This window comes from Trichosurus vulpecula, chromosome 2 (assembly GCF_011100635.1).
Source record: "Trichosurus vulpecula isolate mTriVul1 chromosome 2, mTriVul1.pri, whole genome shotgun sequence".
In the NCBI taxonomy this organism is placed as follows: domain Eukaryota; kingdom Metazoa; phylum Chordata; class Mammalia; order Diprotodontia; family Phalangeridae; genus Trichosurus; species Trichosurus vulpecula.
Window position 1 is genome coordinate 100,582,210 of NC_050574.1, and position 72,089 is coordinate 100,654,298.

The window sequence follows — 72,089 nt, forward strand, 5'->3', positions numbered from 1 at the left end:
GTTGTGGTCTAGGGGTGCCGGGAACCCCAAAATCCATGGGCAAAAGACTCGGGTCCTGCCTTGAAAGAATTCGACTTGAGCCTTCTTTCAGTCAGAGACAAGGTTTATTAAAACACCATTGGAGTTGGTGAGATTTCTAGTGAGTCTGAGCTACTGGCCAGGTTTTAAGAATCCGAGCTTTTGTGGTTGGTATTGACAAGTGGGCAAGATTGAATCTGAGTGATTTGATGGGGGCAAGATGGACACTTATATACAGTGGTGAAGGAGTGGGTCTGGATGGAATGAAGGGTGGGGAGTAGCTGGGGTGATCAGGAGGTAACAGACAACGGAGGGCTGGGCTAGGTTAGAGGTAACAGAGAATTGGAGGTTTGGGCATGTAGGCCAGTGGTAAGGATTACTGGGATGGGTCTATGCCTCAGGCTAACTCCAGAGACTTGTCCATGTGGGAAAGCTCAAGGAAAGTTGGGGGGGGTGGTGTTCCAGGGCCCATACCCTATCATTTCAGTCTTTTCTCTTTAGACTATCTGACCCTCTGTGACCCGTTTGGGGTTTTCTTGGTAAAGATGTTGGCATGGTTTGCCATTTCCTACTTCAGCTAATTTTACAGATGAGCAACAGAGGCAAACTGCGTGAAGTGACTTATTTAGGGTCACACAACTAGTTAAATGTCTGAGATCACATTTGAACTCTCAGGTCTTCCTGACTCCAGGCCCACCATTCTATCCATTGTGCCACCTAGCTGCCCCAATGCACCATCGGTGAGGACCAAAAAAAGAGAGAGCTATTGTTCTTAGGCCCTCATGATTATAGCTCCCCTGCGGCTAGGCTCTTGCTTTTGGTTTAGTCGCTTTCTTGGCTTAGTTCTTGTTTTTACACCACTAAACATCCTTCCTTTCTAGCTTTCAGACGGAAGAATCTAATCACCATATGGCCAGACATTCTACCTCCACCACTTAACATATGAATGACATTACTAACTCCCTGCTAATTGCTGCGCTGCGGTACTGACTTCTGGGCCCTAGCCAGGGAGGTTAAAGTGCATAGCACTACAGCTGGGTCAGCTCAGGGCAAGGCTGGGCAGGGTTGGCCAAGGGGCAACGCCCACCCCGGTAATTCCTCTTTCGGGCTGCACGCCAACACCACCACCCACAAGGCGGCGCCAGGGCGTCTCACAACCATAGAGTTTCACACCTCTTTCCTCCCCGGTAATCGCCAGCTAAGCTAAGGTTGAGAGGGGCGTCCGGGTCGTTGGGGGAGATAGAGCGGCCCTCCTGCCCGCGGGCTGTCTTCGGCTTCAGGCGCCTGCGCGGTTCGCGCCGGGGTGGGCTTCTGCTTCAGAAATGGCGGCCTCCATGATCTTCAGCCGGCTCTCAGCCGCCCCGGTGCTGAGGAGCCACGGGCCCCGGACGGCGTTGCGGCCGGCCGCCAAGGTACCGAGTGCTGACGCTAAGGAGGAGGGAGGGGCGGCGGCTGTCGAAGGGGAGGACCGGAGCCTGAGCGCCGGCGCCGAGGTCTCCCCGTTCCCGGTGACATTCGTTCCGGGCCCGGCCCCACGTTTTGGCCTCCCCAGGAGCCGGGGCCGCCTCCCGGTCCAGGCCTCCCTTGCTCTCTGGGCGACCCCGGTCCTAGGCGCGGGGAGCTGTGCGGGGGCCGCGGCGGTCCGGTCCGGGGCGGAGGAATTACGGCGGTGGAGAGTAGCCGCCGCCGCCTACCCGGCCGGCCCTTGCTGGACTCCAGCTGTCGCCTCCTCGGGAGAGGGGGGTAGGTGGGGGGAGGGCCGGAAGGAGGCAGGGGGGATGCCCTTCAGATGTACTTCTCTGGGAGCTGTCACCGGTGTCACCACAGGCCTTGTTTGGGGGGAGGAGGGGAACCCTCTGCCCACCTCCCCCGTGCAGGACAGCTCACCAGCCACACTTCACGTTTTCCCGGAGATGCTCTTGTGCATACGTCCAGGAACACAGGATTTGGCACGCTTGGCCATAGGACCCGTGGCCCATCCAAGCCAGCACTTTTTCGCGGACATCGGGGGCTTGTAGGAGGGCTTCGTTGCTCTTCCTTGGTCACTTCAGAAGTTTGAAATGTAACCCTCCCATCCATTCGGGATATACCGTTTCTGCTCTTGAGCAGCTTTTGAAGCTATTTATAGCTTCAGCATTATCCTGATTAAGCAGTCCTCCCAGGCCTTCTTCCCTGCTCCTCCGAATCCTCAGCTCCTTGTAATTGCGCTTCCCTGAATCTTCCATAGAGTTACTGGGTCTTTGAGGACCGTAATTCAGTTGACAGGCAAACTGCAAAAGCCAAAGAAGTTTAGCTTCTCAAGCTTCATAGTCAATAAATGTTTGTTATTCAGTCTTGTCCAATTCTGCGTGACCCCATTTGGGGTTTTCTTGGTGAAGATACTGGGTGGTTTGCCATTTCCTTCTCCAGCTCATTTTACAGATGAGGAACTGAGGGAAAACCGGGTTAAGTGACATGCCCAGGGTCACACAGCCAGTAAATGTCCGAGGCCAGATTTGAATTCAGGAAGATGAATGTTCCTGACTTCAGGCCTAGCACTTTATCCACCTAGCTGCCCCCAGTAAACATTTATTAAGCGCTGATAATGTGCCAGGCTCTTTCCTAAGTACTGGGGAATACAGAAAGAGGCAAAAGACAGTTCTTGGCCTCAAGTTTACAATCTAATAGGAGAGACAACTTGCAAAAATAAATATATACAAAGCAAGCTATATTTCAGGATCAATAGGAAATAGTTAAAAGAGGGAAACCCCTGAAATTAAGAGAGGTTGGAAAAGGAATCCTGTAGAAGGTGGGATTTTTTGGGGGACCTAAAGACAGCCAGGGAGGTCAGTAGTTGGAACAGAGGAGGGAGAGCATTCTAAGTGTGGGGGACAGACAGAATTCCTGGAGAGATGGAGGGTCTGGTTCATGGAGCAGTAAGCAGGCCAGTATCACTGCATTAAAGAGTATAAATCAGGAAGTAAGGTGTAAAAAGACTAGAAAAGTGGGGGGGGGTGGTCCTAGGTTATAAAGGTCTTTGAATACCAAAGTAGGATTTTGTATTTGCTCCTGGAGATTGTGCTTCGTTTTTGAAGAGGACTAGTGACTTCACAGGGTGATGTCTTTACTTGTGCATGAATTGGATTTAAGTGAGGCAGAGTTACACAGAGTTGTCAGGCTTACTGTCCCGGAGTCATTAAAGTACAACTTTAGGACAGAAGTCAGGAAGACTGGTGATGGCCCAGCATGCAGTGGATGACCTTGGGGTCTTCAACGTCTGACTAAGCTCCAAGTGTTCCACAGTGCCAGCCTTAGCCACCTTCATGGCCCATTCCATAGAGGAAGTCTTCACATGCTTAGGGTAGACATTCGCCTAAGTCACTGATGGGTTTGAGGCCCCTCGCTTACCCTCAGTCTGGTTTAGCCTGTCTGCTGAGACAGTTTACTGAGGTGTGGTTGCTGTACATACTACAGCTTCTTGGAGCCACAGGTGAGTTAGGTGAATCAGGTAGACACCAAAGTTGGTTGAGCAGACCTTGAAAAGGGCTCAACAAGCCCTCATACCAGAGGTCCTGGAGGTAATAGGAAGCTGCTGAATCTGTTGAGTGGGGACACAGGATCAGACTTGATTTAGGGCACTTTGGTGGCTGAATGAAGGATGGATTGGAGTGGGCAGGGACTTGTGCCAGGCAAACCCACCAGCAGGCTATTAAAATAATATAGGTAGCAGGTGATAGGGGCCTGTACTAGAGTGGTGGCAGTGTGGGAGGAGAGAAGGGAATTAGATGTTGCAAAAGCAAAATTAACAGGCCTTGGCAGTAGCTCGATAGGCAGGGTGACAGATAGTGAAGAGTCCAGGATGACTTCTAAGCTGTGAGCCTGAAGGACCGGGAGGATGGTGTTACCCTGGAGAGTTTAGGGGGAAAGGTCATAGATGATAACAATATATGGGCTGGAGGGAACCTTAGAGGCCATCTTGTCCATTTTGCTAATTTTACAGATGAAGAAACTGAGGCTCAGAGACGTTAAATGATTTTTCCCAAGGTCACACAGATAATTAGCATCAGAGGTGGGAGTTGAACCTCTTTCTTCTGATTTTTAGTCAGTGTTCTTTTCCACATTTGAATAAGAGATACTTATGTTAGCTGCTGCTTCATTTCGCTTGTTTTTGGTGGAATGGGCAGAATGAGGAAGGAGGATGGTGTTGGGTTGCAGGTGTGCATTTCAGGACAGTTGAAGTAGATGGCACTTGAAAAAACCTGTTCAGAACAGGTGACCTTTTTTTGGTATCAAATGCAAAAGACTTTTCAATGCCAGCTTAATTTAGGGCCGATGAAAATTCAAGTTGCAGCTTTTGGAGTTAGGAAATTATGAGTTTCAATCTGTACCTTTATATCCTAAAACTTTTTTTCACATGATTTTTTAAAAACCTTTTTAATTGGCTATATGTATATATAATTTATTGTTCCAAACAACCTGTAACAAATTTAGAATTTAGAATTGTTACCTTTGGGTCAATTCTAGAAACTGAGACATATGGTGATTCTATGACTTGCCTAAGGTTACACAGCAAGTTGTCAGAGCCAGAATTTGAGGCCAGGTCTTCTGACTCCAAAGCTTAGTGAATGGAGGAGTCTTCAAGGAACACCTTGAAAACGAGAGCTAAGTTTTTTGGTGAACATTCTTTTAAAAAAAGGTATTTCTCTATAAAGTTCACACTATGTTTTGATTAACTTTATGAAGGAAAAATGGAACAAGGAAATAGCCAATTAATTTTGGTGAATAAATCACTACATTGCTATCAGACTACAATTAAGTAAATAGATTAATTGGACTTAATTGTCATTTCGTTTGATACCACTATGTATAAAATTGATATGCTTTTAACCATGGTGATACATTTCAACATATTTTCCTGTTTTTCTTACTTTTTTTTTCTGGTTTGAATTTAGCTGTCAGATAGCATTGGAACTGAAGATTTTCTTGAGCTAGCTGACAAATTTATACTTAACATCATACTTTGGTTATTTGATAGATCTGTAGTTTCGTCAGCGTGGATACTCCTTTTCTCTGTTGTATGGTACATTGTGTTCTCATCCTGTGTGATTATCTTTCCACATATTCTCCATGAAGGATACATCTAGTGCACTAGAAGTTTTTCTTTGGTCTTTTTTTATCTAGGGTTCCAGTGGCTTACCATCTGTCAATACCCATTCCTACTACAGGATGCAGTGTGATAAGTGAAAATACTTCTGAGATTGGAATCAAAGGATTTGGGTTTAAATCCCCAATCCACCATTTATTTCCTGTGTGGACCTTGAATAACTTATTTAACTTATGTGGGCCTTGGTTTCCATATCTATAAAACAAGAAGCTTAAGTTAGGTTATCTCTAAGGCCTTGTCTAGCTCGAAATTTGTGATTCTTTGGCCTGTTTACCCCTTTTTCTAATAATATTTTAATAATATTTTCAATAATGCCTTTAATTCACCTTCTCAGATTTGTTATAAAGATAATGTTGCAGAATATTTAGATCCACTCTACATGAATTTTTACATTTTCTTTGATATAAACTTGTAGTTTTGAATCATAGGAGATATTTAGCTACATAAATGGCATCCACTGGACAAATCTTGGTATTAAAGAGATTGACTTTTGTGACAGCAAGTACAGCCAGTTCTCATTTATATAAGAGAACCTTTCTAAAGATTCGCCTCTCCCCTTTCAGGGCACAGGGTGGCCCTGCCCCCTCCATAGCCTGCAGCCTGAACGCTTTCCGTGACTGGGGTCCCGCTGTGGCCCCTATGGAGTAGAGTCATAGAATTTACTTAAATGGAGAACTGTCTGTTAGTTTGATATAATTAAAAGCATCCTTAGCTTTTTCACATGTAATTCAGTTATTAACGAGTAATAATTCTGGGCCGAGCTCATTGTCCCACTGAAGTGCCTTTCCATGATTAAATACTGTATCATGGACTAACTCAGTGGGCTACCCCTCTAGCTATATATATATATATTGTAGTCTAAGCAATATACAGTTTTGATCAGTTTTGTTTTTCAAGTGTTGATGGTTAAGTCAATCTGACTAGTCTTATAATTGTAACTCACTTAATGTTACAGTTTGTAAATTTTATTTGACCACTGCTATTCTTTGTTAAATTTCTATTTATTTCATAAGAGGGAATATAAATTTTCTTATTTCATTTTTGATATTAATAAACTAAACATAAAGTTAAATAGAATTCTTACATGTGTATGGAGTTAAGTCCTAAAACTCTTTGAAATTCTTCTCTCCATTTGTTAAGATAAGAGCTTCACCTGGGGATATTTATCCCACCTCCTTCCTCCCATAACCTTCTTTCTGCCTTTTCTTTTTTTCTTAATCTGAAACTACTTTGCAAAAGTATGGACTCTTCTGGTTTGGATGATCAGAATTTAAAATACCTACTGTACTTAACTCCTAGCTTTCCGGTTTTTTCTAAGCATTTTTTTCTGAATTTTTCTTTAAGGTCTTTTAAGTCTTTTAAGTTTTTAAATGTCCTTTGCCTTTATAAAGATGGAATGTTTAGAGTGCCTTAGAAATTGGTTATATATATTTTATTTTGTTTCCTACTGACGTGATTTTTGGACTTACTAGAAAAACCTCAAAATACTGATTGGTGTTTTTTGATAGGTGATCTTTTTCTCTGGTTGTTTGAATTTTCTTTTTAGTCATAATTTTTTTTAAGTGTAAGTTATATGACTAGCTAAGTTGAATTTTATGACTTGGTGCCTTTTTTGTGTGTGTGCCTTTCTCTTTGTAAGCCCTTTTATGACTTCTTGCTTAGAAAATTGAAATGGTTTCCTACTTGGTCTCTTTGCCTCAAATTTTATGTCTTTTACCTCTCCTTTAAGACAGCCTTGTTTTCACTAAAAACACCAGGTAAAAATTAGATAGCTTCTGGTTGAAATTCTGTAATTCATTATTAACAATAATGGTTACATTAATGAATTATAATAATATGGTGATAAGTATAGTAATAAAGTGACTCACAGATGGCCCTTAGTTCTGTGATGTAAGTACATCACACTGCACTTACAGCACACCTGAGTCCTACGGAATTCTACTCAAGCCTTCTCAGCCAAATGTGTAAACCCTTAGGGAGCCTGAACATTTGTGATGCTAATGCCAGTAGGCCCGATTGAGTCCAAGCTGAGCTAGATTGAATCTGAGTGCCTTCTAGGAGGCCAGATCAGACATATACAGAAAGGTTCTGGGAGGGATCGAGGGGTGGCCAAGTAGTCCGGGGTGACTAGAGGGGTTTAGGGAGAGTCTTGAGGAGTCTAAGGAGGATCATGATGGGACTGGGGTGACTAGAGGTCAGGCTCCATGAACCAAGAGGATTTTGATGGGATCTAGGGTGAAAAGCAGCCTGAGGTAACAGATAACAGACCTCCTGGGGCTAGGCTGGTTTAAGAGTAATGGAGATTTGGGCCTAGCTACAGTGGAGGGCTTCTGGGGAAGGCTAGATCAGGTGGGAAAGTTCTAGGAGAGTTCAAGGGGGCTCCCAGATTTCTATAACCCATCAAAAGTAGTATTTCTATAATGTTATACAAATTGTTCTGGATTTGATCACTTCATTCTATATCAGTTCATGTAGGTCTTCTCTGAAACTATCCATTTTGTCATTTCTTTTGGTACAATAACATCCCATTGAAGAGGTTAAAGAAAAATAATGGTAGGGAACCATACATTTTTAGGTGTGCTTGAGACCCTTGACTCAAGCCTTACAAAGTTTATTAGGGATTCACCATAATGGGTTGCCTTTGTGATGCCTGTTTTCACAAGTGGCCAGATTCAATCTACTGAGCTAGATTGAATCTGAGTGCCTTCATGGAGGCCAGATGGAGATTATATACACAAAAATTGTGGGAGGGATTGAGGGGTGGTCTGGGGTGACTAGAGGAGGGGTTTAGGGAGGGACTTGAGTAAGAGTCTAAGGAGGAGCTTGATGGAACTGGGATGGGCTCAGACTCCAGGGTGGGAGATAGCTGAAGGTTACATGGAGATGACACACCATAAGAGAGCTAGTATAACTGGGCTAGGGTATAGATATTTTGATCAGGATTAAGGGTGGGCTATGCTAGGTGGAGATTAATGCCTAATGATAATGTAAGGCTTATGGCCTTAGGGGAAGGCCAGATCTAGTTGGAAGATTAAAGGTAAGTTCAAGGTGGCTCCCAGAGACTGTGCCCTCATCACCATTGCATTCCTATACCATAATTTATTAGCTGTTCCTTAATAGATGGGCAACCTTTTAGTTTCTCACTTGCTGTGGAAAAAAAGAGCTGCTATAAATAATTTGGTCCTTATCAGTATGTTCTCATTTTTTCTAATCTCCTTGGGGTATAGGATAAGTGTTGAAGTTTAGGGGTGCTCGAGACCCCAAAATACCAACATGCCCTATCCTGCTTAATGGATTTGACTCAAACCTTCTTAAAGCCAAAGAAAAAAACAAAGTTTATTAAAGATTTGCCATATTGGGTAGAGTCTTAAGAAATCTCACCATTTGTGATGCTCCTTTTGACAAGCGGCCAGATTCCATCTACAGCTAGATTGACTCTTGAGCACCTTCATGGAGGCATGATGGGTCTTACATACTGAAAAGTCGTGGGAGGGATCTAGGGTGGTCTAATAGTCTGGGGTGATGGGAAGAGGGGTTTAGGGAGGACTAAGGTAACTGCTACCTGCAGATGACAGACAATAGAGGGCTACTGTAACATACTTGGGTATAGCATCTGGGGTGGGAACTGTCCAGTAGACTATCCAGATAACCAGACAATGGAAGGCGAGGCTGGGCTATTTGGGTATGAAAAGCCAGATAAAGTGGCAAAATTCAGGGTGGGACTCAAGGAGGGTTCCCACTGTCTAAACCCTAAAATCTTGAGTAGTACTTTAATAGGGTCCAGGGGTATATACAGCTTAGTAACTTTTGAGCCTAGTTCCACATTGGTTCCAGAATCCAGTTAGTGTTCCTATTTTCCTGGGGCTGCTCCTCTTTTTATTCTTTTTATTTTTTGTCATTCTGGCTAATATGATAGGTGTGAGGTAGAATTCAGAGTTGCTTTAATTTTCACTTCTCTGATTATTAATGATTTGCAGCACATTTTAAACAGTTCATATCCTTTTACTATCTGTTAGGGAATAGCTCTTATAAATGTGAATTAATTCCATATATACATATACATATACACATCTGTCTATCTATCTATCTCTTGTTTATGGGACCTTCTCCCCTGCCCCCATATATATATCTTGGACATGAGGAAAATTTGCTACAAAGATTTTTTTTCTCCAGTTAACCTGATTCCCTTCTAATTTTAACTATTGGTTTTGTTTATGCAAAAACATGCAACCTCTTAAACCTCCCTCCTCATTTGAAGCTGTTACATAAATATGTGTGCTTGTGTTCATGTACACACGTGTACACACAGTGACATGTATAAATGAAGAAAGTAACTTGTCCTTTTTCTAGGTGTTGGGAAGCTCTGGACTGTTGAATAACCAAGTCTTCCAGCTGCAGCATCAGCCGCAGAGGAAACTCTCATTACATGAATACTTGAGCATGGAATTATTGCAAGAAGCTGGCATCGCTGTTCCTAAGGGACAAGTGGCAAAATCACCAGATGAAGCTTATGCAGTTGCCAAAAAATTAGGTATTAAGAAAAAACTTTTGCCATGTAGAAAAGGGAACTTTTTTACAATGTAATCTTTTTTTTCCTTAATGTTTCTGGTAAGAAATTTCTTAGCTTTTATTTTATGTCTTTTACCTCTCCCTTAAGACAGCCTTGTTTTCACTAAAAATACCAGGTAAAAATTAGATAGATTCTGGTTGAAATTCTATAATTCATTATTAGCAATAATGGTTACATAAGTGACTCACAGATTGCACATAGTTCTGTGATGTAAGACAAACAAAATCTAGGTAAATTCTAAGATACATATTTTATATCAAGAGTGAAACTGGAAAGAAGGGTAATGATTGCAGCTATGACCCCCAATAATTTGTAACTGAAGTGTCAAAGTTAAACTCCATAGGTACTTTCTCCTTGTCATGAGATGAAAATTTGTAGCTAAAGAGAAGTTGAGCTAAGAAAAATGGCACCAACAGTATAATAAATTGATTTACGTCACAAATTGAGACTTTTTGGAAACTAGCCACAGTTGGCTTTTTGTTTTTTAAGATGGCATCTGTGATTAATTCTTTACTTAAAAAAATGAAGCATTAGATTTGATAAGTAGACATAATTAGTAATGCATTAGTTACACAGTCCTTTTTAGAGTAAACTTCTTTTCTAGGTATACGTGACTAATTACTGCATTAACTATTTTGTAATCCTATTAAATTTTTTTTTGTACTTTTTTAGTACTTTAAGAAAGGTATGAAAAAGTATTGCAGATATGTTTCCCAATTTAAAGTTTTCTTTAAAAATTTTTTTTTCAATTTAAAGTTTTCACAGATATTTCCTTATTTGCCTTCAGAATAAGTGTATCTAGCTAGAAGATGAGGGTACAAGTTGATTGCTTTGCATCTTAATTTTCCCCATTCTTTTTTGAATTACCAAATTTCAAGCGTAAGTTTTGATGACATATTACTGTTTGTTCTTGGATCCTCCTGTGTGTGTGTGTGTGTGTGTGTGTGTGTGTGTGTGTGTATACACGCATATACACACACATATTTTTTCATTGTCTTTGTATTAATACATCAGATAAGCTGATTTCTAAAGCTCACAAAACAGTGGAAATGAAATCCTGAGAAAATAAGTTATTGAAAAAAAATAACTGAGAAAATAAGGCCTTCTTTTCATATGCTGCTTAAATCACTGTGGCCACTTTTAAATGACCTCATGTTTTGATAAAGCTATCTTTTCCTCCCCTTTTAAACCATCAGGCTATAATAGAAAAGCAAGTACTTTTTTTTTTTTTTACTAGGAAAAAGCAACTCAGACCCTTGCTTTTATGATCATATTTTACATTATGAGGAAAATGGAAACACTTGAGATGGTAAGACTGCCATTATGGACTGTCAAAGGGTGAACGGAATTTATTTTATTTTATTTTTTTTGTATTTATTTAGTATTTAATTTTTGCCCAGTTACATGTAAACGACAATTTTTAACATTTGTTTTTAAAACTCTGATTTCCAAATTCTCTCCCTCCTGCCTCTTTCTCCCCTTGTTGAGAGGGCAAGCAATTCCATATAGGTTATACATGTGTAGTCATGCAAAGCATATCCATAATAGTCATGTTGTGAAACAAAACATTAAAAAAAAACTTAAGAAAAATAAAGTAAAAAAACCAAAAAACAAAAGTTGCATCAATCTGTATTCAGACACCATCAGTTCTTTCTCTGGGGATGGACAGCATTTTTCATCCTAAGTCCTTCAGAGTTGTCCTGGATTGGAGTATTGCTGAGAATAGCTAAGTCATTCACAGCTGCAATATTGCTATTACTTTGTCCCTATTACATTTCATTTTGCATCAACCCATGTAGGTTTTCTGAGAGCATCGTGCTCATCATTTCTTACAGTACAATAGTATTCCATCACAGTTACGTACCACAACTTATTCAGCCATTCTGCAATTGATGTGTATCCCCTCAATTTCCAGTTCTTTACCTCCAGAAAAGAGCTGCTATAAATCTTTTTGGTACATATAGGTCTTTTTCCTTTTTGTTTTTTTATCTCTTTTGAGATACACACCTAGTAGCAGTATTGCTATGGTTTGCATGGGTGTGCATGGTTTTATAGCCCTGTGGGCATGGCTCCAAATTGTTCTATAGAATGGTTTAATCAATTCACAACTCCGACAACAGTACATTAAATTAATGTTTCATTTTTTTCCCCATCCCCTCCAACATTTGTCATTTACCTTTTCTGTCCTATTATCTAATAGGTATGAGGTAGTACCTCAGAATCTCTAATCATTAGTGAGTTAGAATATATTTTCATATGGCTAGAGATAGTTTTAATTACTTCATCTGAAAACTGATTATGTCTTTTGATCATTTATCAGTTGGGGAATGGCTCTTATTTTTATAAATTTGACACAGTTCTCTCTGTATGTTAGAGAATTGAGGCCTTTGTCAGAGAAGCTTGCTTCAAAAATTTTTTTTTGGGTGATCAAGCAGTTGAAGGTTCAGAAGAAATACTCAAACTTAGCTAGTGGTCATGGTTATACTGTCTGAATGCCCTCCTTGTGACTTTTCCCCCCATGTCCAAAAATTTTGGTATCTTTTCTTGTACCTTAAGTCCATTACCACTATCAGGATGTGGGTAACATCCTTCATCAAAGTTCCTCTGGATACACTGTTTTGATTAGAATTTTTAAGTCTTTCAGAGTTGTTTTTCCCTTACAATGCTATCATTGTATAAATTGTTCTGGTTTTGACAGCTCATTTGCATCATTTCATACTTCCCAGGATTCTCCAAAATCATCTCTTTCATAATTTCTTACAGGTCAATAATGTTTTATTACATTCACATATCACAGTTTGTTTAGCTATTCCCCAGTTGATGGGTAGCCTTGTAGATTCCAGTTCTTTGCTTTTCTTTTTTCCTTTTAATCCCTGCTATATAGGGCCAGAAAATTTGTTTTGCTTGTGGCTCTTTTCTCCTCAGTAGTCTCCTAACTCTTAATCACTCTCTCCTCGTTAACTTTATCTTTCCTTGTTGAGTTTGATATATTTCTACGCCAAGCTGTGTGTGTATGTATTCAGCCCTCTTTTGTCTGTTTTAGGTAAATGAGTTTGATCTGATGCCTGCTTTCCGCACTCCTCCATCTTGTTTACTCTTTTTCTCAGACACTCCAGTTATAAGAAATAGCAAGTTCTACTTCCTTTGTTCCGCCTTCTTCATTAGTGTTTTCCTTTTACCCATCCCTTTTCTTTTTTTAAAACCCTTAGGATGAAACCAATCTGAAGGTTCTTTGTTGTCTTAATTTAACTTCCTCATTATCCTTTGAAGTCATTAAAATTCTGAATGTACATTTGTTTCTTTTCCTTCTTAATATGTAAGCACCATAACATTATATAACTCCAATTGCTCAAATAAATTTTTCTCTACTCTTATGTTTGTAATTCAGAGTTCCTACTCAGCTCAGCCATTTTCATCAAAAATCTGTAAAATTGGGGGCAGCTGGGTGGCTCAGTGAGTAGAGCATCAGCCCTGGAGTCAGGAGGACCTGAGTTCAAATCCAGCCTCAGACACTTGACACACTACTAGATGTGTGACCTTGACAAGTCACTTAACCCCAATTGCCCTGCCTTCCCCCCTCCAAAAGAGAGAAATTAAAAAAAATCTGTAAAATTTCTCTATTTTATTAAAGATCTATTCTCAGCCCCCTGCCCTGCCCTCGGTCTTCCCCCCCCCCCCCCAATTGTACTAAGCTTTGCAGAGTTTTCTTGCCTTTTGGAATTTTGTATTCTAGGATCTCCTTTCATGTTAGTAGAAGCTGCCAGGATCTTGTGTGACCCTGACTGCAGTTCCTTAGCACTTGAATTGCTCTTTTCTGAATACTTGCTGTTTTTAATCTGACATGGGAGCTCCAGATTTTGACTATGACATTTCTAGGATGTTTCCTTTTTAGGTTTCTTTCAAGACATGTATTCTTTCTATGTTCTCTTTACCCTTTGGTTCTAATAAATGTGGCCACTTTTCATTTATCATTTCTTGGAATACAGAGTGTCCCATATATCCTGCACTAATACTTTTTGGACTACTCTGTATAGTGTCCATGCTTTTTAAATCATGGTTTTCAGGGAGTCCATTTTTTCTTAAATGATCTCTCTTTGATCTAGTGCAGATCAGTTGCTGTCAGATAACAAGAGTTTTTTTTCCTTAATTTTCCATTTTGTTCTAATTTTTTTGCTGTCTCATGAAGTAATTGGATTTCCGTTTGGTCTCTTCTAGTTTTTATGGAATCCATTACTTGGGTCAAATTTACTTCTTTCTCTTCTATTTTTCTTTCAGTTCTTTCCCCCAGAGCTTTTATTTTATTTATTTTTTTATCTCTTCATTTCTTCTTGACATTTGTGTAGTCCAGTGGAAAATTCACTTTTTCCTTTGAGTCTCTGTTTGCAGTTGTTAAGGTGTTACCTTCTAGCATAGATTTTTGAGTATTTTGGGATCTACAGTGATGCTTTATATAGGTTGGTGTCTTTTCTTTATTCATCCTTCCAGTCTTAGTTCCTGTGTTAGGGCCAGTCTTTGCCTGCTTTTGTGCTTTTGGGTGGGGTGATAAGGCCCTATTTGGTCTTGTCCCGAATCACCTGGGTTCTTGTGTGGACCTCTACCTCCCAGGGTTAGGTGGTCCTGGATCTTGGAGGCATAGAGTGTTGGATCTTCAAGGCCCCTCTTTGGCATTTGAAGTCAGAGTGAAAAGGCCTTGGAGCCCTGGGATGTTTTGGTCCTAATACTGCTTCTCCTACACTGGTCACTACTACTTCAAGTGGCTTCCAAGTTTCCAGTGAAGGTTCTTAATCACATAGAGCTTTCTCAGGTTGCTGCCTTGAGATACAGAACATGCAGGCTTCAGATGACTCTGGTCTGTCTCTTGTGTGCTCTGTTAGAGCTCTCCTTTCCTATTGCCTGTAGGTTTCTGGCTTGCTTTCTGGGAAGTTTTAGGGTAGAAGCAGTCATTGTAGTTTCTTATAGGATCTCTTGATCAGGGGTGATTTTAGGTTTTGGCTGGAGTAGGTATGGTGGAGTTGATTTGCCTGCCTTTGTTCAGTCAGTCTTCTTGGCTAGAAGTCCCTTATATTGACTCTTGAACCATTTAAAACCATCTGTGGCTCAGGAAATAAGCTTGACCACTCCTGCTGTACTGGTTTCATTTGAAAAAAGTAGAATTCTTATGAAGATCAGATGATGTAACTTAGTAAAGCACTTTGCAAACTTTAAAGTTCCATGTTGGTGCTATTGTTATCATTAGTCAGGAGGTTAATGATTTCAGTGGCGTGGTGCTCCCTCCACACATGCAGTTTACAGCACATCCATGCTCTAATAAATGGTTTTATAAGTTGCTATGACCAAGAAAGTCATTATTGGGGTTGGGCAGCAGAGGGGGAGAAGGGGACACAGCAATCTTCTAGTGCTTTGAGGAAAATAATAATGGATAGCAATCTTGGTTTCTTAGTTCTATGTTTTGTTGTTGGGTCTTTTTAGTATGTCTTTTATCTTGTATATAAGTGATAAGTTATGATTCAATGTCTGTCAAAGCACATAATGGAATTTACATCATTGCTGTAGGTGGCTTTTAATGTGTCTTATTTGAAATGCACTTTTGGTAGTAGCAATGACTGTTCTTAAATGTTTGTGGTTAAATTATTTTGTTTATTTTTTGTTGAAATAAGACTTCAGATAGTATGTGTATAATGAATAGCATTTCTTACTAAGCACCAGCCTGTGTACAAAGTAATGTTGTAGGCCCAAAATAGATTAAAAAGTTTAGGTGAAACACAGTTCTTGCTCATATAGAGGGTTAAAATGCAAATTCAGATACCTATGATATATATAATGACCCTAACCCTAAATTCGCCTCCAATTCTGATTTTGTTTCTAACCCTAAATTTGTTTCTGAGTTGAACTTTAAAGGTAGTCAAAGAGAAAATCAAAGACAATGATGTGTACTCAGGAGGGTGTAGAAAAGTATAGCCAGTTTGTTGGAAGCAGAGACTGTTTGGAAGCAAAGTAATGTGATATTGTGGAGGGCATCAAATACTAGTCAGTAATAATAGTCAAACATTTATTGAGTGCATACTATGTGCTAGGCAGGAGAGTTCGAACTTTACCAGTTGTACAGAAGAGAGTCACTGAACCTTTTTTTTTTTTCTTTTAAACAAAGGAGTGACGTGATCAGAGGAGAGAGTACTGAGTCAGAAATGCCCTGCAGGAGGCTCTTCCTGGACAGGCCTGATTCAGGCTCGTTCAGTGGCTTAGGCTAGACGTTGAACAAAATGAGACATTGGGAGATCATTAGTATGGAGAACAGTTTCAATCCAGTGGCTGGAGATGGAAGCCTTGCTGCAAGGTGTTAAGCAAAGAGTCAGTGAGGAAGTAGAGGCTTTAATAGTAAACACCTTTTTTGTTTGGTTTGCTGATGCTTTTTGGTTTTGACTACATATCAACTACTCCCATTCCACTGCCAGTCCCAAAATCCTTCTTCACATAAAGAAAAAAAGTATAGATAACTTTTTCTAGAAGTTTAATAGTATGGGGAGGAGAGGGATAATAGCTTGGTGGGCTCGATAGCTAAAAATATTTTTAGGATTGGAGAGATGTGAGCATGTAGGCCTATTTAGGAAGGAAGCATTGACAAAGGAGAGATTAAAAATGCATCAAAGAGAAGATATTTATGGAACAAAGGCCTCTAAGAAGGACATTGAGAGAAGAGAGAGATAACTTTTGTCAGGATGAAGGTTGTATGCATCATCTTTTTGTGACTATCAAATGATGAGGCAATATAAGTAAAGTGCTTTGCACAACTTAAAGTGCTATATAGATATAAGCTGCTGTCATTATCATCAAGAGTAAGAAGGGTAGAGGACTGGGTCTGTCAGAGCTTAGGTTGGTGACCTCAGCCTTCTCAGAAAGATAAGAGGTCATTTGCTCTGAATCTGGGCAAGTGCATGGTCTTTGGGATTGAGAGGATAGTTTAAGTTTGGAAATAGGATTTTGGAAAGTGAGATAGGGATTCATTAAAGCTGAAAGATTATTAAGTGGCGCAAGGGCACAGCTAAATTGCATACCATGAAGTAAATATCTTTAGATGTATCTGGAATTGTCAGTGGAAAATTTTTCCCATGTAAGCCCTGTCTGAAACAGAGTTGACCTCACGACCAGGAGTTTTTAACTGATTCTAAGGGGAGTTTGGGTTTTGAGGGAGGGAATGAGAGTAGTTACAGTATGGCTAAGGGCATGATGTTTTCCTTGGCATTGCCTAAGGAAGGAATTGGGACACAGTTCTTGCTTTCTGGGGTCGTGTGATAAAGCAGAAAACAACAGTGTATCTATGAACCATATAGAGGCATGACATTTGCAGAGAAAATCCTGGAAAATATTTACAATACACTTTTGTTTTTTTTTGAATTTTTAAATTTCATTTGTGTAAGCATTTATTCCATCATTCATTGAAGAATTGTTGCCCTTTAATGACCTTTCATCTTGTTTAATTCTTGTTCATATATTGTTATAAATCCTCCACAGAGGATCCTAGCATACTATAGATTTTCCTCCTCTTTTAGGATCATGGGGGTAACCAATGTACCATTCAGGCTATATTCACAGATCATCTCTCTAGCTATATGACTGACTAACCTTTTCAGATTATTCATATCCTTGGAATATTTGTATGCTACTTCCCTTACGGAGATTATTATTTATAATGTGCTAAAGCTTTCTCCCACCTGTCTCTTATCTTTCTATTGTTTTTTGATTTCTCTGCAATTTTAATTCTTCTATGATTATAGTGTTCAATGATTTGGAGTCATATACTGGGAAACTATACAGAGTAAAGAGAACTTTTTGCAAGAGCAAATGGTTTGGGATCATTAAAAAGCACAAAACGACTTCACCATTAGCTAAATGATGATTTTCTAATCTCTGTGCTCAATTATAGGTTCAGCCCATTTTCTATCTGTAGTACTTGTCCAAGATACACATATTGATAGACTAATTTAATTGTCTGCCATTTGACTCTATAATTTTTTGGGCAGTACACAATTTTTATCCACTTTATTTTGCCAATATGGATTGTTGGAATAATCTTTCATATTGTTATGTGTTTTACTGAGAATGCTTGGTAGTGTTGAATACCATTAAAGAACATTGCTTTCAATAGGGAAGCCAGCTTTGTTTGGATTTTGCATATGACAAATTTTGTGATTGTGATGAATGTTTTTTGATGAGAATTTATCTTTCAATTTCACATTCGTTTGATAAGTCTTCCCCTGCCTGTTGGACGTCTTGAACTGGATGTTCTACAGACATCTTAAACTCAGCATGTCTAAAACTGAACTCAGTATTTTTAACCCCTAAACCCTCTTTTCTCTTCCTAACTTTCCTGTTAAGGTACTATTATCTTCCCAGTTACTCAGACTTGCAACCTTGGATCCTCAATTCCTATCATTTCCTATATCCAGTCTGTCTCCAAGGCTTGTTCTTTTTACCTTTTTCTAACATCTTTTGCAAACATGTCCTTCTCTTCACCTTGGTGCAGGCCCTCATCACCACACACTTGGACTATTGCAAGAGCCTTTTGGTTGGCTTCCCTGCCACATGTTTCTCCCCATTCTTCTCCATCCTCCACTTGCCTGTCAAAGAGATCTTCCTGAAGTACAAGTTTGACCAGATCACCCTTCTATTCATTTAAGTTCAGTGACTCCCTATCACTTCCAGTATCAAATATAAAATCTTCCGTTTGGTTTTCAGAGATCTTCATAACTTGACATCCTCCTCCCCATTGCTTTGCCTTCCAATTTTTCAGTCTTCTCACACCTTGTTTAATCCCTCCTCCCTTTCCCTCTTCCATTCAGTGATATTGTAAATCCTTGTAAACAAGATGTGCTCCATCTCTTGGCTCTGGGCATTTTCACTGTGGCCGTCCTCCATACCTGGAATTGCTTCAAGTCTCAGATAAAATCTCACCTTCTATAGGAAGCCATTCCTGATTCCCCTTAATTCTGGTGCCTTTCTTTTGTTGATTATCACCAATCGATCCTGCATATAATTTGTTTGTACATGGTTGTTTGCGTGTTTTCCCCCTCTCTGTAAGCTCCTTGAGAGTTGGTACCACCTTTTGCCTTTCTTTTTATTTCCAATGCTTAGCATAGTGCCTGGCATATCACAGGTGCTTTATGAATGGATGTTTATTAACTGACTGAAGCATTTGTTGCATGAAAGTCCCTTTCTGTGCCAAGCATGGGAAATATAAAGATATGTATGGCATACATCTTTTTTATAAGCATTATATAGACTAATGATGGTAATAACATGCATTTGTGGGAGAATGAGTTAATTGCAAAGGATAGGTTCAAGCTAAGTGCTATGAGATATTTGAGGAAGAAGATTTCACTTTAACACAAGCCTTGGTCCAGGTGGGTTAGTCATGGTCAGAGTATGTTGTTATAAAGCTGGTTACACTTGAGTTGAACTTTCAAGAGTGGAGTGACTTTAACTTGGGGCAGGGCAGCATTCTACACATGGGAGAAGACAACATGAATTAAATGTATGGACAGATACAAGAGAAGACAGTAGGAGAACGGGAAATGGAGAATAATCCAATTTAAATGTAATATGGAATATGTGAAAGAGTAGTATGAGACAAGACTGGAAAGGTAGGTTGGAGTGAGTCTATTAAAGCTCTTGAATTCTAGGATCAAGATTTTTTTTTTTTTTCCTTGACTAATGAAGTTTTTAATGGTCATGTTAACTTCAATTGTGTTTTACAACCAAATATTTTTTTTTTAAATAAATTTCTTTATTTATTTTTAGTTTACCATGCACGGTTCTACATAGTTTTGAGTTTCAGTTTTTCTCCTCACCCTCCCCCCTCCCTCCCCAAGACGGCATGAAGTCTCATTTAACTGTCATGTATAACTTCGCATTGAATTAATTTATGCACTAGTCAAGTCGTGGAGAAGAATTTTGACCAATGGAATGAATCATGAGAAAGAAGAAACAGAACAAAAAAAAAAACAAAAAAAAACCCCAAAAACAAAAACTAAAGAGAAGCAGAAAAGGCGAGCATGTAGTGTGCCTCAGTCTGTATTCAAACTTTGCAGTTCTTTGTCTCGATGAAGATTAGGATCAAGATTTTATACTTTTGGAAACTTCCCACTTCTTTTTAAGTAGAAGCGTGGTATCAGAATAGTAGATCAGGAAGATTATTTGAACAAGCAGTTTGAGAGAAGGATTGGAGAGAAGAAAAATTGGAGATTGGAAAATTAGGAGATTTATAATAGTTTTGATTAAAGAGAGACGAGGGTCTGAACTAGGTTGGTTGTGGAAAGGAGGGTATAGATACTAGAAACATTTTAGAGGTAGATTTAACAGGAAGCAGCATGGTATAGTAGATAGTGTTCCAGAAGTTCTTAACTCAAAGGGCCTAAGATCCTCTTGGAGTGTAATTACTCCTACCTTGGTCTGTTTGAATGGAGTTCAATAAATCAAGAGATAAGGCTAGAAGTTAAAAGTTTAACATCAGCTGATGGACAGTTGCCAGGTAGAACGCAATTCCCAGAACAAAGGGAGATACATTTATAGGAAGACATGGGTGACAAAAGGAGCCTTTCAGTTCAGGCTGCTCTGCCACTTTTCTTATTTCAGAGGTTGAGTAATAGGGGCAGTGTATTGGGTGATTTGGGGGAGAAATTTTAACTTTGGGGTTAGAGTGGGTTAACCTTGGCATCTTAGGAGTTGCCAAAGATCAAGTTTGTTCCAGTAGAATGTTTTATCAGCTATCCTGGCAGGAATTCTCTAAGACAGTGGAGGCTACCTTCAAGATAGAATTGGTGGCTATTCTTGAATAAATTATAGGTTGAGGATCTGTTTCTCTTTATATAATCTTGTAGTTGCATTTCTTTGACCTCTTAAGATTACTTTTTCTCGTTGGGAGAATATGTTGCTCCAAAACTCACAATCTTGTTTCCTCTGTCAAGATAGGTAATGAGTCAGGAAGACCTTGGTTTAACACATTACTGACTATATAACCTTGTTTGTTGTTGTTTAGTTGTTTTTCAGTTGTGTCTGACTCTTTGTGACCCCTTTTGGGGTTTTCTTGGCAAAGATACTGAAGTGGTTTGTCATTTTCTTCTCCGGCTCATTTTATAGATGAGGAAACTGAGGCAAACAGAGTTAAGTGACTTGCCCAGGGTTACACAGCTAGTAAGTGTCTGAGGCAAGATTTGAACTCAGGAAGAGGAGCCTTCCTGAATCCAGGCCCAGCACTCTACCTATAACCTTTCCCTCCCCTCCCACTCACCCTTGCTCATTTTACCTTAATTCCTTATTTTTCAAGGGTCTGGAGATCATCAAAAAAGATATATCAGCCTGTAAGATTTCTGCTTGTAGCTCTATAGATATAGAGATGTAGATATATTTATCTATAGGTATACATATGCATATACTTGAGAGGCATTTGCATAAGGGTGAAAGATGAAGCCTTCAGAGTATATAATGTTAAGGAACTTGCCTAGGGTCACACAGCTAGTAAGTGTCTGAGGCCAGATCTGAACTCAGGAAGAGAAGTCTTCCTGACTCTAGGAAATAGTTTGGAGGGAGAAGAGAACCAATGACAGACTCTTTGGAATATCCATATTTAAAAGATGAGAGGAAGACAAAGAAACATTTATGAGAGAAAAATTAGAGACCCATGAGAATTATGTCACAGAAACAACTGAAGCTCTTCAAAAGGACAGGGTGGTTTACAGTGCCAGATGCTGCAGAGGTGGAGAATGGGGAGAAAACTATAGGATTTGCCAATAATGAGATTATTGGTGACCTTGGAGAGAAAGCCATTTCAGTAGTGGTAGAGAATAGAACACTGGTTGCTGGGGTTGGATAATTGCTGGTGTAGTGAAATTGAAGCAACCAACGTAGGCCACCCTTTGCTAGATTGTAAAGTAAAGACATGAGAGGGTGAGGTTGAGCATTTGGCTCAGTATCTTTAAAACACTCTGTTCCAGGCACTGCGCTAAACTTTGGGAATACTGATACCAGCAGAAAGGAACTTAGATTCTAATGGGGGAAGACTGCAAGCTTATTTTTGATGGTTGGTTAGAAGTTTTCATAACTTTGCAGAAAATTGAAAGCTTAGGAAGGGCTTTTGTCATTCAGGGTTTACTTTTCTGCCACTGATCATTCTTACTGCTTTTGTGGTGGCCCAAAGTTTCCATCTGTGATTTTCTTTAAATCTGGGATCTTTAACAGAAATGTGTGACATAATGGTTTAAAATCTGCAAACTGCTTTTATGTACAATATTAAGGTTTCATCTGTGATATAAATTTTAGATATTATTATCTTTATTTCGCAGATGAGGGGGCTAAGGCTTAGAGAGGTTAGGTGACCGGATTTGCCCATATTCCTGTTGTTGATAAGTGTCAACAGTGAATTTTGACCCCAGTTATTTTTGACTCTTCAGTCTGCCTCTTTTTACCACGCCAGGTTCGAAAGACCCCTAAGAAGATGGGTAAATTATAGTTTCCAGCCTACTCTAGGGAGGATCTCAGGAAATCTATTCTAAACTAGGACTCATAGAATCCTATACTGGTTTGGCTACGTGGGAGTCTTGGAGTCAGTCTATGTACCCAGGAAAAGTTTGGAGGTCAGGGAGGGAGGTAGTTAACCTTTTGGCTTCTCAAATCCTAACAAAATGTTGTCTTTTGGATATCAGACACTATCTTAGGCTTCAGTTTATGAATTGAGGGATTCTAAATTTAAGCCTTGACCAAAAGAGAAGAGAGAGAAGTTGTGTTTATGCACGTACATCTTGTAGACAGACTTGTAGCTTCCTGGAACCAGACTCCTTGGAATCCTCTATAAATATTTTGCGATTTGCATATTTGGTAGGTTATATCTTATTAATATTTACCTTATCACCTTGGTAAATTCAGAGTTGACCGTCCTTTTGTGTTGAGTCTACTTAAGATTATGAATTCGTATGTTTTTCTATTCTCTTCTGAAGATCAATTAATCAAGGACCATGTCATAGACATTGTACTCCTTAATCTGGAAGTCAGATTTCTATACCTTAATCCTTCACACAGAACTGTAAACCTGGAAGAAAGTCCTTTTTCAGCAGTAGAAATGATTGTTCCCACGTGCATATTTTATTTGACAAGAGGAGTCTTGTCAATGGGGACCTTTGAACCTTAAGGGACAACCCAAAATTAGAGCTTATTTAGTTTTTTTTATACAAAATTCTGAAAGTTGAGTTATTTTATTCTCAGCATGCGGCATATTAGAAGTGCCAAATTAGAAAGTTATGAGGAAGGACAAGGGCTACTACTAGAGGTAGCCATGTGATATCAGTGAAAAGTGATCGTTTCTGGCATTCTGGGACCATTTAATATAAAGGATCTGTGTATAAAGAGTCCTAGTGGCTTCTAATGATACCTTTCTCTTAGTGTCAGTGATTGTTCATTATGATATCTCTTGAATCATTAATGAAAGTTTAAATTATGTGTAGTATGCTTTAAGAAGCAGGTAAATGCATGATATATTAATAATAGCTAATAGCTAACATTTATATAGCTCTTTAAAGCACTTTACTTATACGAACTGATTTGATTTAATATACTAGTATATCTAGTATACAGTATTTGTTTCTGTGGGGTTAAGTGAACTTGCCCAAGGTCACATAGCTAGCAGTGTCTGAGGCTAGATTTGAGCTCAGGTCCTCCTGACTCCAGGGCTGGTGCTCTACTCACTGCGCCACCTAGCTGCCCCCTGAATTTATTTTTAATGGAAAGATTTAAGTAAAGCTGTATAAAACCTTTGGTGCTTAAAAGAAGGGTGAACTTCAGTTTTCTGGAAAACTTACTTAATGTGGAGTACTCTATTCCTCTGCAAGACTAGGTGATGTTAATAATAATAATGATGATGATGATAGATGTAATAGTGATAGCATTTATATAGCACTTTAAGGTTTGCAAAGCACTTTACATATGTTGTCTCATTTGATCAGCAACCCTGTGAGGTAGATGCTATTATTATCTCTATTTTACAGATGAGGAAACTGAGATAGACCCCTACTGTCTGAAGTGGGGTTTTAACTTAGTTCTTCCTGATTCCATTTGCCTGCCTCAAATAGATAAATGAAGTGTTACTTTTAGTACACCTCTTTGACAAATCTTAAATAACTAGGGTGTATTTCCTTGTGTACTGCTGGCTTAAACTTCATATTTGATAATTGTTTTTCCTTTTAGGTTCTAATGACATCGTGATAAAGGCACAAGTTTTAGCTGGTGGTAGAGGAAAAGGAACATTTGAGAGTGGCCTCAAAGGTGGAGTGAAGATAGTTTTTTCGTAAGTCTGTCATAAATGTCAGACATGTTTCAGAAAAAAAATAAAAATATTTTTATGTTTTATTGAATAATTGAAATTACAAGATTTAAATATTACATAAGAGATTTATAATGTTACATGACTTGTTTGTTGTAATGTGATCAATATCAACCTTTTAGAGAAGAGCTATGATGTTTGAAAATGTTTTCTCTTTTCAGTCCAGAAGAAGCAAAAGCTGTTTCTGCCCAGATGATTGGGAAGAAGCTATTTACCAAGCAAACAGGAGAAAAGGGCAGGATATGCAATAATGTATTGGTCTGTGAGCGCAGATATCCCAGGAGAGAATACTACTTTGCAATAACAATGGAAAGGACTTTTCAAGTAAGTTATTATATACACAATGCTCCTACAGTATAATTGGTATATTTAGATTGAAAATCCTTTTATGTGGACCTCTCTTAAAGTAGAATATGATTGTATTGTTTATATTATGACTCTACTGTTTACTTGTATAACTTATTATGCTGTAATTTTAAATAAGTTAATTTGCTGTATGAGATGATGAAAAGACAACTCCAGGTAGAATTCCATTACAATGAACTTCATAAGATGTCCATTATGTCATGGTGTTTTGTTATAGCTAATACAATACTAGAAATTATATTCACAGTCTGCCACAGGACATGAACCAAGTGCTTATATAATGAATTTACAAATAAATACTTCATACTTTTGAGAGGAAAGAGAGGAAGTATCCTACACGCACAATACCACCTATTTTTTCTTTCAGTATTTCAGATCTTTTTGTGTTTGGTTGGGAACTTAGAAATTTTAAGTGAGTTTTTCTATTGAAGATGATTGGGATGTTTTAAGTGGAAAGAGGTGAGAGAAACTGAAGGATACCTCTTACTTTGGGGTAGGGCAACAGAAATAAAGACCTAGGCTATATTCTTCTCTTAGTCTGAAGTGCTAATAATACCTCTAGAGTACAGTGTGAAATCTTTTATTAATATATAAATTGAGGGAGTTGTACAAATTATTTTTAAGGTGTCTTATAAGGGACTTGAACTGATTCTATGATCCTGTGGTATTTGGGAACAGAATTAGCATACGTTTTATATTCTAATTGCATTCCTCTAAGCATTTGCAGTCTCTACTTATGTTTTGAAGGCCATTGCTTGACCCTGTATTTATCTGTGTAAAAAACAGCTTTTTTTTTTTTTTGTTAAAAATACTGTTTCAATTTCTTAGTGCCTAAGAGAAGATTTGTGGTAAATCATTAGTTACTGTAGAAAATTTAATGTAACCAAATTGGTAATTCAGTTAAGTTCCATTCTCCCATTGGTGAGTTCCTTGTTACCTCCATTTTGAGAAATGACCTACATCAGCCGTCCCTTATTCTCTGAATTTTGCCACTATGTCCCTTCATAGTGATAATGATGGTTATCGTAAGCTTAGTGTTTATATAGCACTTTAAGGTTTGAAAATGCTTTATAAATATTACTTCATTTTATCCTCACAACAACCTTGAGCTGTTGTTACCTACATTTTACAAATGTGGAAAACTGACCGGAAATGGTTAAGTGACTTGCTCAGGCCCACATAACTGATAAATGTCTGAGATGTATTTCAAACTTAGGCCTTCCTGACTCCAAGACCAGTGCTCTATCCACTGTGCCATCTACTTGCTTGTCACAAGTATCCCTCTCCCCACACCAGTTCCCTCTTATGTGTTGGCTTCTCATTAGGATATAAGCTTCTTGAGGGCAGGGGTTGTCTTTCTTTTTGCTTGTATTTGTATCCCTAGCACTTAGCACGATGTGACTAGCATATAGTAAGTGCTTAATTAGTATTTGTTGATTTAACTTGACTATTTAACTCAAAGGGTGATTCAATATAACAAGTATTTCCACATTTTCTGTTAAAAAACCTTCAGTAACTCACTGTTGCTTATGAAATAAAATTGCTTATGAAATAAAAGTCCAGATTCCTTATTCTAATATTCACGACCTTTCACAACCTGGTTTCAACTTCCCTTCCCTGTCTTCTCTCATATAGACCCCTTCACATACAAACCATATCTGGTTTGCCCAGAGAATAGCTTACATGAAGAAGAATGTGTAAGGGAAGTCTGAAAAGGAGGTAGATTTAGGTTGTAAAAGGCCTTGAATGTTAGGGTAAGGAATTGGCACTTTATTTAGTAGGCAGTTGAAAGTTGAATAGGAGAAGGATGTGAAAATAGCTTTGTTCCATAGAATCCTTTTTTTTTTTTTATAATTTTACCTATTCTAATTTATAGTTATGTTTTAATTCTAGTTGTTGCTTATTTGTAATGTGTAAAGTCTTTTGAGTCTAGAATAAGTCATTGGACTCACCTGAATCCCTTGCAAAGGTTGGGGATTCCCAGACATGTGATTGGTGTAGAGTGAGAAGTTGGGATGTTTTATGAGCACAGCATGGTTTAGTGGAAAGAGCCTTATATTTGGAGTGAGGACTTGGGTTTATTCTGTTTCTACCAGGGTAGTGGAAAAAATTTTGGAGTTGAGTGATCTTGGTTTGAATCTTAGCTCTATCACTTATTGTCACCATGGGCAATCTTTCTGGGCCTTAATTTCTTCATTTGTAAAAAGGAAGGAGACAAACTAATTGCTCTCTATGGTCTCTTTAGCTCTCATATCCTATGTTTTTTCTTTTGTTTTGTACTGTGAAAAGTATTTTCTCAAGCATAACACTAGATGGTAGTAAAACCCTACTAAAAGTATAAAAACCTTTACAGAAGTATCATTTTACTACGTATGTTATTTAGTAACTAAAATGAAATCTGTTTAAAGACTTTCTTCTACACTTTTTGCATGTGTACTGGCATGTTCTTTCTTCAGTGATCTTTGAGATGCCCAAACAAATCCATTTAATGTTTTGGAGTGGTTACATGCTGTTGTATTGCTATGTTGTTCATATAGCCATCCCTGTATCAGTACTTCTAGTTTTAGCTGGTAGTAGATATAGGGAGGGTTTATTAATATGTTGTATTATATCCAGAAGATGAGTGGATTTAGATATTTTTGGCCAAGTTCAGATTTGTTTCCAGATAATGTTGCACATTTATATCTGCCTCACATTCAGTTGAGGAAAATCTAAAAAATCATATGTAGCTATTTCAAAGACAGCATTACATATCCAAAGTAATCTCAGAGATTTATATTAGTGGAACGCTTTCAGCTACAGTATAGGTTTGTTGTTGTTTTTAAAGATGTTGAGCTCATTAAGTCCAGGATTTTGAGGAACTGGAGACACAGCTTCAAAATCATTTGGTTCAACTATAGAGTTTGTTGGAAGCATAAAAACTGCTGGTGGACATAATCACTCAAATAGTTGGAAAGCTTGCTGAGACATCCAATTAAGCAAAACCATTCTGGGCATGTTTCAAGGTGAAATTGGAAAGAAAGAAACATACAGATAAAAATGGGAAAAGACTTATTAAGATTTTTCGTAACAGTCATTTTTACCCCACAATGATAGTAGAGTCACCTCATTTTGATGTCTGAGTCCTGGGTGTGTTGTTTGTAGAAATGGTAAGAAAGAAAATAGAGGTAGGAAAGGCAGATAGACTAGATATATGCAGAAGGTCCTTAGAGGTGACAGTTTTGAGGGCTTTGGGGAGTTCAATTCGCAAGGTATATGAAAGAAGGAAAGATAAAAAAGAAGTAGAAAAGAACAAACTTGTACCTTATTACCAGAGCATATCATTGCCTACCAATGCACATGCTTACTTTCTCATCTATAAATACATTTTTTAAGAATCTACATGTGAATTAAGAGCGTTCCTAAAGGTATGAAAAGGAAACAAGGAGACTTTCACAGATTATATTCTACAGCAGGCCACATCTTGACCATCACAGTTCACTGAAAGATGCAGGAACATCAAGATTCCACTGTGCTTTCTATTTGTTACCTTGAAAATATCAGCAGAACAGAACACCAGTTTAAAGGCATAGTAGAAAGAATTATGGATTTGGAGTTAGTGTATCTGGGTTTATCTACTGTCTCTGCTACCCATGTGTGTGACCTTTTGCAAGTCACCTTCTCTGGACCTCAGTTTCCTCATCTGCCAAGGACTAGATGGACTAGATGACTTCTGAAGTCTCTTACAGTTCTATGTTTCTGATCCAAATGATGCCAAAGAATCTCACAAGATTCCTTTAAAGACATAACAACAGAGACAGCTTTGACCTTTGATTATTAATATCAAGTGAGGCAGAAAATAGGTGTTCACTCTTTCATAGAGACTATTTGGCACAGACTCCAAATGATAGAAAGGTTCTCTTTAAATGGTGAGACCTACCAAATGAACCTATTTGCTGCTGACTCTGTCTTGACTGCATCAAGCCCTGGGACATTGCAGACCTTCTCAAAGGAGATCCATAATTTGGGAGAACAATCTCAAGGGATGGAACAGGGAGGGAGAAAAATTTCCATTGTCAGTGTGTCACTTGTTTGTGGTTGCCTTTTGCATGAAGAGGACATGTATAAGTTAGGGACTACTCCTGAGAGATATATGCAGTGTATTAGGTAGGAAAATGAATTCATTGCTAAAGTACTGCAGAATATGTAATTAGCCTTTGTTGGTGTTTATTTTCTTCTTTGAATTTATTCTTGGTTTGTCATATGAATTACAGTCTTAGTGTTGGAGGGTGTCTTGGAGATAATAAAGACCAGCTTTTGTTCTCCCTGTTTCCACATTTTATATTTAGCAGGAAAGAGAGGTCCGCAGGGGTAATGTGATTTGTTTAAGATAACACAGGTTGTAGCTCTCATTCAAACATAGCTTGTCAGATTCCAAATCTAGCATTCTCTTTGCTTTAGACCATATACCTCTCTAGGATATTTTCATAAATACTTCTCATATACTTATTTTTTTTCTATGAAAGTGATTTATTATAAGGAAATTTTAAATATAACCAGTAATATGAAAATAGTGTGACTTGCATTTACAACCTTGATTGGAACTCTTTGTTGTACATTTATTTCTTTATCATTCTATGAATAGTTAACAATAAACAAGTGTAACAGAAGAGGTAATTTATTTAGAAGTAAGCATACAGAATGACGAACTGAGAATTCTTGTTACTTAGTGTTTTTCTCCTTGTATGAGACATCATTTTAAAATAAAATCTGAAGTACAAAGGATAACAAATTCTCATTTGCATATACTTTCTAATCCCTCTCGTCTGCTAGTCCTCCTTATTGAAAACCTAGTTCAGAAACAACTATTCCAGGTGACCTTCCTTGACTGAACACATAATACATTTGTTTATTCCAATATATAGATTTAGCACTTATATATTAAAAATTCAGCTTATGTGATATATTTTAAAAGATATATTGTGTTGCATAGTATTCTTTAGTTACTTCAATGGGTATATTCCTTCTCCCCTTCTTGAGGGCAGGCTTAATATTTTCTTTACCCCTTGGGATCCATTTAGCAATCTGGGACTGTATATAGTACGGATCCATCCCGCTGAGTGAGCTGAAATCTGACTCTTGTCTTTTACCTAGGGTCCTGTGTTGATTGGAAGCTCTCAAGGTGGTGTCAACATTGAAGATGTTGCAGCAGAGAATCCTGAAGCAATATTTAAGGAACCTATTGATATTGAGGAAGGCATCAAAAAGGAACAAGCCACCAGGGTAAATTGCTTCAAGACCCTTTCTCAGCCCTGCAATTTGAGAACTTTTATAAATACTTAAAAAAAATTTACACAAAGCAAAGTATGGTGTGGCATGGCTGTATGGTTTAGAAGTAGGACTAAAACCCAGTCTTTGTGACTCCAAGGCTAGTCCTTAAAATCTGCTAACTTTACTCTCCACTAATCTCATAGGTTTAGAACAGTTGTTCATTTGAGATGTAATTATAAGACCTTTAGACTTATTTTTGTTTTGTCTGTTGAAGTTGAAGAGAAGCGATCATTGCATGAATGTATCACAACACAAATTAACCCATGGTAGCAATAGTTTGTACCATCAGCTATAAAATATAAAAGTACATATTGTTTCGTGTCCATATAAAAATGAGTAACCATTTAGTTAGAACAAAAGATTAATATCGAATATTATCTGAAATTAAACATGCAATTGATTCTTGACCTGTGAAAAAGAAATTCATTGGGGATGAAGTACTGTTGAGCTAGAATTTCTGATTTTCATAAAAGATCACAAATGGTAGGGATAATAACCATGACAATGAATAAAGTAGTTACCAAATTCTGTATAGTACTAATGAAAATGTTCAGATGGTTCTAAGAGTTTATTTTCAAAAGTGAAATGCCTATGGCATTTTAGGCCTTTTATTCAAATAAATGACTAGTTGCCAGAATTATGGCTGATAGTAATAGTTAAATTTAGTTAAAAGAATAGACTAAAGAGAAGCTTTCATATATTCTGCAAATATTGTGCCATCCTTGAGAGTGATAATATTGAACAATGAAGACTTGACATTTCTGTTGATATTTAAAGGAAAGCTCCACATGTTATTCCATATTTTTGAAGAAATTGGTAACAGGTGATGAAACATGGTACTTCCTTTGTGACCTAGGACAAAATTCAGAGTCAACAGTGGAAAATTTCAGTATACCTGACATCCAAGAAACCATGATTCAGAATCACAAGTAAATAAAATACTTTGCATTTGCATAGTGCTGTGCATTTGTAGAGTTCTTTCGTGTATTTTCTGATTTGATACAGTAGCCTCTTTAAAAATAGATTTTTATTGATTTCTTTTGTTTTCACGTCACCTAGATTTCCCTTTTCCCTCTCCGTCCTTTGTAACAAAGAATTTTTTAAGAATGAAAGCAAAAGAGGAAAAAAAAAAGTTGAGTAAAACTCATGAACATATTGAACAAGTCTAACATGATATGCAATGATTTGGACTCATGGACTATGCAAAGGAGTGGGGTGAGGTTTCTTTTCAGACCAGTACTTTGGTGCCAAGCTTGTGTAATAACAACCTTTTCAGGAAAGCAGTGTAGATGTTATTTTCATCAGTTTGCAGATGAAGAAATAAGAGGCCAAAGAGGCTATAACTGTCCAGAGGACACGTGGCTGGTAAAATCCAGTTCTTGAGTCCAGGTTATCTGACTTTATACTCTAGTCCCTTTTGCACACAACACCACCTTGTAGTGTTGATTGATTTTTATTGAGATGTGGAAGCCACAGACTAGAGTGGGATTGGGATTCTTGTCTGTGGAAAGCAGTGTCATTATCCATGGAGATTTGAAACATGGGAGAGAAAAATCATTGCCATGAGATGTTTTCTAATAACAGTTTATACAGGGTGAATAGATTGAGTGGGGTCAGAAATAGGGATTGTAAAATGGAGGCAGGTCATAATCATTTTGGACTATAATGTTCAGAGAATGTTTGTTCACTGAACTCCTCCATTCTGTTTGCTTTGTTAAGTATATAGCATGCTTTATTAATGATGAGGCACCATTGTTCATGTAGAACTTAATCTGTAATTTAAACAATCTCAGACCTATAATATAACAATTCAGAAACATTTGAGAGAAAAAAGGAGTAAACTGTGGCCCAGTGGTCGGCATGTTTGCTTTGTCAGTGCTTTGGCTCCTGGTGTACTTTCTGAGAGATAGATTTTGACCAAAAGTGCTATTACTCAGCTTGATTGACTACCTTGCTTGCTAGATTTAATTACAAACAACTTTTTGCTGTTTTCAAGAATCATATCCTCAAATGATGAAGATTTTTGACTATTTGAAAATATTTAAAAATATGTGCAGCATCTCTGTAGGCAACATCAAAGGAGTTCCAAAAATGTTTCGATTGGTAGTAGTTTTGTTGGAATAAGTGTATAGCTTCCCAAGGTAACTACTTTGAAGGGATCAAAACTCATTTGTGTGTGTGTGTGTGTGTGTGTGTGTGTGTGTAGTATGTTTGTTGTAAGAATCTCATTATTTTTTTCATTACACTTCACAAAATGTCAGAATCCAAAGAACTTGAAAGGAAAAGTGGTTTTCATAACTTTGCTGTTTTTTGGAGAATAGGCATAGCAACTTAAATGAAATGTGGTTATTAGTTCATGTGACATACCTATTAATAAAACTTAAACCTTGAAATTCCAGTCATGGCCAGATTGTGCTTTAAATGAGGAATATGTCCAAATAAATGCAAAAGGTTACTGTGCAGATAATTAGCCTTTAGTCATTCTGTTAAATGTAATTTGAGTTCTCGTCTGCTTTCCATGGCTGATTTTTTTTTCGCTTGATTTTTAAGTTTCATTTAAACATTAAGTCTCAAGTTCTACATTGATGTGTTTACTAAGCGAATCTTCAAAAGGAAAATAATTTATTACTGTTAGGGGTGGGTAGTTTCAGCTGTTCACTGATTCTACATTAAACTATAGAATCCCAGAAAGGATATTAGAGATCAGTGTACTGAGAGTCTTTGTGATACTTCACAAAATATAATTCTAGCTCCTGTCTATTATATTCTTAAGTAAATTGACTTAATTATTTTAGATTATCATTTAAGAGTTCAATTTTATAACAGATTGGATTATCCTTTTATCTGTACAGATTGGCCAACTTATTTTTTTCAGAGTATCCTAAAATATCTTTCCTTTCACTAATGTTTCCATATTCTCATAATTTAGAAGTGGTGGGGTCCTTAGAGATTTAGTCCAATACCTCCATTTCTGCAGTTGAGGAAACTGAGGGACAGAGGAGTGAAGTGATTTGCTCATAGTTAAACAGAAGTAGAGCCCAGGTTTAGACTCAGGTCCTCTGACTCTAAATCTAGCACTCCTTCTGCTCTGCTATACTCACTGCCTTACTCACTTAGATACTTTCACCTGAATCCTTTTGTAATTCAGGAATTTTAAAAATACTTTAAAATGTTTTGCTCTAAATTTGTACCACTGCAAAATAGCTTTCTATTATTAAAATGTGCTGACTGTACATTAACAAATTAGAAGAAAAAACATGTTCTTATGTGTTGATTCAGCTTGCACGGAACATGGGATTTCCTTCAAGTCTTGTGGATTCAGCAGCAGAGAACATGATCAAGTTGTATGAACTATTTTTGAAATATGATGCAACCATGGTAGAAATAAATCCAATGGTAGAGGATGCAGATGGAGGTGGTAAAGTATCTTCTTTTGTCATTAAGAGATTTATTGTTATCTTTGTATATATGTCCCCGTGTCTAATATTACACTTAGTAACTTGAATTAAGTATTCTTAGCTTTTGACTCATAATTTTAAAGCAGAGTAGTAATGCTATAGAAAGAAACGTTAAGGCTGTTTGTTAAAACAGATACCTCAAGCACAGGCATGGGGAATAGTGCACGTGTTGAGGATGAGTAAAATACAAATTAGACTTTAGAGGGAATTATGACCATTTCTTGACACTGATTTTGAAGAAACCTTGTGATTTTTAACTATTACTCATCTTTTTGATTAAAATGATAACATAAGTATGAGGGCATTAGTATGTAAGTTTGATACTTGTCTCACAGGGCATTCATTTTTTACAACGTGTTGTACAAGGCAGTGACAGTATTGTTGGTGGGTATTTTTGTGGTCTTTTGAGTTCTTTTAAGACTTTATGCATCCTTAGAGTAGAGATGGGAATTGGACCTGTGATTTTATTGTTGCAGGGAACTCCAAGAAAAGGAAACTGTCTCCTAATACAACTTGACACCTTCTCTGCAAATCATAGTCTTAAACGGTTACCTGTGGGAGCCAGAGGTTATTATGTGACCCTTTTTTCCAAGGGTCACACAGCCAATATGTGTCAGAAATGGGATTTGAACCTAGGGCTTCCTGGCTTGGATTGACGGTGCCACTGCTTCTTCTCACCATACATATTAGGCCTCATGAAATAATGACAATGATAAAATTGAAGAAAAAGGATAAAGACCTGTCTTTTGGCTTTTTGTGATTTGGTTTCACATTTTCCTATGGAAATGGAAGCTATATTTAAGGTTGCTTACTTCTCTCTAGACTTTCTGAATAGTTTTCAAATTCCCCACGTTGGCCTTGTTAATATACTTAAGACTTTACAAGTGAATTCACTTATGTTGCCTTTTTATTTTCTCCAGTATCTCTTGTTTGTTGTTGTTCAGTCATTCAGCTGTGTCTGACTCTTCATGATTGCCATTGACCATAGCACACCTGGTCCTTCTATCCTCCGCTATCCCTTGAAGGGATTAATTTTTATCATGATACTATCTTTCCATCTCATCTTTTTCCATCCCCTTTTCTTGTTGGTTTCAATCTTTTCCACTATCAGGTTCTTTTTCAATGAGTCCTGTCTTCTCGTTATATGGCCCGAGTATTTAAGCTTCACCATCAGTATTTGACTTTCCAGTGAATAGCCTGAATTAATTTCTTTAAGTATTGACTGATTCCATCTCCTTCCTGTCCAAGGGACTCTCAAAAGTTTTCTCCAGTACACATTTTGAAAGGGTTAATTCTACAGCACTCAGCTTTCCTTATAGTCTCTCGCAGCTATACACTGCTGCTGGAAAAACCATAGTTCTGACTATATGGACCTTTGTTGGCAAAGTGATTTCTCTGCTTTTTTTAGTATACTGTTCAGATTTACCATAGGTTTCATTCCAAGGAGCAAGAGTCTTCTAATTTCATGGCTGCACTTGCCATCTGCAGTGATCTTTGAGAATATAAAATCTGACCCAGCTTCCATTTCTTGTTCTGTTTGCCAGGAGGTAATGGGATTAGTTATCCAAGATCTTAGTTTTTTTGATGTTAAGCTTCAAATCAGCTTTTATACACTCCTCTTTCACAAATATCAATAGGCTTCTTAATACTTCTTTACCTTCTGCCATCAAAGTGGTATTGTCTGCATATCCTAGATTGTTGTTATTATACCTTAATTCCAGATTTTGGTTCATCCAGGCTGTCATTTTCACATCTTGTACTCTGCATATAAGTTAATAGATAAGTTGACAAAATACAATATGGTTGTATTCCTTTTCCAATCTTAAATCAATCTGTTCCATGTTTAGTTCTAACTGTTGCTTCTTGGCCCCCATGCAGGTTCCTCAGCAGACAAGATGATCTGGTAATCCCATCTCTTTGAGGTGTTACCACAATTTATTGTGATTCATAGTCAAAGGCTTTAGTCAGTGAAACAGAAGTAGATATCTTTCTGGAACTCCCTTGCTTTCTCCATAATCTACCTTCTGCCTCTTTGAAAACCAGCTTGCAGAATCTTAAACATAACCTTGCTAGCATGTGAAATGAGCATACAGTTGTTCCGTAATTTGAATATTCTTTGGCATTGCCCTTCTTTAGGATTGAAACATAAACTGCGTAAACTGATCTTTTCCAATCTGGTGGCTACTGTTGAGTTTTCCAAATTTGCTGGCTTATTGAGTACAATACTTTAATAGCATTATCTTTTAGGGTTTTTTTTTTTTTGGAGGGAGGAAGCCAAGCCAGGGCAGTTGGGGTTAAGTGACTTACCCAAGGCCACACAGCTAGTAAGTGTGTCAAGTGTGTGAGGCCTGATTTGAACTCAGGTCCTCCTGACACCAGGGCCAGCGCTCTACTCACTGTGCCACCTAGCTGCCCCATCTTTCAGGGTTTTAAGTAGTTCAGCTGGAGTTCCATCACTTCTACTTGCCTTATTGTTAGCAATGCTTCTTTCTAAGGCCCACCTGACTTGGAACCTTCAAGGTCACACGTGGCCTCCAGGACTCAGGTTCTGCACCCCTGCTCTAATATATCTGGCTGCAGATCAGTAACAACTATTGTGTTTACCAGTGATGTTAAGGTCTTTCTTATGTTCTGTTTAGTTCTTTTGTGTATTATTGCTGCTACTTCTTAATCTTTTCTACTTCCGTTAAATACCTACCATTTTTATCTTTTATCTTGCCCATTTTTGCATGAAATGTTCCCTTGATATCTTCAGTTGTCTTGTAGAGATATCTTTCCCATTCTATTGTTTTCTTCTGTTTCTTCACATTGCTCATTAAGAAAACTTCCTTACCTCAGTTGGCTATATCTTTTCCTTTCTTTCTTTGCTCAGCTATTTGTAAAGCCTCATCAGACAGCCATTTTTCTTTCTTGTTCTTTTCTTTGGAATGTTTTTTGTTGCTGCCCCCTGTACAATATTGTGACCCTCTCTCTGTAGTTCTTTATTAATTCATTCTTTAGGCACTTTATCTACCAGATCTGTCCTTTAAATCTAAGGGAGATGTCATCTCTCTTATATTTTTAGTACTGTCCATGGATTTTCTTGGCAAAGGTACTGAAATGGTTTTCCATTCCATGCCAAAAGGATCACCTTTTGTCAGAATTCTTCACTATGACTAGTCTGTCTTGGGTATCCCTGCATGTCATAGCTCATAGTTTCATTGAGCTATATGCAAGCCCCTGCCATGACAAGGAAATGATCCAGGGGGACTAACATCACTTACAGATTTCAAACTATCAATATGTGGGTACAGATTATAGAATAGGAAAGTTTATGGGTTCAAGGCAGTTTATCTTACAAGGTAGATATTAAAATACTTTAATAAACATATCTATATGGTACTTCAGACAGACTATATAAAAATCCTAATGTGTTACAGAAAGTTTAGGGAGGGGACAATTATTTATGCCATAAGAGAAATCACCAGAGGAGTCCTTTATTTAAGTGACTCATTTTTGAAAAATTCAGCGTAACAAACACTTTGAGAGTATATTTACTGTCTGTATTTTTTGAAGTTCTCTTGCTTATTATGTGTATATTATTTGATTAGTTGCTTGAAAACTTGCACAAATGAGGCATTGGCCACTATATTATTTTCCTGGTGATGTTCTGAAAGTGCTGAGTTAGTGTATGAATAAATTATTCCATCAAAACTATTATTTATATGGCCATACCATAATTCTTGACTTTTAGATGGAGCTGCTTTGTATTTCAGGATCACTTGCCTGCTAAACTTTAATTTATCTGCTTATGAGTTGATGGTGTTGTGAGGTGGAGTCTAGTGGCAGATTTAACTCCCAGGAATGTTGCCTAAAAGGCAACATTAGTTTGTTAATCCTTGACCATAACTCTATCAGTGAGGATAAAAGTAAAATCTTTGTTGTTAGTAAAGTAATGACAGTATATGCCTTTTCCTAACTGAAGGCTATTTGATCTTATAGAACAGGAATATTGTTGGAAATCATTTGTCTTTGACTCAAAGTTAAGATCATGTATCCATTATTCTTCCTTTTAAGTGCTGTGTATGGACGCGAAGATCAATTTTGATTCTAACTCAAATTATCGTCAAAAGAAAATCTTTGACCTGCAAGACTGGACTCAGGAAGATGAGAGAGACAAAGAAGCAGCTAAGGCAGATCTCAACTATATTGGCTTAGATGGAAACATAGGGTGTTTAGGTACCGTATATATGTTGCATATGATTGGTTAATATATAATTTTTGTTTATATAACTTGTGAAATTTATCTTTTCCCCTCACCTTTAACAGTAAATGGTGCTGGTTTGGCTATGGCCACAATGGATATAATAAAACTTCATGGAGGGACTCCAGCCAATTTTCTTGATGTTGGAGGTGGTGCTACAGTTGATCAAGTAACACAAGCATTTAAGCTTATAACTTCAGATAAAAAGGTGAGAATAGGACCATGTTTTATAATTTAAATAATGGAATCATTTTTTTAAAGCAGATATGATTTAAATTTTGGCAAAATTTGGAATCTTTTGACTTTTTCTTAAAGGAAAAATTAATCCTGGAAAATGAGACTATTCTCATTTTTAAACACCTGTTTCCTTTTCCTAGTAGCATATTAAATGTAGCAGTGCATGATTTTTCTTTGTGTTAGTGTTTATTTGTTACATTTGAAAAAGTGGAAGGTATACTTTGACTTTTGTAGAACATGTCATAAGCTATTAGAAAAAAGAAAAATTGAAAGGACCTTAGGAAAGAATTAATTTAAAGGACCGTAGAATGTCATATGTTTCTTTCATCTTTAGTTAGGACCATCCTAGAAAGTAAATATTCATGTGTTTATTGTTTGTTTGGGAGGTAATAGTGCGGGAGCGAAAAGGCCTAAGAAAGCTACTTCTAACCAAAACATAATTCTTCTAAAAGCAGAGCATCTGATAAAAACTTGCCTTGCTGACAGTTTTGAAGAAACATTTGAAGAAAGTTCAGGAAGCAATAAGGTGAACTAATATTTAGTTCTGGAGACCTAATTCTGACTAGCCAGTTTTGGGATGTTCTCCTAACTTTGGGAGAAAGTGACTGTCATATTGGAATCCCTAATAGTAAATGAAGAGAACCATAGACAGATTCTCCAGACATTAGGGTAACTTATTGAAAAAAATATTGAGAGAAAAAGATATAGGCAGATGATCAGAGACTCTCAAATGGAATATGGCTTAAGGGAGATGGAAAGTGCTTAAAAAACTTCTACCAGGATAGTTAAAAATAATTCCAAAGGAATGGGAAAGGCACAGGCATCTTTTTAAGCACTTACTAATAAATTACTAAGCCAGTAAACATGCTTGCACAGTGAGGTCACTGATGAGCCGTTTTTAAAAGAAGTATTAAAAAGATGGAAGAAAGGACTCAATCAAAGAAAATTCAAAAGAATGCAGTGAACCTACTGTCAGAATGTCCTGAGACTACTAAAATTTTTATTATATATAATAATATGCTATACTTGGAGTGAGAAGATCAGAAATAGACTCAATCTTGTGAAGATAATGTATCATTAAGAGATGACAGTAGGTGGAAGTATTTGAGTTATTTTGCTTTTGTTTTTTTTTTCTGAGGAGAATGATGTTTAAACTGGAAAGACTAGAAGCAACATCATTGTTATAGGCCAGTGACTTTGACTTTGATTCCTGGCAAAATTCTAGAACTCATTAATAAAGGGATGATTAGTGTGCACCTAGAAAAGAAAGAGTAATCACAAAAAGTCTGCATGGCTTTATGAAGACCTGGTCATGTCAGACTAGTCTCATTGCCTTTTTTTGATAGGGTTACTAACTAGATGGATAGCTCAGGGGAGAGAGATAGTTATTCTTATGGACAAGATGGAGGGATGTGAGTTGAATGATAGTAGACTTAGGTAGATCTAAAAAGTAGTTATCAACAGTTTGGTGTCAAGATAGACAAGTGGTTTCACTTGGAGGACCCCAAGGATCTATCCTTGATCACATGCTGTTAAACTTTTTTTAGTGACTTGATAATCGCATAACTGACATGCCTGTCAAAATTGCAGATGGCACAAAGCTGTGAGGGATAGCTAAGGTTTAAATGACAAATTTAGGAAACTTCAGGTATTTGTCAAGAAAGTTTTCAAGTAAAGAAATCTCTTTAATTTGAACAAAGGATCTCTTTGATACTGTGGAGAGCTACATGGGAATGCTTTCCTCCAATGTAAATCAATCAGTTCCTCTGTGACTTAGATAAGTCTTGGGGAGTTATCAGAGGCACAGGCAAGTGAAGTGACTTTTCTAGTCATCAAGTAGGCATTGGAGGTGGGGATTCAAACCTAGGTTCTACCACACTTCACTACTTCTCTTGAGAACAGGGTACCCTTCTTGCCCAGATCTATGAAAAAAATGAAATAAGTGATGTATACAAAACAATTCAAAGTTGAAAAAAGTAGAATTACAGTCAGTAAATATACATTCATTAAAATTTAAACAATACACATACTTCATTTTCCATATATCCTATATATTAATGCACAGTCATAAGGATTGGAGTAGTTATAATGTCATTTATAAATTACCTTTGGGATGTGTACGTGTGTATTTCTCATTGTCAAGTTGGTTAAACACAATTTTGTGGGTAACACTGGCTATGTTATATGATAGCTAGGTGGCACAGTAGTTAGTGTTAGACTTGGAGTCAGATACCTGAGTTCAAATCCTTCCTGAGACACTGACTAGCTATGTGATCCTCTGCTAGTCACTTAATTTACAAGTTGTGCGAATCAAAAAAGATAACATATATAAAGTGCTTTGCAAACCTTCAAGTGCTAGAAAATGCTAGCTATTATTATTCTTGTTGTTATTAGACAAAATTTGGATTCCAGACAACTATCCATAAGCCCAACTCAAGAAGATTCTATTTGACAGGGTATCTGAGTAGACCTTTAAGTGTAATAAAGCCAGGTGTTTGATTTTTCTGCTAAGTAGCCTGTTGTAAAGGACAGACAAGGCATTGGGTTTTGAATCAGAAGATCTAGGTTCAGATCTCAGATCTGCTGCTTTATTCTTTGGTATCCTTGGCCAAATCAAGTCAATAAGCATTTTTTAAGCACCTAGCCTACTATATGCCAGGCTCTTGGTAGGTCCCTTAACCCTTGAGGGCCTGTGTAATAACATCATTAACAAAAAGCTATTGCTAAAGTTGGATATGGTCTCTAGATTCTCTTGCAGAGTTGGTGCACTGTAGGTACTACATACAGATATTGTTTAAATGTCTTATTAACAATGCATTTGTAGTTTGTACAATTTCACCATGTGTAACTGGTCCAAATGACACATTATCTTTTTTCCAGGGATCTAGCTAGTTTCAATTTCACTGGGAGTTGTTGTTCAGTCATTTCAGACTCTTTGTAATCTCATTTTACAAATGAACCGAGGTAAACAGCATTTAGTGACTTGCCCAGGGTCACATACCTAGTAAGTGTCTGAGGCCAGATTTAAACTCAGAAAGATGAGTCTTCCTGACTGCACTCCCAGCCCTCTATCCACTGTGCCACCTAGTTGCCCTTTTTCATGGGTACCTTTTAGCAAAGGTGTTTGTTTTATATTAATGACCATGCTTGTTCCTTATTTTGCCATACCAGTGGTTATTTTTATTATTAATCACAGTGTTGTGAAGGTTGAACTCCTATCTCAGATCATCACTGGATTTTACTATATTGTTTTAGATGAGAGAAGAAATTCAGTTGTTATATTGAACTAAATTCCTTTTTTGATTAAGGGAAAATAGGTATATTACAAATGTTCTACTAATTCAGCTTGACCTTGCTTTGCACATAAAAATATTCCTGAAAACTTATGTGTAAATTAAGTATCTTCATATCAAATCATAAATACCTGTTTGACCTCCATTATAATTTTAGAAACATGTTCCTGTGGGAGAAATGGCACCACTGTATAAATGTTAGGATTCTTAAATGTGATTTTTATTGTTTGAAGTACTATATTCAGTTTAGGGTACCACATATTAGGAAACATGATCTAGCTGGAGCATGTCCTGAAGAGGGCAACTAGAATGGTGAGAAAATGAAATAATAATATGCTGTATGAGGATTGATTGAAAGAATTGGGAAAGTTTAGCTTAGAGGATATCATTGGAGTAGCAAAGTGGTATAGTGGGAGTTCAGTGGAAGACTAAGTTCAAATCTGGCCTCAGACACTTTCTAGCCGTGTGACCCTGGGCAAGTCATGTAACTCTCCTTGCCTCAGTTTCCTCATCTGTAAAATGAGCTGGAGAAAGGATTGGCAAAGTACTCCAGTATCTCTGCCAAGAAGACCCCAAATGGAGCCACAAAGAGTCAAACACTGAAAAATGGCTGAACAACAGTCATGACAGATAGTACTTGAAGAGCTGTCATGTTAGATTTGTTCTGCTTAGGCTCAGAAGGTAGAACTAGAGTGAGGGCTAGAAATTACAGAGAGATCAGAGGAGCGAGCAAAAGTATTTTCTGCTGTTGTCAGATTATACTAGAATCTTGTTTTGTATTGGGTCCCACATTTTAGGATAAGATGGAGCATGTCCAGAGGATGATGTGAAGACAGGAGCGGCAAATGCCGTACGTATTATAAGAGCATAGATTCAGAACTGGAAGATCTCTTAGAGGTCTCAGGATCATAGATTTAGACCTGGAAGGGATCTTAGAGGCTGTCTAGTTCAGCCTCCTCCTTTAGGAAATGAGGATACTGAGGCCCAGAGGGGTGCAAATGATTTGACCAGTCATAAGTGTCAAATATGGGACTGGAACTTTAATTCTCTGACTCCACATGCTGTGATCTTTCTACTATGTCACAGCAATTCCCAAAGACCAGCCTGGAAAAGAGGCACTTGGCTGAGGATGGGAATGGGGAGGGTAAGGGGACACAAAATTACTGCTTTCAAGTATTTGAAGGGTAGAGGAGGCATCAGCCTTGTCTTGCCATTTGTCAAGAGGCAAAACTAGTACCATTGTGTAGAAATTACAAAGAGAACTATTCCCCAAAGTGGAGTTCATTGCCTGAGGCGGGAGTCAATTTCTCATAGTCTAGGGGTAGCCTGGTGGTTCAGTGTATAGAGCAGGTGGCCTGGAGTCAGGGAGAACTGAGTTCAGACCCAGCCTCAGATGCTGACTGTGCCCCGGGCAAGTCACTTCTCCTCTGTCTGCCTCAGTTGCTATAAAATAGGAATAATGGTAGCATTTACCTCACAGGATGGTTGTGAGATAATATTTTTAAAGCACTTTGCACAGGGCCTGTGTTTAAGCATAGAAGGCACTTAAAAAAAGCTAATTCTACCTATTCCATTAAGCGAATGCTAGATGACCATTAATATTAGGGTTCTTGTTTGGGTTGGACTAGATGATCTGAGAGATCTCCAAAAGTCTGTGTTTTAGAAAGGATTATGTACATATACATTTCAAATGGTGAAAAGTGTAGAGAGGATGTCAGTTTGGTCTGTATGTAGTAATAGGAAACAAAGTAGGAAACAACTTTTAAAGCAGTAAATGAATGAATGAATAAAAGAACACTTATTAAACATTATGTACCAAGCACTATGTTAGGTACAAACGATACAAATGCAAAGTTGAGACTGTGTCTGCTCTTAATGTCTTAATTGGAGGAGACAGCACCTAGGGGAGAGGTGGCTAGGGAGGGGTTGTTTTGGTTAGAAATATAGAGATGGCAATGGAACCAAGGTGGAATTGATTAGCAAGGAGTTGATTATCAGCATCGGTATTGATTTGATTATGGTTACAGAGTGGGAAAACCAAAGGGTAAGGAAGGGGACATTAGCAAGGCAAGAAGATTGGCTGGGGTACAATGTGAAACACAACTGGGATCAGCTGGGGTTATGCATAATAGACCATGTGATGCACTCACAATTCAGGACCCTGAGAGGGTTAAGTTATGGTTTCTGGTTCAGAGAGTCCAGAAAAAGGATGCATGTGCGGGTCCAGTAGTCTTGAGGGTATGGTGGCAAGGCAGAGTGAATGTCCAAGGGGAATGGAATGTAAAGCTAGTCTAGGACTGACCAGATATATATTGTGACATTCACCAGTCGAGGAAAGTGTAGGCTAAATAAAGACCACATTGTTTTTGTAATTTTAATCTACTAAATATACTTTATTTACAGGTACTGGCTATTCTAGTTAATATTTTTGGAGGAATCATGCGGTGTGATGTTATTGCACAAGGTATAGTCATGGCAGTAAAGGATCTGGAAATTAAAATACCTATTGTGGTACGGTTACAAGGTGAGTATTCAAGAAATTTTAAATTTATTACATGATCTATAATCTCTTGAAAATCATTATCCTAGATAGCTTAGCATATTGAAAAATGTAGGTGCTTTTAAGTGTGAGTTCCTTATGAAACAACATTATATATGAATACAAATGTGTAGAATTCATGAAATTATTTCACAGTGTCATTTTTATAGATCCTTAACTTTTATGAAATTTGTGAATTAACATCTTGATTTTATTGTCATAATGTAACATAAACAGTAAGTTAAGGCTTTTGAGATGACTTGTTTGATTATAAACTTTTAGATTACTTGACTATACTATGTCTTGTCTCAAACAGTTTTGCTTACAGAGTGTATAATGACAGGAATTCTAAATATTTATATAGACATTTGAATACATTTTTATATTTGATTCTTCCTCAGGTACACGAGTTGATGATGCCAAAGCATTGATAGCAGATAGCGGACTTAAAATTCTTGCTTGTGATGACTTGGATGAAGCTGCTAAAATGGTAAGCAGATGTTAATGATCTAAGAGTTGCAGAGTATATAAAAATTTTGTAAAAGCTTTGTCTCTTTATATGTTGTGGAAAATACTGGTAATTCTTTTTCTTTTTTTGCTTTTTGGTGGGGCATTTGGGATTAAGTGACTTGCCCAAGGTCACACAGCTAGTACACGTGTCAAGTGTCTGAGGTCGGATTTGAACTCAGGTCCTCCTGACTGCAGGGCCGGTGCTCTACTCACTGCACCACCTAGCTGCCCCAATAACTCCTAATTGAATTTCAAAAAAAAAATTGTTGGCACAGTATTAAATTCAGTATTCTTCAGTGACATAAGATAAATATTGATAATTCAGTGACTGTTAGTGGCTTCTGTTAAGTCAGACATTGTTTAGTTTGGAGTAGTTATGAACTTAGAAACCTTATTTTTCTGGCTTTTTCCCCCCAAAAAAACATGAAAACAATAGAATGATCATGGAGATGGCAGTGGAGCTGAAGCAAAGTTGATTAGCAAATCTTGTACAGTAGCAGTGCCAGTATTGATTTGATTATGGTTATGGAGTTGGAAAGCCAAAGGGAAGGGTGTGTATGGGGGGCATTTGCAAGGCAACAAGATTGTGTTTGTAGAAACAGAAAGTTTGTACAAACTATAAAACCCTGGTTCTGTGGCAAGTGAATAAAGGCTTCTGGAGAAAATCATGCTATTTTCTCTTTCAAGTTTTTAATATGAAATATCACACAAACACAAATACATATTATATATGGTAGCCTTTTGGTATTAAAATAGCTTAAATTCCTCTTTTACCTCAATTTTTCCCCAACATTGTTTATTCTTGTATTCCATAGGAGGCAGAGTGACATAGTAGTGTGATCTTTTAACATGTCACTTAACCTCTATGTGTGTCAGGCAACTTCCTGTAATTTATCTACTAAATCATAGATGGATTGAAATTTGCTTTGATGGGAGGTGTTCTCACACTGATGAAATCCAGTGCTTAGCCCAGTGCCTGGCACATAATAGGCACTTAATAAAAGTTTATTATTGATTGATTTATTGAGATTATGGCATATTTCATTCCTTTAGGTTCCCTTAGATGAGCATTATATGTCTTTCAATAAATTTTAAGTGTTCATTGGCTAGATTAGGTTGGGAAATTCTGAGCTGGAAGATTTATATATTTTTTTTAATTGACTTTAAAAATTAACACTTTTAGATGTAAGATATAACCAAGATATAACAACCATTTAGTATAAGTTAGAAGCCTCTTTGGGTGGTGGGGCATATTCTATTCTAATCATGTAGCATGGTGTTATAGCCAGAGGGTCTTATAGTCGGGAAGACTTGAGTTGAAGTTGTTCCTCTGATAACATACTGGCTGTGTGACCTAGGGCAAGCCACCTTCTCGGTGCTCTTGGGCAGTGGTGTCAAACTCAAATAGAGAAGGATCCCTGCTGGCTGTATATTGACTTAGAAAGCCACAAATTCACATTATCTTTGTTGGATTGTATTTTTACTTATTTTGTTAAACATTTCCCAATTACTTTTGAATCTGGCTTGGCTCCATGAGTTTCACACTTCTGTTCTAGGCAACTGTCTAACATAAGAAGTTGCTTTAGTGTCTGGAGTTTCCACTCTGGAGTTCCCCTCTCAGGGATGAAATCATAGGTTTGAAACCTCTATTACTCTCCCTCCAAAATAATAATCTCCTACATTGTTAGATAATTGTTTTTGCTATACTTGCTTCTTGAATAAATCAAGCAATAAGCAAAAATTGTAACCAGTACTCTGTTTCTTAGATTATTTTCATTTGGGGGAGTTGTAATAAAATCAAATAAAGAATCTGATGCAATTCGCTAGGTAAATTCTTCTCCCTTGTCTGCTCCATGTTAGATAAACATCTGACCTTATAGAACATTTCTCTTATTTCTGAGCTTATGTAGTTCTTTGGAGCTCTGTGGCTTAACTAGTCCTTTGTAGATATTCTAGGATGCTTAGTTTAGAGCAGAGTTGCAGAAGAAGCTTGAAAACAATATAGCCTATTTATAGAATAGTGGCTGTTTGCAAATAGTTGAATAACTAAGTCTGGTAATTGAGAGGAGGTTAAACTTGATGCTTCAGGTAGCTGGGAGCCATGTGAAGTTTTTGAGCAGAGTAGTGACATGAAGTATTTCAGAAGTGATATAGGATGGATTAAATTGGGATAAGCTGGTAATAGGGAATGTAATTATTGCAGTAATCTAGACATGAGATAACAAGAAGGCCAGGGAATGGCATAGTGCACTTTTGCAAGAGTACTGATTTACAGTGAGCACTAATACTGAGATCATAGAGGGAAAGACAAGGGAAGAAGAATCAGCACGACTTAGTGACCACATTTTGAGTAAAATAGAAAGGAGGAGAGATGAGCCAAAGGTAACAGTGAGGTTTTTAAATCTTGTAGAATATTGGTATTATTTTTTTTTTGTTCTCTGCTGTGCACTTTTTTTTAATTTAAATTTATTTATTTAACATATTTGGTTTTCAGCATTGATTTTCACAACAGTTTGAATTACAAATTTTCTCCCCATTTCTACCCTCCCCCCCACTCCAAGATGGCTTATATTCTGGTTGCCCTGTTCCCCAGTCAGCCCTCCCCTCTATCACCCCCCTCCCCTCTCATCCCCTTTTCCCTTCCTTTCTTGTAGGGCAAGATAAATTTCTACGCCCCATTGCCTGTGTATCTTATTTTTTAGTTGCATACAAAAACTTTTTTTGTTTTTGAACATCTGATTTTAAAACTTTGAGTTCCAAGTTCTCTTCCCTCTTCCCTTCCCACCCACCCTCCCTAAGAAGTTGAGCAATTCAACCTAGGCCACACATGTATTATTATGTATAACCCTTCCACAATACTCATGTTGTGAAAGGCTAACTACATTTTGCTCCTTCCCAACCCATCCCACTTTATTGAATTTTCTCCCTTGACCCTGTCCCCTTTCCAAAGTGTTTGTTTTGATTACCTCCACCCCCATCTGCCCTCCCCTCCATTAACCCCCCCCCCCCCCCCGCCTTTTATTTTTTTTTTTTATCTTCCTCCCTCTTCTTTCCTGTGGGGTAAGATACCCAACTGAGTATGTATGGTATTCCCCCTCAGGCCAAATCTGATGAGAGCAAGATTCACTCATTCCCCCCTCACCTGCCCTCTCCCCTCCTCCCATAGAACTGCTTCCTCTTGCCACCTTTATGCGAGATAATCCACCCCATTCTATCTCTCCCTATCTCCCTCTCTCAATATGTTACTCTCTCATCCCTTAATTTCATTTTATTTCTTTTAGATATCTTCCCTTCATCTTCAACTCACCCTGTGTCTGCTCTCTCTCTTTTACATATATATATATATATATATACACACATATATATACATACATATACACATAGATATATACATACATACACATTCACTTATATATATACATAAACATATATATATATGCATATTCCCTTCAACTACCTTAATACTGAGGTCTCATGAATCATACTCATCATCTTTCCATGTAGGAATGTAAACAAAACAGTTCAACTTTAGTAAGTCCCTTGCAATTTCCGTTTCTTGATTACCTTTTCATGCTTCTCTTGATTCTTGTGTTTGAAAGTCAAATTTTCTATTCAGTTCTGGTCTTTTCACTGAGAAAGCTTGAAAGTCCTCTATTTTATTGAAACTCCATATTTTGCCTTGGAACATGATACTCAGTTTTGCTGGGTAGGTGATTCTAGGTTTTAATCCTAGCTCCATTGACCTCCGGAATATCGCATTCCAAGCCCTTCGATCTCTTAATGTAGAAGCTGCCAGATCTTGGGTTATTCTGATTGGGTTTCCACAATACTCAAATTGTTTCTTTCTGGCTGCTTGCAGTATTTTCTCCTTGATCTGGGAGCTCTGGAATTTGGCAACAATATTCCTAGGAGATTTCTTTTTGGGATCTATTTGAGGAGGCGATCGATGGATTCTTTCAATTTCTATTTTGCCCTGTGGCTCTAGAATATCAGAATATCAGAATAATTTCCTGAAAGATGGTATCTAGGCTCTTTTTTTGATCATGGCTTTCAGGTAGTCCAATAATTTTTAAATTATCTCTCCTGGATCTATTTTCCAGGTCAGTGGTTTTTCCAAGGAGATATTTCACATTGTCTTCCATTTTTTCATTCCTGTGGTTCTGTTTTATAATATCCTGATTTCTCATCAAGTCACTAGCTTCCACTTGCTCCAATCTAATTTTTAAAGTAGTATTTTCTTCAGTGGTCTTTTGGACCTCCTTTTCCATTTGGGTGATTCTGCCTTTCAAGGCATTCTTCTCCTCATTGGCTTTTTGGAGCTCTTTTGCCATTTGAGTTAGTCTGTTTTTTAAGGTGTTGTTTTCTTCAGTGTATTTTTCAGTATTTTTTTGGGTCTCCTTTAGCAAGTCATTGACTTGTTTTTCATGGTTTTCTCGCATCCTTCTCATTTCTCTTCCCAATTTTTCCTCTACTTCTCTAACTTGCTTTTCCAAATCCTTTTTGAGTTCTTCTATGGCCTGGGGCCAGTTCATGTTTTTCTTGGAGGCTTTGGTTGTAGGCTCTATGACTTTGTTGTCTTCTTTAGGCTGTATGTTTTGGTCTTCTTTGTCACCAAAGAAAGAATCCAAAGTCTGAGACTGAATCTGGGTGCGTTTTTGCTGCCTGGCCATATTCCCAACCAACTAACTTGACCCTTGAGTTTTTCAGTGGGGTATGACTGCTTGTAGACTAACGAGTTCTATGTTCTACGTTTGGGGGGGAGGTGCCAGCTCTGTCAGAGCCGCACTCCTCCTTCCCCAAGGACCCCCAGTCCAGACTGGGCTTAGATCTTCAGCAGGCTGTTGCACTCCTGCTCTGATCCGCCACTTAATTCCTCCCACCAGGTGGGCCTGGAGCCGGAAGTAACAACAGCTGTAGCTGCCCCACCTCCGCTGCCCCCAGGGCTGGAAGCCGAACCCTGAACTCCTTCCACTCCCGCAGCTTTTCCCACTAACCTTCTCCACAGTCTTTGGTGTTTGTGGGTCGAGGGGTCTGGTAACTGCCGCAGCTCACATATTCAGGGCGCTAGGGCCCCCTCCTCCCGGCTTCTGGTCTGGATGGTCCACGCCGCTCAGGCTGGGCTCTGCTCCACTCCGTTCCCAGCTCCCAGCTCCGTGTGGAATAGACCTCACCCAGAGACCATCCAGGCTGTCCTGGGCTGGAGCCCTGCTTCCCTCTGCTGTTCTGTGGGTTCTGCCATTCTAGAATTGGTTCAGAGCCATTTTTTTATAGTTTTTTGCAGGGACTCGGGTACGGAGCTCACTCTAGTCCGTGCTTACCAGCCGCCATCTTGGCTCCGCCCCCAGAATATTGGTATTATTAGCAGATTAACTTGAGGTGATAGGAGAATGAACATTCTCCTTGAACAAGAGGACACATCACGCGAACCTTTGGAAATAGAAGTTTGGAGGCCTAGGGGCTAAGTATTTATGACGTAATGGCCAGTAGGCAGAAGTGGGGACTCCTTGAGCCTAACTTAATTACATTTGCTAATGAATTTGGAAGTAATAACAAATTAGGAATAGCTCCTTATTTTTTTTGCAGCTAAGTCCAGGTAATGGCCTGACATAGAAGCTGGGTGTTTGAAGTTGAGTGCACACCTAAAATTATCTTTTCGAAAAAACTGATTATTTTGTTTGCTCTGTTTATGGAAACATGTAACTCACAAACTGCTTCATTTTTTCTTTCAGGTGGTAAAGCTTTCAGAAATAGTCACCTTAGCCAAACAAGCTCAGGTGGATGTGAAGTTTCAGTTGCCACTCTGATCTGGGACTGCGATGACTTACTGAAAGTGTTCAGTGTTCTATATTCTTTGAAATACTGTGTTCTGTGGGTTTTTTTCCTTTTGTGTAGTTGGAGGCTTTAATTGCCTTCTGGGCACACAAACTTAAAATGTCTTATTATCTACATTAATTTTACCATCTAGAATGGTCAGTTCATGTGAAGAAAGTATAATGCAGCAATCTGGTTTCTTTTGTTGCAGCCTCCTTCAGCTTTTGCTACAAAATGTCACTTGCAATATGCCTGTTTGTTATCATCAGATACAAAGCTTCTCGGTTGATAATAGATTCCTATGAATGCAATCTGAAGATAAACTTTTATTTCTTCTAGTCTTAGTGATAGGTCCAAAAATAGTCTCATTAATGGAAAAATGTATTGAAATAATGTTTTATATCAGAGGCGTTTATCTTCCATACCTGTCGAAAGACCTACCAATCATTATTTATAAGCAGTGCTTTCAAACACTCCCCAGAGTACCTTGTGTCTTTCAGTCAAGTGACTGATTAATTATTTGGACATTATATTTTAATCACTACAAAATACTTTAGCACTGAAAATCTCATGATTTTGTAGTGCTATTAATAAGCACTATGTAGTTTTGTATATGAACAAATTAAGCGTATTTACTGAGGGCTTAGCAAACAAAAGAATGCCAATTTAAGTTAATAAAAGTTTCCCAAAGTGGTTCTGACTACTGTTTGTTTTGTCAGCCTTTAAGTTTTAAAAAATAACTTAGACAATAGAAAGTCATGAATTCATCTTTGGCATAGGCAAATATAAATATTCCAAGGCAGCATGGTATAGTGGCTAGAGGACTAGTTTTAGAGTCAGGAATGATCTGGGTTCAAACTCCAATTGAGACACTAGCTAGGGGACCCTGACGAGTCACTCAGCCTTTCTCAGTCTCACTTTCCTCATCTGTAAAGTTAGGGATTTGGATTTGATGCACATTTATGGCCCCTTCCGGCTCTGTCTCTGTGGTGATTGACAGATCTTATGGACTTGGGGTGTTTGGGGTAAGAAGAGTCTGACATCATAAGGCCATGTGATGGTGACATTGAAATTCTGTTAATATTGGACCGTTTTATGGTGTGTTATGTTGTATGTGAGACAATATACTTTTGCTACTGATTGAGGGCAGTCTATGAAATATAATATTTATTTGTTTTCTATGTGTGTGTTGTCTTCACTCCTGAGCATAATGTTGCTATTTAACAAATGGGTATTTTGGAAGGGGATGTATAACTAACAGTTTTTTTTAAGTCATCTTGCAAGGAATGCCAGTAAATATTTTCTTATTTAAAATTTGATTGATTTCAGATGCTAACAATTTTGCCATGTGATTTGCATTGCTACTGCTTTGGTTAATTGCCCTCATAGCCCTTTATACTGCTTTAATGGGCATGAATTACGTAGTCAGTGTGACAAGTAGTTAGCATACTGGATAGAATTCTGGACTTGGAGTGAGGAAGAGTTGAATCAAATCTTGCCCTAGACACACACAGGCTTTGTGACCCTGGGCAAGTCACTTAACCACTCTGTGCCTCAGTTTTCTTTTCTATAAAATGGGAATGACAATAGCACCTACCTCAGGAATATTTGTGGGGGTCGAATTATGTCTGCCTGTCTGCTCTGTCTCTGTCTTTATATCATCTCTCTCTGTCCATCATTCATCCACCCCTTTATCCACTGCCTGCTTACCTGCATACATCTCTGCAAACTTTAAAGGACTGTATAGATGGTACCTATTTTTATTAGCTATGAAATGAACCAGCCCTATGGTAATGGAATGAGAAGTACGTGAGGTGAAAGATTTTCACTCATTATTGTTTCTCTCTTGGTTGTATGTCAGGAGATCAAATTGAAACTATTATCATGAAAAACTGTGAATGTTAAGTTTTTATCTATTCATTCATTTACTTCTTTATTTACATATTTAGCTAGCATTTAATCTTTCCACAAGGTGGCTGTAGGTTATTCATTTGTTTTTACATGTATGCCCTCTGCAGCCCAGAGAAACAAAATGGTATTCCTGAGGCATGTAATCCATGTTGGGGCTATGCATAGAACTAGAAGGATTTGGTATACTATCTCATGTCTGCTTCATTAATCAGACTTTTCACTTTCTCTGATTTGAAATGAGATAATGATACAAAAGAATCCTTGATGACAATGTAATTCTGAAGAAGCTGGGTGGAGTGGAAAGAACATTGGTCATAGAAGGGAATTCTGGCTTTTATAACTGATGGCAGGAAAGTTTTACACTTGCTGAGCCTTAGTTTCCTCATCTGTTAAAGGGTGATAATACTGGCACTATCTCCTCCCGCCCCCCAGGATGTTATGAGGAAGGAGCTATGTAAACCTTAAAATGCTGTAGAACTGTTAATCCAGCATTTTAGCCTGACCTGATCACTGCCAGTGTTCTAGCACTGTGAGTTTTGATTGTATACATTATGTAAGGCTTAGTGTTTGGCAGTACGTCTAGTAACAGGTTTTTGGTCCAAATCTGTGGTTTCATGGGTGCAGGGAACTTGTCCTGAGGAAACTTCCTTTACCAGTGCAGATCATCAGTTGTTTTACAACTTACACTTTTATTTACCTAGGGCATTGAGATATTAAGTCATTTCCCCAAGGTCACGTAACCTAGCATGTGTGGACATGCTACTTGTCAATTGCTTCTGCAGGTGTTGCAACCCCAGCTTCCTGAGCAGCCACAGCTACTGAAGACCCAGAAAAGCAAGTTTTTGCTACCCAAGTCCTTGGCACTGTCTGATGGTTCAGCATTGGAAACAGCTATGGTGCTATCAACAGAAATGACGTTAAAGAAGATGTATACCCATCCGAACCCTAAGGACAACTGGGCCTTTCCATCTTATTTGCAGCTGAAACCTCGTACCTGTTGTTTCTCCATGTTTTAGAAATTCTTAACCTTTTTTGGGGGGGGGGTCATAGACTCCTTTGACAGTCTGGTGAAGCCTATAGAACCTTCTCAAAACAATGATTTTAAATATTTGAAGGAAATGCTAAATTTCAGTTAGAGGTTAGTGAAAATGAAGTTATAATTTTTTTCCCATTCATGAAACCCTTTAAATCTAACTGTAGACTCTTGCCTTATTAAGAGTATGAGCTCTTTGAGTTGAGGGACTTTATTGCTTTTCTCTTTATGTCCACAGTGCATATGTGGTAAGTGTTTAATGCTTTTTAATTCATTTGTGTCAAAGGCAGTAATTGAATCTAGGTTTTTCTGATTGTAAGGCTGGCCCTTTATCCAATATAACACGGCCTCTTGGTGACAAACTATTTTGAAGTTAGCCTGCAAACACTGAACACTTGCTTTGTGCACTGGGTACAGCAAAGACAAAATTGAAACGGTCACTGCCCTCAGTGAGCCTTCATTGTAATATGGAGACAACACTTACATATAGAAGTATATCCAGAATATGCACAAAATGAATATCAGGTAATTTTGGAAGGGAAGACAGTAATAGCTTGAGAGAAATCAGGAAAGGATTCGTGTAGAAGATGGAACTTGAGCTGAATTTTGAAGGAAACCAGGCATTCGAGGAAGGAGAACATTCAAAGCATGGAAACAGGATACAGGATGCTGTGTGAAGATCAGTAAGTAGGCTACTATGGCTGGACTGTAAAGTGCATGGAGTGGAAAGTAACATGAGACTAGAAAGGTAGGGAGGCGTCAGGTAGCGGAGAGTTTTAACTATTAAAGAAGAATTTATATTTGATCCTAGAGTTAGTGGAGAACCAGCAGGGTTTGATAAATAGAGTGATGCTATCAGACCTGTACTTCAGTAAATTCATTTTGGTGGCTGTGGAGAGGATGAATTGGAGAAGGGAGAGATGCTGTAAGTAAACCAAGTAGGCTATTGCTACACTTAGTCTAGGGCAGGCCTATATAACATATGGCTTGCCAAAGGATTGCCTGTCTGCAGCCCTGAGAAGTTTAGCCTATTTTAATTTTGGCCTCTACCTACTGCCAAGTTGTTCAGGACCTGTCTAAGGAATAGGTAATAAAGATCCGAATGAGGGTGGTAACTGAGTTGAGAGTTTGTGAAAACTGAAGATAGAAATGACAGTATTTGAACATGGCTGACTGAAGGATGGCAGTACCCTTGACAGTAAGTGGGAAGTTTGGAAGAGGGGTGAGTTTTGGGGAAAGATAATGGCTTCTCTTTTGGGTATGTTAAGTTTGAGATGCCTGTAGGCCATCCATTTTGAAATATCTCTTAATTGTCCAGGATCATGCAGGTGGTAAGTATCCGGGGCAGGATTTGAACTCAGGTCTTCCTGTGTCCCAATCCAGCACTCCATCCAGCCACCACCTTCCACAACATTTAGCTGCCATATAAAAAGAAGAAAAGACAATGTCCCACACTGTGCCAAGGAACTTGGTCAGTTCGTCTCTCCTTCTCACCTGCACCCTGAGCATATACCTTCCCTTGTAGCACACATCAACATTTAGTTGAAACAAAAGCCTGCTTCAACAATTAAATTATTTAAATTGTAGTTCTTGGGAAACAGCATTATAGACCAGTGCTTCACAATCTTTCCAGGGATGAAAACCTCTTTTTAAAGCAAAACCGTTTCATAGACCCACGCATAATAGTTATACTATTTTATATCAATTGGGAAAATCTATAAATGGTGTGGAAAAGATGGAAACCCATATATGACAAATAAATGCTCCAGAGTTTCTTGAGTGTCATGGGTCATGCTACTAGTAAGTGTCAGAAATGGAATTTGAATCTAGATCTTTTTTTAAAAAAATTTTTTTTTCAGCTAACAAGCATGTATTTTCTCTCCTTTAACCTTCCCTGTTCCCCTGAAAGAAAGAAAAACAATCCCTTGTAACAAACATGCAGTCAAGCAAAAATAAGTTACCTTATTAGCAATGTCCAAAAATATATTTCTCATTCTGTTTGTTTAGTCCATCAACTCCCTGTCAGAAGGGGGGTAAAATTCTTTATTATCAGTCATTTGCAATCACTATTGTTCATTTGTGTTGATTAGTATTCTTAGGTTTTTCAAAATTATTGGACCCATTGTCTTCTTGCCATCAAATCCAGTACCTTATATACAAAAGCTACTATGAATTAGTTTTAAATTAATTTGTATTTTAGTAAGCAGCAGCATCTACATACATTTGGAAAGCAAATACATGTGGTAGTCTATAGAAAGCATTTTTCTTTGTTTATTCCTATGTTCAGTTACCCAATTGTAATAACTGCAGTTCTAGGGTCTGTGACTTACAGGTCGGTAATCACTGGTGTGGACTACTTCAGACTCTGAAAAAACTTGCAAGTTGTGTTGCAAATTTCATAAATTTAATTAGAAGGTAAATAGTTAATGTCATCTTTTATATGGTAGTCCTTGTAGCCTCAAGACACACAAATGAGAATGCTAGAGGAATCGTCTTTCACATCATAAACAGATCTCTCTCTCATTCCTTATTGGCACATGGTGACATTACAGTCTTTGACTTCTCTCCCTTGTGATTCAAAAGCCTTTGAGGAGGATCTCCCTTTCTCTCCAACTTTCAATTTCTTATAATTCTCCCTGGGCACTTTTATTGAGTTATTTAGTTTACGCTGCTGGCTTCATAAATCACCTAAGAGAGGGAGGGAGAAAGAATTACCTGGTAACTAACCTTTCTGTCAAGAGGACATATTTTTAATCTTTGCTTACATGTACCTGTTGATCTTAGTAACAGATACAGAATCCTTCCCAAAGGTGGTTCCTTTATCACTGCCCACCTGAGGGCAGCTTAGAGTCTCCCAGAGCTCAGAGGCCAGGAAAGTGACCTAATTTTTGGCATCAAAAGGAAACTGCTAGTAGTAGCACATTTGTTTTCACAGAATCAATTTTAATTCAACTCAACAAACATTTCTTAAACACTTCATGTAGATATGTTTTGGCTTAGTAAAATTTCTCCAAAGGGAATTCTTGAGGGCTGTAGTGGAAAAAACATTGGTTCTGGTGTCAAATCCTGGATTCAGATCCCGTCTGTCACTACCTTTGTGATCTTGGTCAAGTCTCTTGCCCTGTGTGGGCCTGCTATCTCATATGTAAAGTGAGTGGGTTGTACTAGATGGCTTCGAAGGTCCTCTAGCTTTAACTCTGTGATCTTATGAAGTCTATGTAATGATGAAGGATCAAGAGTAGGGAAATGCCATCTGAAAGTCTGTGAACATATACTTTGAATAGGAGAATTTCCTAAATGTTAAGGTCAACAGTGCAGGGTACTCTAATGGAAAGAGCATGGGTCTAGCAGTCCTAAGAACCAAGGGGTAAGCAGTTTACATATACATTTATGGCTTCACCATTAACTAGTATGATCACCTATAAGTCATTAAAATTCTTTAGGTGTCTATGTTCTCATTTGTAGAATGAGTGGCATTAGTTGATCTCCCAGGTTCCTTCCAACTCATATATGATTTTATTTTATTTATATATTTATATATTTATTTATATATTTATATATTTATTTACATATTTATTTATTTATATATTTATTTATTTATATATTTATTTATATATCTATTTGTTGATCTACTTATTCATTCATTTATATATTTTTCTGTCTACCCTCTCGTTTATTTATTTGTTTATTTTGCAGAGGGGAAGGCAGGGCAATTGGGGTTAAGTGACTTGCCCAAGGTCACACAGCTAGTACATGTGTCAGGTGTGTGAGGCCGGATTTGAACTCAGGTCCTCCTGACTCCAGAGCTGGTGCTCTGCTCACTGTGCCACCCAGCTGCCCCCTCATCTATGATTTTAAATGGTCAGTTTGTAAAGTGGTGTAGTACAGTAGAAATGTCACTAAATGAATGGTAAGGTGTCACTTCAAATCTTGATTCTGTCACTTAGTAGCTGTGTGATTACAAAAAAATCACTAACCCTCGTTGGGCTTCAGTTTCCTCTTGGGTAAAATGAGGGGTTAGGAATAAGTGATGTCGGAGGCCCCTTCCATCTCTAAATCCATGAACTATTATAATCATTGTACCTACTTCACAGTTGGAGATAAGTCTGCATTAGATGAGTGGACTGTTCAGTAACCCTCCCAGGAATCTTATCAATATAATTAACCTTGGAGAGAAAGCTGCTTTGAACACATGCACACAAAACCTGAGCAAGTATGTGAAACTTCTAATATTTTGACAAACTGTATTCTTGGGGGCTGTTTATAGCAAGGGGTTCTAATTAAAGAACGCTGGAAAATCCTATGGGGAGATGTCAGAATGGTTAAGGTATGGGCAGCCATTGTCCTATAGGGGCTCAAAAGGGTGAGAAAAGGCCTGGAATAAAATCCATTTTAAGAACCATTGCAATTTAATGTACAATGCCAGGCCTGTAGTCAGGAAGACTTATCATCCTGAGTTCAAATGTGGCCTCAGACACTTAATAGTTGTGTGACCCTGAGCAAGTCACTTGACCCTGTTTACTTCAGTTCTTCATCTGTAAAATGAGCTGCAGAATGAAATGGCAAAATGACTCCAGTATCTTTGCCAAGAAAACTCCAAATGGGTTCACAAAGAGTTGGATGTGACTGAATCAACTGAACAGCAACAGCTTGTAAAAGGCTGCAATAAGATTTATGAGTTTGTGACATAAAATGAGAAAAGGCAAAGGACTGAAAATATCAATTTTTAAATTTAAAGTTTGATTTAAAATAAGATGATGAAAGTGAAGGGTGAAAATAACATTGATTTAAAAGTTGATGTCATCAGAGCGACAGCCCGCTGACGAGGAATTGGGAAATGAAGTAGTACAGATGATGTTACAGAGGAGAACCAAGATAATGAAGCGGTTTGCCCTTGATGGTCAGCATGGCTGCCACTGTTGAAATGTTCTCATGATTAAGGATATCACTTTCCCTGTTCTGTTTCTCCCCCAGGGTGACAGCTCTTCAGTTAAGGAGCCCTATATGTACTTCCTTGTTTCTCCTTCACTGTTAGTGGTGTAGGGCCACCCCTTTTAAATTCAATTTAAAAAGCATTTTAACCTTCTGCTATGTGCTAGATACTAGAGACACAAAGAACAGTTTTTGCCCTTAAGGAGCTTACATTCCACTGGAGGGAAACAACTTGTACGCAGATAAATGATAACTATATGTAAAGGAAATAGCAAAGAATTTTTTTTTCCTGAGAGAAGACTGAAGTCAAGAGATAAGGAAAAGCCTTAACATGCTTGCTAATCATGGATGTTCTCCATAAGTCCAAGGCCCATCTATGTTATTTTCTGTGGTGATCTCAATAGTTCTCATGGATTTAGTTATTTTTATGCAGATGATTCTCAGATCTCTTTATCCAGCCCTAACCTCTCTCCTGATCTCTAGTTTTGCATTTTGAACTGCCTCATGGACATCTTGAAGCAGATGTCCTGTAGATATCTTTTTTTTTTCCTGTAGATATCTTGATGCACCATGTCTAAAACTAAGCTCTTTATTGTCACCCCTCTTCTAGTCTTAATGTGCGTATTGTTGTTGAGGACACTACCCATCCTTCTAGTCACCTAAGCTCAAAAAGTAGGTGTCATCCTGACACACATCCTGTCCCTCTTCTCCCTGCCCTCATCCTGATAATTATACCTTTGTGACACCTCCTATGTACCCTCTTCTGTCTGCTGACTTTGTGACCACCCTGGTACAGGACTTGTAATAGTCTTCTCTTTGGTCTCCCTGTCTCAAGTTTCTCTATTCTCTCCCTAGCTAAAAAAGTGATCTTCCTAAGGTATAGGTCTGACCTTGTCACCCCTTTCCCTCACACAGTAAACTCCAGTGGCTCCCTATTATGATCAAATATAAGTCCTCTGGTTTTTAAAGTCCTTTAAAACCTACCTGCTTTTCTTTCTGTTGTCTCCAATCCCCTCTCCCTACTCTAAACCAATGATATTGGTTTCTTTTCTATTTTTTTCCGAGGAATTTTGAACAAAAGTTTAGCATGCTTAACAAGTATATAAATCCTTGAGGCTGAGAGGCTCCACAAAGTGTGTGTGAAAAGGAGTGTCCTTCACAACATCTCCATCAATTGATCAGCCAGCCAGTGAGGGAAACAGAAAGAGGAGTCATAAAGGAAGAGAGAAAACCAGGAATGTGTTGTCATGGAAACAAAGGGAAGAAAGATTATCAAAGAGGAAGGGGTGATCCATAGCATTAGCTATTGAAGACCAGGAAAATGATGACCATTGTCAAAGTCCTTGGATTGGTGAGCTCACCAAGGGAGAGTCAAGAGAGAAAAGAGAAGAAAGTGGAAAACAGGAGATCCATGGTGATGGGGAAAGGGACCATGTTGAAGAATGAAATCCAGTTATTCTTAAAATTTCATTCATTCTTCCATCATCAATTCAACAAGCTTGTGTTAAATGCCTATTGTGTGCCCATGTGACTCACTAGAGATACAAAAACAAGAATCATTAGATAGTTCAGGATTGGCCTTATGTATAAAAAGTGTAATGGTATGATTTGGGGTGGGTCTAAGAAAGGTACTCTGATGCCTCAAAATAGGGTTTTTACCTGCTTTTGGATATATGACATTTGGAATGTAACTTGAATAATATATATTCTTTATCTAAATGACTTTTTTCCTGCATAAATTTCCTCTATTGTTTGACCATGGATATCATTGAGAAGGCCCAGTAGACTTCTGGGATAGCATGTAATCAAGAAAATATTATTAGTAAATAGGAACCTCTAGATAACCTCTATAGGGAATCTCTTTCATTTTAATGGGAAATGTTGAACATGAATCAAGGCATAAAGAAAAATACCTGTAACAGTTCTCACTCTTCAAATCAAGATGAATCAATTGTTAGAAGAGATGAATCAATTGTTAAAAATGTGACGGACTCTCAGAATATTGTATTGTCTCAACCACTAAATGTTTCAGAAGGGTTTCAGATGAACTGAGTAGAGAGGGAAAATAAAGAGGAAGAAGATGTTGGTGCAATTCCTTTTTATTATTGTGAATTTGACAAATATGAACTGTTCTTTATACAACAAAGAACAGAAAAAGAGGATCGTATATAAAGCCATAAATCTGTTGCATGCACTTTGTTTTTTAAAGTGTATATTGAATTTTTTTCACTTGAATTTTGTTTTTAATTTATAGAATAAAACAAGCATTTCCATGACATTGTACAATAAAAAAGATGATTGTACACGAAACTGCAAATCTACTCTGCACAACTTGCTGTTCCTTTCAAATATACAACAAAATTATCATGTAAATTTCTCTTTTTTTCTTACCTTCTCCCTGGGGAGGAGGGAGAGGAAATTTTAGTACAATTCCATCAACTCTCTCTCTCTCTCTCTTTCTCTCCTCATATATATACCCCCCACACATAACTATATCTCATTTTGTACCTTGAGTCCTTTGCCTCCCTACCAAGAGGTGGGAAGCATGATGCTTCAACAATCTTTTGGAGTCACAACTGGTCATTGTTTTAATCTTAAATTTTAAGTCTTGGGGCAGCTAGGTGGTGCAGTGAATAGAGCACCGACCCTGGAGTCAGGAGGATCTGAGTTTGAATCCAGTCTCACACATTTGACACACTGTGTGACCTTGGGCAAGTCACTTAACCCCAATTACCCTGCCTTCCCCCTGGAAGAAAATAATAAAAAAAATCTTTAAAAAATTAAATTTTAAGTCTTTCACAATTCTTTTTCTTTATAATTCTGTAGTCATATAAATTGATTTCCTAGTTTTGCTTACTTCACTCTGCATCAATTCATATGAATCCTCATATATCTCCAAATCTCTCTATTTCATCATTGCTTATAGAGAAATAATATTCCGTCACATTCATATACCCTATTTTGTTCAACCATTCCCTGATTGATGGGCACCTGTTTCGTTTCCCATTCTAAGCTACAGCAGAGGAGTGGTGTTATAAATATTGTTGTACAACTGGGTCTTTTTTTCTTTTTTTAAGGTATACACCAAGGAGTAGTAGTGTTGGATCAAAGAGTATGCATAGCTTAATGACTTTTTTGGGTTTAGTTCCAGATTGCTTTCCATGGGATTTGGTTGTATTAATTCACAGTTCCAGCCAGCAGAAATTTTCTAGGTTATTTCATACAACACTTAATTTTACAGATAAGGAAACAGACCTCAAGACATTTAGTGTCTTGCCTAAGGTCATGCACATAGTAAGAAGCAGAAATAGAATTTGTACCCAAGTCATCGTATTCCAAAGCAGTGTTGCCTCTTGATAAAGAAAAGACTGATACACCATTTGCAAATAGTTTGAACTCTCCAATAAAAAGAAAAAGGAATATGGAAAGGATGAAAAAATAGAACCCAATGTTGGTTTTTTTAAAATAGGAATAAACACGATTTGGTAGTACTCTGATATCATAATAAAGCTTAGAGCACCCTTAGTATTTTAATTCCCACCAATATTACATTAAAGTATCTGCTTTCCCACCGCTCCTCCAGCATTTGTCATTTTTGTCAACTTAGTCAATCCAATGGGTATGAGGTACTTCAGTTATGTAAAATTCCATTTCTCTGATTATTAGTGATTCATAGCATTTTTTTCACATGGTTATTGATAACTTTGGTTTCTTTTTCTGAAAATTGCCTATTCCTTTGATTGTTTACCAGTTGGGGAGGATATACACTTTTAAAAAAAGTTCTTGCAATAACAAAGATGAACCTAATAATTCTGTAGTAAAATACACAAAGGAATAACTCAGTTTTGATAGAAGAGACAGCTTCAAAGTCAATAATGATGGAAGATTTTTATATTCTACAGTCAGAATGTGATACATCGAGCAAAAAGATCAATACAAAAATTCAACTAAGTGATCTAACAGCTCTAATCAGAAGAACTCAATGACAAAAGTTTGGCCAACTTCTTACAATGCTTTCTATGATTTTGCCACCCTGTGCTGGCTCACAAAACATGAGCAGATATTGAAAAGCAGGGATTTTGTTCACTACATTTATGGATCATAGTGCAGTAAAGTTAGTAGTAAATAGTGACACTATGTAAAGGTATAGAGGCATGTAGGAACTAAAAATAATTTATTAAATAACTCAGGTTATTTACATGAAAAAGTTATAAACTAATAGTATATGGATATTAAATATCAAAATCTATTGGATACAACTAAGGAAAGAATCAGGGGAAAATATATGTTATTGAATATCAATAAGGAAGAAATTTAATGAATTGAATCTACAGTTAAAAATCTAAGAAAGAAAAACAATACACCATTAGGAAAAAAGATCAAATGAGAGATCAACCCAATCGAAAAACAATTGAAATGATACATTTAAGACCTGTTTTAAAAACTATTAATTAGATAAAGCAATATATAACATAAACTACACCCATATCATCAAAATTAAAAATAAAGGAGAAATCACAAAATGATAAAAAAAATTAAGAAAATTATCAGATATTATCCATTTTTGTTAATGTGAGAATTGAAAAGAATTTGATCATTTATAAAATTTAAAAACCATTGAGAAAAAAAAACATAAAATAGACCAATCTCAGCAGAATTTGTGCGTAAGAGGTAGTCTCAGGATATTAATGAAGAAATCCATGATTTTTCCCCAAGGCTGTGGGCTTGTCAAGTGTCATGAGTGAGGGACAACTGATGCAGAATTTGAATGCTGCAACAAAACATGAAAATGCAGAGGAAGACTTTCTCCTTTCCTTTTCAACTGAGAGACATAGCAAAACATAAGAAAATGACCCTGAAAGTTATGTGGTTTAGGGGTAGGTCCTGGTTTCACTTTAGGGTACATTGAAGCTGAAGTTGTTTGCCGTAGCTACATCCTAGAGGGGACAGTTAGTCTCCCTGCCGCCCTCTCTCTCCATCCCTCATGGTTGGCATGGGAAACGGGAAGTGAATGTTGTACTATTAAAGGGGAATTAGGTACTCCGCCCCAGGCGCAAAGGAGTAAGGATGGTGGTGTACATGTCATTGACCCTACTCCTGCCACATTTGCTCTCAGTTCCTTGCTTTAGTTTCTAGTTCATCTTACCTCACCCATCCTGTATACCTCCTTTGCCCTGGTCTTGAGACCACTGTTCTCAACTAGCATCCACCAGGTGAACAATGACCACCTGCTATTACTTAGCCCTATTCTTGGACTGTTCAGAATGGAACTCCAAAATGCAGTTTTTCCATTTTCTGGCTTCCCCATGGCTTCTCCTTCTCCATGGAAGTCCCTTTGAAGTCAAAAGCCATAGGAGCTTGGCAAAATCTAGGTAGTGCATGACTGTGGGTAGATACTTCTGGACTAACAAGTCTCCATGGTAGCTATTCCAAAGTAAGAGTGATTTGGGCAGAAATTTGCTTACCCCTCAGCTGAGCCATTCTGTATGCTTGGGGACAGTCTCAAGTTTTCTGAATGTGGAGAACATCGATCTTAATAGCTGCAGAGCTCATCTTCCCGAAGTTACTCTTACAAAACTGGAAATGAAGATGGAGAAAAGTGTGTCAACAATACTTAAAGTCCTCATGAAGAGCAGCTGAGGAAAACTCATGAAGTACTATGTATCACTTGTCAAGCACAGTATCACATCTCTTAAAGGAAAGCTTTGGCTTCAATAGACAACTCTAAGAAAGTAGAGGAAAAATACAGCCTCTAATTCTGGGCTAGCATTTTTATCTCCATCTCCAAAGAGCTACAAAACTGCAGGGAAGGAACACAAGCCTCACAAAAGAGAATGGGAAATGAGCTCCCAGGGGGTAGCAAAATCAAATGAACACATCATTCCTCAATTTTAGAGGTTATGAAGCCTGTCATCTGTCTCTGGCTGCAAGTAACCCATTAGTTCATTGCTGTTGTCTCTTTAATCAGCAAATTATACATGTCTGGATATTAAACTATTATTCTTGGGAATATGATTAATGCTTAAGATATGATTACTGTTAATAAACACTGACATTTAGGGGTCATTGTAGTTCCATAGTTGGTACTACAGTTGTCAAGTATGACAGTGCTATAATTAAGCACTCATCACTTCACTGCTTCTTTTTCATTCAACATCCTCAGTCGCCCAAAAGGACCAAGAATATTCATTTCTATGAGCTATACTAGGAAGTTTGGTTACAGATTGGAGGTCTCTTTCAAACCCCTTTTTCATGGCAGTTAATATTTGGCAACAGTTTTTCCATTAGGGATTTCCTAGACTAGAATTCTAGAGTTAAAGATGTCACTTTGTTTTAGAAATACCTTGTTTTGCCAGAGGCCTAAACCAACCTAAAGTTCATTGTGTTCGAAGGCGCCACTCCTGATGGTTGCTCAGGTATTCCTATTGGAACCAGTTGCTTCTGCACTTAAAAGCTTGCGGAATAGGTGCCATTCAACACTTGAAGGTGTTCTGGTGTATCCATGAAGTCCCATGTGCCACTCTCAGGCTCTCAGAGCTTCTGGCACTCCCTTTTTTCTTGACTCAGCCCCTTTGTTGGTGATGTGTTCTTTAATGCCTAGCTTGTTAAAGGGAAATTTTTTGAGAGAAAAAGCCAGTACTGACTCAGACTGCCTTGGATAGCATTTCTTAAGTAGGCTTTCCAGTCAAATTATTTTCCCATTGCTCTTCTAAATTCCGGGGCAGTAACAGAAGTATTGTTCATTAAATGTTTAATGTTTACTACAACTAGCATATTAGTTTTAGATAAAATTTTTGTTATAGACAGAGAAAATAATATTTGCTAAGGATACAAATATAAACAAACAATACAGTTCCTAACCTCAAGGAGCTTATAATCCAATGGAGAGATACATATAATAAATAAATACATAATAATACTATACACGCATACATATGATACATAAAGGAGAAATGGAAAATTAGGTGGGGAAAGGGTACCTTGGCAGGGGCAAAGCAGCTGTTGAGGAAATGGAGAAGTCTGGAAAGTCAGCTGACCTTGGGCATTGATGGGATCCCTCATAAAATGTCAGATCTAAGGACTCACCAATCAGGAGAGTGGCTGTGGCCTTTAGGGCAGAGGTTTTTCCAGGACAGGAATAACTGTGTATGTGTGTACATATGTATATGTATATGTGTATATGAATATGTGTACTATATAGAACATAAACAATATATGAATATATAAAATATATGCATAATACATATGTGTATATATCTATCTACACATAAGATAATTTAGAGAAAGAGAGGAGCAATTTGAGTGGTCAGTTGACCACTTGTAGAAGTGATATGCTATGGACTGTGTAACTTTGCAAGATAAAGAGGGTTTTAATAGAGAGTGAGTTTACATCCTGTAACAAAATCTTGGCTTTTATCCCACTACCTATTGCTATTTCCAGCCTTTCAGTGTCTTACTGAGCTGCCTCAATCAAAATTATTACTTTAGTAATTTATCAAGGTCTAAAATAATGAGCAACAAGATGGCACAGTGGATAGAGTGTCGGACCCGGTGTCACAAAGACCTGAGTTCAAATCTGGCTTTAGACAATTACTAGGTATGTGACCCTGGGCAAGTCATTTACATGTATTTGCCTCAGTTTCCTCATCTGTAAAATGAGCTGGAGAAGGAAATGGCAAACCATTCCAGTATCTTTGCCAAGAAAACCCCAAATGGGGTCATGAAAAGTCAGACATGACTGAAACGACTAAACAACTAAAATAATGGTAATGCATTAATATCAAATCCCAATGAATTGTGTGTATTTCTACCTTGTGACCTATCCAATCCCCGCTAGATTGTGAGATCCTTGAGAGCAAGATGTCTTTTGCGATCCTTTGTATCCCCAGAACTTAGCCCAGAGCCTGGCACAAAGTAGGTGCTTAATAAATGCTTGTTGACTAAATGAAGGATATCAGCTTCCAATGTGGCAGCCAGAGTAAAAAGCTTAGAAGTTTGCTTTCCATCCCTCCTTGCTGGGAGTGAAAGCATGGGCTTTTACTCAGGCCTTTTCGCTCCAGTGGATCAGAATCCTTTTGACAGAATTTAGGTACTTGGATTGCCATGGAATCCTCTCTAGAAAGTGACACAAAGTTAGAGTTAGTTGCATAATTCCAAATTCCTTTCCAAAATGGTTCTTACCCATTTCGCAGCTCCATCAACAATGTATTATTAGTGTGCCTATCCTTATTCACGGTCCCTCTAATGTTGACTGTTGCCACTTTTGTCACTTTTGAAAATTTGTCCGGTATGAGGTGAAACCTCAGAGTTGTTTTATTTGCATTTCTCTTATTAGTGATTTGGAGTGTTTTTCATGTGATTTGTGAATACTTTGTAAGTCTTCTTTTGAGAATTGCTTGTTCATATCTTTTAACCATTTATCTATTGGAGAATGGCTATTTGTATAGGTATTAGTTATTTATATATCTTGGATACCAAATGCTTATAAGAGAAATTGGATACAAAGATATTTTTTCTCCATTCAAATACTTCCCTTCTTATTCTCTACGCATTAATGTTGTCTGTGCAGGCACTTTTCAGTTTCATGTAATCCAAGCTATCTATTTTATCTTTTGTAATACATCTATCTCTTGTTTGGTTAAGAATACTTACCTCTACCTGTGAGTGTCATATGATTTGTTTCTCTTCTATTTTTTTAATAGTATGATCTTTGTTATTAAGGTTATATATCCATTTAGAATATATCATGGAGTATGGTATAAGGTGTTGGTCTAAGTTTAATTTTTGCCACACTGCTTTTTATTTTTCCCAGGAATTTTTATTAAATAAGGAGTTTTTTCCTAGGTAATTTATATTTTCCGTCTGACCAAATACTGGGTATTTCATTGTTTCTGATTCTTCCTTCTCCAGTCTGATTCATTGCTCTCTATTCTTTAACCAATACAAGATGGTTTTAATGACTGCTGCTTTATAACATAGTATGAAGTCTGAGTGCTATTCCTCCTTTAACCATACTTCTTGTCATCATTTTTGTTCTAGAGATTCTAGATTATTTGTTTTGCCAAATGAATTTTGTTATTTTGTCAAGTTCTATAAAGTATCCCCTTGGTGATTTGATTGACTTAGTATTCTTAGAAAAACCATGAATTATACCTGGCCGTGAGTGAATTTAGGAAAAAAAAAAGATTTTTTTTATTTCACGTCATTATTTGATGGGGTCACTTGACTTCTCAGTCAGCACAAACCCTGTTAAGCTAGTTACAAAGGTTCTTTTATAATTCCTCCAGATTTGAAGTTCGGGCACCCTGATCCTCATTGGTCAGCTTTCACCAAACCCCACCCCTTGATTACATCTTCTCATTTCCACATTTCAGTTCCCCCCTCCCTTCTCATCTTCATACACTTTATTTTTTTATGCCAAGCCAAAATATTTTTAGTTTCGTTTCTGTTTGTCTCCCTCAGATAGCATGAGAAAGGATCCCTCTCCATTGCTGAAGAGAATTAACAATAGCCTGAATTTGAAGATGGGTCCAGGATATCAATAATAAAGGTCTCATTATTTAAGGCCCCATCAGGCATCCCTTTGTGAAAGACACCTGGCCTGGCAGTTCTTTTTGAGATATAGAAAAAGGCCTTCTTAGAACAAAGAGAGGAGTCTGCCTTTTAGATATGCTGATTTTCAGTTTTTGTGTAATAGGACCCAACCAGAAAGGAATTGAATTCATTCTAGTTATATTTAGAAATGTGAAAAGTGAAGATGTGGCACTCCTAATTTAATGCTTAAGATAAATTAGAGTTCATTTTACTGTTTGTCACTAAAGTTTATGGGAAAAGGCAAGGAGAGACTGTGATAAAAGTGGAAGATTACTAAATTAAAATCTTGAGCAGGCAGCTTAGAGTAAAAGGCTTGATAGCCTGAGTTAAAAACCCAACAGATGAAGTTATAGAGAGATGGAAGGGATTATGTCCACCCACCCTTTGGACTAGATCTGTGGGTGGGTTCTATTAAATTTAATATGAATATTGCTCCAGTATGTTACTTTAAACCGACCTGGTTATAACAGGTGATTCAAAATTGTTTATAAAATTTTTGCAAGAAAATGTGGACATGAATGGGGAACTGAAAAATTAAGGAAATATATGAATTGTGGATAATAATTTTTTTAAGGGCCAGGGGTATTAGAACGTATTACTATTTGGCAATGAAAAATTTGTTAATTGTGTGGCCCTAAGAAAGTTAATTCACTATTCAGTGAGCAGATGAGGGTGGAATTCACTCTTAGAAATAATATGGGAATCACATAATTCTAAAAGTATTTGGCATACTGATTGGCAAAAACAAATGTTTAAGTTAAATATAATTGCTTTGTATATGAATTTTCTCAGATGTGAAGTTTATGTCAATGGTAATAAGATGAAGGTGGAAACACATCCCGCCCAGATTGGTAATTAATTAATTATGGTTTTAAAAGGTTTAAATACTTGACAACTGTTTATGGTGTTGTATTTCTAAAAATTTTGTTATATTGTTTGTTAAACAACTGTATCATCCGTGTTGTTAGAGAGGCAATTTCTCTAAGTGTTGTTAGGTTGACAATTGTACTGTTAAAATAATGAAGGGATTAGGAAACTGTTAAGTCATTTTATTTGACCATGTCTTTTAAAGAAGTTTAATTTAAGAAATTATAAACTTCCAAGTTTTATAGCAGCAGTTACTGGGATCCCTATTTGTACAATAAGTTGGGAAAGCCTGTAAGTTTTACTGAAAGAGAGAGAACAGTGGGGTCAGAAACTAGCTGACCTCTGAACCTGGCATTTAACGTCAGTAGGACTAATTTTTAGTAATTGGCTTTTAGGACATTCTTTTAAAAGTTAAAATTTGATTGTGGGGTCCTGGCAAAGTTTTGATTAATGAGACTTTCCATCTAGTGATAAAAGGAAAGGTATTTGTGAAAAAATGCTATTATTGTGAAGTTGTGATACCCAAAGACCTAGAAGGTTTTATGGGGGGAAAATTTGATTAATGCAAATATGTGAAATCTTGTTGTTTTTAGTCAAATAATTGGGTAAATTGTATAGTCATGTGAAGGATAACTAAATATTCTAAATATTAATGGTAATAGCTAGATAAAAGGAGAAGGATACAAATGTAATGATGAATTATTATCCTATAGATTAAGGCTGGGATTTAACGTTACATTGTATTTATGTAGGATAAGGTTAGCTGTTTTAAAGTGGTATAAGAGCAATTAGGTATTACTACAAAGAGTAATTAATTACCAGTAATTAATTACTGGAACTAAGTCAGAGACTTTTTTTTTTAGTTTGGGGAAAAGAATTTCAATGTAAGTCTCTTTAAGAGAGATAAGTTATAGAATATTTTTGTTTTGATGGGAAAAGCTAAATGTGGCTGTTTGAATGGAATTATAGTTAGAGGAGGCTAAAATGTGAGGTATACCCAACAAAATTGAAGTGTACCAAATTTGTAAATTTTTGTATATGGAGTTACCAAGGGAGAAACTTGATCAATTGTGATTAGTGAGACTTGCTGTCTAAGGCAAAAGGCATTCGGGACCAAAACTAATTTTGTTTTGTATTTAAATTTGGATATAGTTGTCTTCATTAAATCAGTATCTGAGAGAAATGCCACAAGCTACTCAGAGAGCATGTGATCCTGTATTGTTAAAAGGTGGAGTTCTGCACTTGGGAAAAAGCTGAGAGGACAATCTTAGTCTCAATCTAGGATAGGATCCTCTTGGCTCAGTTTCTGCACCCCCTCCTTGTATTCCTTTGGGAAGGAATATATTCCCATCTGACTGTTCCTGAGTTCGACTATGGAAACAGATACTGCATAACTGAAGAATCTAACTATATCTGAATTTGAAAGCCAAGGATGTTTTATCCTGTCATATTTGGCATGTCATATGTCCCTGCTTTCTTTCCTTCTATAGCAAGTTTCTGTGATCAGAGCAAGTAGTCAGTAAAAGATATGAGCCCTTTTGTGTTATCTTATTGGGCATTCTATTATTATTTTTGTCTAGAACTAGAACATGTGTAGAAATTTATGCAAACTGCTTAAGATTCACCCTAAGATGTTTCTCTTAGTTTAAAAAGATTCTAAGAGCAGTAATATATATATATTTTTAATACCATAGGCCTGGGACTAGTGTTCCTGCGTGTGGCCCTGTATAGGTAAGGCTAGTTTATATTTTTGGCAGTGGTATGGAAACAATTATTAGGTCAAGGGCTTGTGAGAATATTATATTGTTATTTGGTTAATATCAATCTTACATAGGTTTTGTTACAAATAGGAAAATTAATAATGAGTCAATGTAAAGTATGAGAATTTGGGTTCTGATGTGAATTTCTTAAACATGGCAATTGACCAAGGTTTCAATTTTGAATTTGTAAAAATGATCAGTGTATAATTATTAGAAATGGTAACTTACAATTGTGCTAAGGTAACTTTTGTAGGAGAATGGACAGAAAGCTGGTTCCTACAAGAAGAAGCTGTGGAAGTGACTGAAAGAACCAAGGACCAGAAGACTTCATTGATGCTCCTTGCCAGACAGCTATATGGCAAGAGACTTTTGAAATTTAAAGGGACAATTGTATTATAGTTTTCTTTTGAGTCTCTGTATTTGTACTTATAAAGGGGACTGCCCCCTTTGATTTGTCAACATGTTGATCAATCCTTCCCATATTTATTAAAAAGGGTAATGGGGATACTAGCATGATGGGAAAGAAAATGTGGTATAAAAGTGTGATGAATGAAGAAGATAGGTGGGTGGATAATTCATATCAAAAATGATGTATGAAGTCTTCAAAATAGTGTCAAGAAGAGGAGAGATTGTGTGAAGTAAATAAAATATGAAGACTTCACAGGGAAGATATGCATAAATCTATCTATCTATCTGTCTGTCTGTCTGTCTGTCTATCTATCTATATCTATACTAAGAAATGTTTAAAAATCAAGAAATAGGGAAATAGGGAAGTGGAAAAATTCTGAGGCCATGAGAGTCTGATGGCTCAGCCTCTGGGAAAGTTTACCCTGAAACTTTTTGTTCTTTCTTATGGTTCTGGTTTAAAGAGTTGCTCAGTAAGAACAGGGTCACTGTGACCTGCTTTCCTTTACTGTAGAAGTACTGTAAGAGAATGGAGAGGGTCTCTCCCTCCCCTTAGCCTATTCTCCTATTTATAGCCTATTTATAGATGTGACCTCAGTTATAATCATTAACTAAGGGAATGGGAATTGGAGTTTCTGTGCCTCGATTTCCCAGTTCTTTGTCTAGCTTTCATGCTCAGATTGTAAGCCCACCTCCCAGCCAATGATGAGAAGTGTCAGAGGTGGGAGGAATTCTCTTGTGTTAGGTATAATTATTGGTGCTTTGCCTCTTGTAAAGCGCTTCCCTTGCTAAATTTGTTCTGGCAGAGGATGCCCTATTCTCAAGAATTGAATAAAATTTATTTCTGTTCCCACCCTGAGATGGCTCCTTATTATAAATTAACTTTTGAATTGGTGAAGGTCCTTCATCCCATGTAGCATTGAAAGTGTACATCAACTTCGGAAGTATTGTCATTTTTAATTATATTGGCCTAGCCATGAGCACTGAATATTCCTCCAGCTATTTAAGTTATTTCTTTATGGACCAGTTTGTAATTGAATTTCTAGAAGCATCTTGTGTGCTTTGGTAGTCATTTGAAGTCCTTAGCACATCATAAGGATGTTTATTAAGTCTGGAAAAGTGATGACATTATTTGGTTTTAGTCCTTTGTTTCCAAAGTTAATCAGTGGATGCTTTTGATTCTTATATATTTCATTTAATAATAATTTAAACCTTATTTTATTTTTTTTGTTTTTATATCGTCACTCCCATTTTTTAACTTATCCCCACCCTCTTCTATACCCAGCATGGCATCCTTTATGACAAAGTTTAAGAAAAGAAGAAAGATCTCTTTCCAATTTTTTGTTACCATCAAGAAATCAATAATTCATCAAGCATTTATTTATTGAGTGTTTACTTTGTGCCAAGCACTAAGTGCTGGGGATACAAAGACAAAACTGGAACAATCCAAAAATGTTACATGAATATTTTGTTGTGTGTGGATGGGGACTTTCTGTCTTTAAACTCCTTAGAGTATATGTCTGGAATTAGAATGTGTGGGACAATGGAATGGATGTTTTAGTCACTTTTTAAAGTGTGTGATGATAATTTTGATGCTCCCCACTCAAATTAATCAGCATTTACTCAGTTTATTGTCATTTGAGGGGTATCAGTGATTGTATTAGCAAATTAAGCAGAATAAGATTGTTAAAGTTAGTTATGTTCCTATTGTTATGATAAGAGTT

General features: G+C 37.5%; 1 protein-coding gene across 1 annotated transcript; it reads left to right on the top strand.

Moving 5' to 3' along the window:
* Window positions 1-1,161: 1,161 nt before the first annotated feature.
* SUCLA2 (succinate-CoA ligase ADP-forming subunit beta) lies at window positions 1,162-51,044 on the top strand. Its single transcript, XM_036745939.1, has 11 exons — window positions 1,162-1,430; window positions 9,512-9,692; window positions 23,961-24,060; window positions 24,258-24,420; window positions 29,596-29,724; window positions 33,052-33,190; window positions 37,287-37,448; window positions 37,539-37,681; window positions 43,407-43,527; window positions 43,944-44,032; window positions 49,782-51,044. The coding sequence occupies exons 1-11, from the start codon at window positions 1,341-1,343 to the stop codon at window positions 49,854-49,856; spliced, it is 1,392 nt and encodes a 463-aa protein (XP_036601834.1). The 5' UTR covers window positions 1,162-1,340; the 3' UTR covers window positions 49,857-51,044.
* The last annotated feature ends 21,045 nt before the right edge of the window (window positions 51,045-72,089 follow it).

Coding starts and splice junctions, on each gene's coding strand:
- SUCLA2 (XM_036745939.1), top strand. CDS start 1,341: ATGGCGGCCTCCATGATCTTCAGCCGGCTCTCAGCCGCCCCGGTGCTG. Junction 29,725..33,051: donor AAAAGGAACAAGCCACCAGG/GTAAATTGCTTC, acceptor GTGTTGATTCAG/CTTGCACGGAACATGGGATT. Junction 44,033..49,781: donor TGGATGAAGCTGCTAAAATG/GTAAGCAGATGT, acceptor TTTTTCTTTCAG/GTGGTAAAGCTTTCAGAAAT.